Here is a 72,089-nt window from a genome sequence, read left to right as displayed (position 1 = left end):
TGAGTATACAGTCACAGACGGGTGGGTGTGGCAGAAACAAGACTCCTACCAGGCTCTCTGCTGTGGAGGCCCAAGAATAATGGAAGCAGGACAGTCGCCAACTGATGTGGCCCGATGGCTTAACGTGAATCGTTCTGTTGTTTCTCGGATGTGCCCACAATTCGTAGAGACAGTATCCCGAAGACCAGGGCAGGGCCGATGATATCAGAAAGAATAAAGTGTTATTTGGCTGTAAGGGCGCGACGGTACCGCTTTAGCACTGCACGGCAACTGGCATCTGACCTCGCAGCATCCACTGGACATGCTGCATCGAGATAAACGGTGACCGAAGCCTTCGGCAGAGCGGTCTTTACTGTCGGAGACCTGCTGTATGTGGACCTCTGATGCGTCTTCCCAGAGGGGGACGTCTAAGTGGACTCGTCAACATACCACCTGGACGTCGAACAGTGGGCTAATGTTCGTTTCACAGATGAATCCCCATTTGGTCTGGAGAGTGATTCTCCAAGCATTCACACCTGGAAGCAATGTGGAACACGATTTCGGCACCCAAGCGTTGTGGAAAGAGACCGATATGGAGGCGGATATCTAAAGGTGTGGTCAGGGATTATGTGGATCACTCTAACACCTCTACATGAAGCTGTGCGGGTGAATCGGCAAGGTTTAACTGTGTCAGGTATCGTGACGAGATCTTGGCACCTCATGTGTGGTTGTTGCGTGGTGGTATGGATCCAAACTTCGTATTGATGGACGATAATGCCCGACCTCATTAAAAGAACGAGTGGTTGCGACGCCTGTTCACTCTGAGGATTTGAATCCCATGGAGCATACCTGGGATGCGCTAGACACGCACGTTGCATCACGACAGCGTCCCCCAACAACTTTCCAAGACTTCCGAGCAGCTATGCAGGAGGAATGGGCGTTATTGCCTCAACATGAGATTTATGACATCATTCACAGCATGCTCTGTCGTTGTGAGGCCTGTATTGCTGCCAGAGGTGGTCGCTCCACATAGTGACGACGTTAACCAGTTGTTGGAATGTATGTGCAAATTCGTTAACTGGGAAAAAACGAAGAACATTTTTGTCTACCGTTATACATTTAGCTGTTATTTATGTTATGTATTCCTTACATTGTTTCTACTTTACTATAACCTTTTTATACTATTTTATGCCAAATAAAAGCAACCTTCCAAAATTTGCATTTGATGCTTCGATTTTGGAGACCAGAGTACGTTGCATGGGGGCTTAATTAAATAAAAAAAAATGCAAATATTTTTAGTAGCTGTAAGTCCGATTACGCAGTCTCGTAAACGGCTGGCCCTGACTAGTTTTAGTACGCAATCTGACTGCTTAGAATGACAACAAAGAATGTAAGAAAATTTCTGTTAGCACAATTAATTAATTAAGTCCCCAGCAACTATAAAACCTACGAAACCAACAAAGCACAAGTGTAGCTGTTCTGTATGTGGTAGTATGTCTCAACGCACATCTGGCACGGTTCTTCTTCAACAAGACAAGAAATTTTAAATACCAATTATACTGACGTGATAAAAGAAAATTAGAAATACTATAATTGCGCAACAAAACCAGAATTACACTCTAATACAAGAACACACGCCAGATGCTTTGTTGACTGAACCTGTAATGACACATTATTCAGGTCACTGAAAAAATAAAAGAATAAAAGAAAATACCTCCATATATATTGACGAAATGCACTCTGACCATTACAATATCTCCATTAGAACAACATCTGCTATCTCTCCCATCAAACCACTGCATAAAACATGGAACAACACTCTCCACTACCACATCTCACTCTGACTTCACGACAAGCAGTGTCCACCACAACTTCTCGGCGAGAACTGCCTGCCGCTACGTCTCAATAGACACTGCCAGTGGAGGCGGCGGAACAATACTCTCTGGCGCGATCTTTGGCGCTGTGGCTCAGTGTAACCACCTTTCAACGTGTAGGCTGATTGAGGTGCCCCAACCAATTAGTTTTATGCAACCTGTATTACGGCTGTATCAGAAATGGTATCCAGACAGGCGACAACACGTAATCGATGTAAGTTCCTCCTCAGAGCTTTGGGCGACGGTTAGCAAACGGAATGTTACTATAAAAAATATAGCTGAGGATTAGTGAAGAGTTACAAGGTATCTTTGGACCAAGATACAACGTACTTCTGCCGTACTTATCCAAGTGTCTCCAATCGTTCTTTGTGTAATTAGCGTGAACTAATACAGGTTTTCGATGTTGCTGTAAGTTTATTCCGTTTATAGGGTTTAATATTTCGTAAATGGTTCAAAAACCTTGCCTTTTAAAGTGTATCTCGCCACTGCGAACAACCAAATCAACAGGAGATATAAAAATGGAAACCGTGGAAGTAACAACTTACCTGTATATAACCGATGAACCAGTTATGAAAGATTAAGCGCTGTAAACAGAATAAACTTGCAGTTAAATACAAAACCTGTATGATTTCACCGCTAATTACACAAAGACAGTTTGGAGACACTTGGTAAGTATGGCAGAAGTAAGGCATATCTTGGTCCAAATACACTGTATAACTCATGGCCAATAGAATTTTCACAGTATGATTCCGTTTGCTAACAGTCGACCAAAGCTCTGAGAGGAAACTTGCATCGATTACGTTGCTCTCGTCTAAGTGGATGTTGTTCCTGATACAGATGTACTTCAGGTTGCATAAAACGACATCGGTAGGGGCAGCTGACTTTCCCTGTATAACCAGACAGGCTCAGTAACTCAGCATCAGAATACACACGTTGTACGACGCAAAAAGTATCCGGACATCTCTGTGTAAGGCGGGACTAAACGAAAGATCATTGTATTGTGAGCAGAAGTGTAGTAACAATAGAATGGGTCGGTCATGAGAGCTCAGTCACTTCGAATGCGGACTAGTTATTGGATGTTGTCTGAGTAACAGATGTATTAGAGACATTTCAATCCTTCTAAAGCTGCCCAGATCGCCTGATGGTTATGTCATTATGGAGTGGATACGCAAAGGAACAACCACAGCTACAGCGAGACAAAGCAGGCCTCATGTACTGACAGACAGCAACCTTCGTGCATTGCGGAGGATGGTAGTGAAAGGAAACGAATGAAATCAGCAGAAAGAATCATACTGAGTTCTGAAGTACTGCCAGCAATTCAGCCAGCACAATCATTGTGTGTAGGGAGTTAAAAAGAATGAGGGACAATTATCGAGCTGCTCCTCGTAGGCGAGCCGCTGGAAAGAGGGACGCCACTGGACAGTGGATGGCTGGAAACAGGTGATTTCGACTGACGTTTCACGCTATGACCTCTGGCAATCCGATGGAAGGGTTTGGGGTTGGCGAATACCTGGAAACGTTACCTATCATCATGAGTAGAGCCAGCTGTGAAGTGTGGATGAAGTCGTGTTATGGTATGGGGCTGTTTTTCGTGGTTAGGATGCGGTCCCCCCCCCCCCCCCCCCCCAATTGTGCTTAAGAAAACACTGAATGTGGAAGGATATGAACAGATCTCACAACATTGTGTAGAGCAACAGTTCGGAAGCGGTGGCTGATTGTATCAGCATGACCATGCAACCTGTCATAAAGCAGCATCTGAGAGGCAACGGTTTGTGGGCAACAACATTCCTGAAACGGACTGGCCTGCCCAGAGTTCTGACCTGAAGCCAACGGAACACCTTCGGGATGGATTAGAACTTAGACTGCGCTCCAGATCCCAGGGCCAAAATGTCTTCTTTGGTTTCGATTCTTCAGGGAGAATGGGCTGCAATTCCACCACTTCGTCACCTCATTGAAAATGTCCCTGGCAGAGTTCAAGCCTTGATAAAGGCGAAGGGTGGACACACCCAGTAATACCGACGACTAACAGCTGTTCGGATACTTTTGAGCTTTACTTTGCGCTATTGGGTCCAGAGGACCGTGAGCAGCTACAAGGCTCGTCTTCCAGTGGGTTCTTTTTCCTGCTTTCCGCCGCCAATAACCCCTCGCGGATTCTGTCTCTTCTCTTTTTCTTTGGTCATTTTAATGGTCTTCTTCCACACGGAATAAAATCCATGGATTTCAAAGATCATCAACGTGCATCTATCCGAGTGACGCGAACTGCTCTCTTGTTTCTTGGTCATCAGTCTTCTGACTCGTTTGGTGCGACCCGTCACGAATTACTCTCCAGTGCCAACCACTTCATCTCAGAGTAGCATTTGCAACCTACGTCCTCAGTTATTTGCTGAATGTATTCCAACTCTGTCTTCCTCTACAGCTTTTGCCCTCTACAGCTCCCTGTGATACCATGGAAGTCATTCCCTAATGTCTTAACAGATGCCGTACCATCTTGTCCCTTCTCCTTGTCAGTGTTTTCCACACATTCCTTTCCTCTCCGATTCTGCGCAGAACCTCCTCATTCCTCACCTTATCAGCCCACGAAATTTTCAACATTCGCCTCTAGTACCACATCTCAAATGCTTTGATTTTCTTCTGTTCCGGTTTTCGCACAGTCCGTTTAACTATCATTGTTTCACTACCATACAGTACTGTGCTCCAGACGTACATTCACAGAAATTTCTTCCTTAAATTAAGGCCTATGTTTGATATTAGATTTCTCTTGGTCAGAAAAGTCCTTTTTTCCAGGTCTAGTCTGCTTTTGATGTCCTCCTTGCTCCATCAATCCTGATGTAAAGTTTCTCGAAGTTCTATTTCTGATACTTGTCATTAGTGACGTCTTTCTTTGATTTACTCTGAATTCATATTCTGTACTCATTAGACTGTTCCTTCCATTCAGCATACCATGTAATTCTTATTCGCTTTCACTCAGGACAGCAATGTCATCAGTGAATCGTATCATTCATATCCTTTCACCTGTAATTTTAGTTCTGCTCCTGAACCTTTATTTTATTTCCATCATTGTTTCTTCTATGCACATATCGAACACTAGGGGGGAAGGACTACATTCCTGCCTTAAACCCTTTTCAATCGGAGCGCTTCGTTCTTGGTCGTCCACTCTTATTATTCCCTCTTGGCTCTTGTAGAGTTTGTATATTACCCGTCTCTCCCTATAAGGTACCCCTATTTTCCTCAGAAATTCTAACGACTTTCACCATTTTATATTGTCGAACGCTTATTCCAGGACGACAAATCCTATGAACGTGTCTTGATTTTTCTTTAGCCTTTCTTCCATTATCATCCGCAACGTCAGAACTGCCTCCCAGGTGCCTTTACCTCTTCTAAAGTCAAACTGATCGTCATCTAGAAGATCCTCAATTTTCTTTTCCATTCTTTTGTATATTATTCTTCTCAGCAACTTGGATGCGTGAGCTGTTAACTGATTGTGCGATAATTCTCGCACTTGTCAGCTCTTGCAGTCCTCGGAATTGTGTGGATAATATTTTTCCGAAAGTTAGATGGCATTTCCCCACTCAGACATTCAACACACCAACGTGAATAGCCGTTCTGTTGCTACTTTTCCCAATTCTAATGGAATGTTATCTATCCCTTCTGCCTTATTTGTCCTCCAAAACTCTCTTAAATTCTGATACTGGATCCCCTATCTCTTCTAAATCGACTCCCGTTTCTTCTTCTGTCACATCAGACAAATCATCCCCCTCATAGAGGTTTTCAGTGTACTCTTTCCACCTCCAGCTCTCTCCTCTGCATTTAACAGTGGAATTCCCGTTCGCTCTTAATGTTACAACCCTTGCTTTTTATGTCACCGAAGGTTTTTTTTTTTACTTACCTGTATGCTGAGTCAGTCTTCTGACAATAATTTCTTTCTCAATTTCTTCACATTTTTCATGTAGCCATTTAGTCTTAGCTTTCCTGCACTTCCTACTTATTTCGTTCCTCAGCGACTTCTATTTCTGTATTCCTGAATTTCTCTAAACATTTTTGTACTTCCTTCTTTCATCGATCAACTGAGGTATTTTTTCTGTTACCTATGGATTCTTCGCCGTTACCTTTTCGTATCTATGTTTTTTTCTTTCCAACTTCTGTGAATGTCCATTTTAGAGCTGTCCAACCTTCTTATCTTTACTACCTACTGAGCTATTCCTTATTGCTGTAGCGATAGCCTTAGAAAACTCCACAAGTGTCTCGTCACTCCTTAGTACTTCCGTATCCCACTTCTTTGCGTATTTGTTCTTCTTGACCAATCTCTTGTACTTCAGCCTACTCTTCATCACTTCTAAATTGTGATCTAAGTCTATATCTGCTCCTCGGTATGCTTTACAATCCAGGATCTAATTTCGGAATCCCTGTATGACCATGATGTAATGTAACTGAAATCTTCCCCTAACACCCAGTCTTTTCCAAGTATACCACCTACTCTCGTGATTATTGAACAGAGTATTTGCTATTACTAGCTGAAATTTATTACAGAGCTCAATTAGTCTTCTCCTCTCTCATTCGTTGTCCCAAGTCCATATTCTCCTGTAACACAGCTGCACTCCATTCCTCCATGACTCTTAGATTTTCATCTCCATTTATGTAATGTATTACCTTTTCAATATCCTCATATACTTTCTCTCTCTCTTCATCTTCAGCTTGCGACGGCGGCATGCACATTTGAACTGCTCATACAAGTCGTTTATTTCTCATCAGGCCTACAAAATTTAGTCTGTAGTGCCGGATTGTCAATTCCAACAACGTTTCACCTTGTACTGAAGCAAAGATGTTCCACAAGACTTTCCGCTCGAAAACGAGAAAATTATTTAAGTCCTTTTTCTGCACACTCCATATTTCGCAATCAAACAGCCCTGCATGTTGGATCAGTCTTTTTACAGATGAAGTTTGAAATTCCTAACATTAATAATAATAATAAAACTAATAAGACTATATGTAGAAACAGATATATGGAATTTAAGAAATGTCAGTCTCATTATCATTGCGTAAAATAATTTTCTCGCCACGATCTTTCCGAATGTGAGTAATAACATCTACCTGATATATGTGGCAGCAGTTTATTACGATTCGAATGTGGATAATAAGATGATGTGTCAGAAAAAGAGCGAGAGGTAATAGAGTAAGATTAACAAATGAAATTGAAAGAAAAGAGAAATAGATAAGGACTAGGAAATTATAGATAGTATTCATAAAGTAATGTAGGTACTGGTTTCACAATTGGACAGAAGGGAAACAGCTGTGATCTTACGAAATCTTTCTTACATATCGGTAGCTGAGTGGACTGTTGGCGACGTGGAACAGTTTTTTCTTCGTAAATTTAGAGACTACGAATAACAGGTCTGCAAAAAAAAAATTGAAAATTGTTTTAGTTTTGATAATTAATTTTTATGTAGTTTTTGACGTTAATTTCAGAAATGGTATTGGTTTTTGCTCTCATGTATGGTTTGTCTATAAAAAAAGGGTAAAACTTTTAGGAAAACCCTAAAAAGGCCTTTTTATGTCAGTGTTATTTATGTACACTGTTATTAAACCACATTAAACATAGGTTAATATTGAACATAGAATAAGAAAACTTGATAAGAGTTCACAATAAAGGATGACAGCCAAAAACAGTTGCAGGATAAAATTTATTAAAATTCTTGACCAAGGTTTCGGTACATATAAATATACCTTCATCAGAAGTAAAACTACCTGAACAGAGAGACACATTCATTAGAAAAGCCATATCAACGAAAGTGAGAAACAGAAGCTTAAGTAACGGTGAAATTACTACAGTAATGTAGGCACAAAATCATTAGTACTTACTAAAATTACATCATGTAATGGAGAATAATAAAAACAATTATGCCAAAGGCGTCGTCAGTAATTAAAACATCATCTCCATTTGTACAACATGTGTAATGAGCACTGGGTCAAAGCGAACAGTATTAACAGCATTACTTCACTTATGAACTATTGAGACATGAGTGTGAAAGCACTAGGGCAGATGGTTTCGCCGAGAGATGGCACTTGCATGTGCCAGACTCGCGCATATTAAAATTAATAAATACATACATAAGCGCATCAAAAAATTATTAAAGGTTGTGTTAATTCAAACTCTGTCTTAATAAGTAAAACATATCAGGCCAATTAAAGACATTTATGTAAAATAGAAATATAGAACCAATTTATCTGTATCCTAGTGTCAAACGGATAAAACTTGCGCTTGGAACATCTGACGAGAGAGGGCACTAGTGTAATGCGCGAGAGTCTCACGTAACGTAGGCAGCGAAATACATACTAGCGAAACAACCAAAAAAATGTTATAATAAAACGAAAACATCTGTCATTATGAATAAAACATAGTAGTCATTTACCCATACATACACATTGAAATTCATAACAAACAAACATCACAATACGTAGAATCCCAACAAGACAGGAAAAGTGCATTTCACCGGCATTAACAAGCAAGAAAATAACTACTAGTCAGCCAGACTATGTTACATTAAGGCAATGAGGGGTTTGAAACTGTCTAAAAAATTTTTATTTCGAAGCTGCACCTGTTCATTAAGAACAAAACCGTCTTTTAGAGACAGATGCTTGAAAATCTCTAATTCTTCGAGCAAGTCTAGTTTGTAACCTTTATTAGCTTCATGAAGCAGCTCTACGTCGTCCAGTTCACTTGGCGTGTGCCGTAAGAGCCATAGATGTTCAGCAAAGGTGGAATTATATACGTTTTCCCCGTTTTTACCTAACAAGTGTTCTTTATACCTAACTTTAATGGGTCTACCTGTCTGCCCTATGTAATAGTTTGGGCAGTCGTTACACGTAATTTTGTATACCCCGGACTTAGTGCTGAGTTCTTCTCGTGTTCCAATATTATGAATTACTCTACGTTTTAGGCTATTATTTACGGAAAAGGCAACTCTATAACCGTACTGTTTCTGTAAAACATATGCGCGAGTCTGGCACATGCAAGTGCCATCTCTCGGCGAAACCATCTGCCCTAGTGCTTTCACACTCATGTCTCAATAGTTCATAAGTGAAGTGATGCTGTTAATACTGTTCGCTTTGACCCAGTGCTCATTACACATGTTGTACAAATGGAGATGATGTTTTAATTACTGACGACGCCTTTGGCATAATTGTTTTTATTATTCTCCATTACATGATGTAATTTTAGTAAGTACTAATGATTTTGTGCCTACATTACTGTAGTAATTTCACCGTTACTTAAGCTTCTGTTTCTCACTTTCGTTGATATGGCTTTTCTAATGAATGTGTCTCTCTGTTCAGGTAGTTTTACTTCTGATGAAGGTATATTTATATGTACCGAAACCTTGGTCAAGAATTTTAATAAATTTTATCCTGCAACTGTTTTTGGCTGTCATCCTTTATTGTGAAGAATTTTAACAGTTGCTGCCACAGCCATGTTTAAAATCATTGATAAGAGTTTATTACAACAATAGAACTACTTTATAGTAACGTTTCCTTTTTCCTTCCAAACTTATTTTTGTACTCTTCCTGCTGTGGAATTGAGGATTTTCTCTTTTTAACATCCAACAGTAGTCAGCCATCATGTTCATGTCCCAGCGTCCTTGATGTCTTCAGTTCATTTCTTTCATGTCTTGACGCAACCGTTCTCCTTGTTCTCCGTTGACAGCTCCACGATTTTCCAGAAAACAGTCCAGATGAGAATGAAAGAACACCTATGTTGCAGCCCAACAGTTTGTAGTCAGATCGGCAACAATATTCTTGTATTTTGGGTCTTCCTTATTTCCTAGGAAGCCGGTTACCACTCTTCTAAACGACGTATGTCCTTTCTTTTCCTAGTTTTCCATTTTCATCTTGAAGTTTTCATCCTTCATAAGTTTTCTTATATCAGGCCCAACAGTACCCCTCCTTTAAGTTTTGATCAGAGAAGCCAGGGAATTTCTGACAAAGATATCTAAACCGCTCTCCTTTTTTAGGCAAGGCTTTGACGAATTGTTTCATCAAACCCAACTTGATACGAAGTGGTGGAAGTAAAATCTTTTTAGGATCCACTAAACTCTCCTTCCCAACGTTCTTAACTCTAGAAATCAAAATTTTTATTACTGGCCATTCTGTTTTAACATAATGTCATATTGACAGAGGAAGCAAGGGAACTTTGTGTAGCCAATATGTTGGCCAAGTAACATAGAGATCGCTTTCAGATCCCCACAAACGGTCCACTTATGATTAGAGTACTTAAGCTTGTTAAGGACCAATTCAAGGTTCTCATAACATTCCTTCAAATTAACTGAATGTCCTACTGGTACAGATGCATATTGGTTGCCATTGTTCAAAAGAACAGCTTACAGGCGTCTTTTGGAAGAACCAATGAAAATTCTTCAATCATTGATTTCGTGTTCGATGTTGAATGTCTTCATCGAACATTAGTACAAAAAACGAGGTCACCCACTCAAAAGAAGAAAGGCACAAACTCTACTTCTCTACTGCATCAAGAAAAGGATAAACCAGGAGCGAATAACTCTTTTTCTTTCAATCTCGACCCTAAAACTTCGGCTGAATCCTTTGGAAGGCCTAAGTCTCTAACCAAATCATTTAGTTCCGATTGTGTGAGGAGTTTGGCTCATTTTAGGGGGGGGGGGCTCGTAAGTATCATTATCATAATCATAATCATCATGATCATCATCATCATAAACAGTATCATCATCATCACTGCCTTGAGATAATTGACCAACGTCTTCTAAAATGTTTATTGGTGTAGCTGGAGGACAACGTACAGGTAAATGAAGTCCATGAGGAACAGGGCACATTACTGAAGGAATGTTCGGATACAAAATCTCCTTTTTATTTTTCAACTTAAAACCTTGCACACAATAACAGCCTTCACTGTGATTTTTCGGTTCTCTCCAAATCATAGGTAGTGCAAAATGAAATGATTTCTTCTTACCTTGACACCATTGTCTCAGTTCTACACATACACACACACAGAACACATTTTGTGAGAGCCCCATGAAATTGTCTTGGTCGCCTTGTTTCATACCAAAGTAGGCAAAGTACACCTTTTTAACAAAATCAGAAATGTTTCTCTGTTGCTTTTTAACAGTATAAGTCCCACAAATACAGCAGAAACAATCAGGAGAGTTTACACAACCTCTAAAAGCCTTTATAAACACAGAACTAAATTTCACTTAAACAAAGAAGCAGTGGAAGTATGCTCAGCAGAGTGGTTACATCCACGTTGACAGTAGCTTGACATTGCAGTGGAGTGCAGGCAGTGCGTAGAGGGCGAAGGAGGAACAGTGGAAGAAGTTAACTTATAAGGTTAAAAATGTTATATTTTAAAGTTATTATTTAGATTTTACCGAAAGGTTATAGTTTGTAAGTATGTTAAAAACCTCTTAAAAGTAAAAATTTAACGTGTGATTTGTGGGTAAACAAAGGGTGATGGAATTTTTTCGCCATTTTTTCTGTATTCGGCACAACAAATACCATAAGAATCACTATAAAAATGTCAAACAATTTTTTTTATCTCAGACCTGTGATATTCTCGCGACCCCAAACATAATCCACATAATGTACATACAGTTATAAGCAGAATGGATTAATGACACGGTGTTTCTGGTAAAACAAGTTACGGGTGAGGTATACCTAACAATACTTAAAGAAATAAGTTTTAAAAAAGCTGGGTAAGAGCAAACTAGCAATCCAGAGATCCAGGGTTCATTCTTAAGTCAGTCCAACGATTGTTGCAGATGTTTATCGCTTCTTTCACGTCCAGTAAACGGAAAGTTACAGCACGGTTCGAAGTCCACGTTAAACTGTAAACTGTAGGCCTCCCTGTCAGTAGCTCTACTAGACAGTTCCTAAGTTGGAAGCAGGCAACGGAATTGGTTGCCTACGGAATAGGCTCTGAGCACAATGGGACTTAACATCTGAGGTCATCAGTCCCCTAGAACTTAGAACTACTTAAACCTAACTAACCTAAGGACATCACACACAACCATGCTGAGGCAGGATTCGAACCTGCGACCGTAGCGGTCTCACGGTTCCAGACTGAAGCGCCTAGAACCGCTCGGCCACATCGGCCGGCTTGCCTCCGGAATAGCACTGTGTCTAGTAAAGCAATGTGTTGTTCAGACCAACCTGCAGGTCAATGACTGCTTTAGTTTTCTTCAGATAACTGACTAATTTGTTCTATCTTCTTTCTGCATTAGTGTCTTCCAGGAACCACGATCCTGGTAGAAATCTTTAGTTTCCGTTCTTCCTTCCTTTCCTTCCAATATTCTTTCATTGTTTCACTCTATTCGTTTTCTCTTTCTTCAGACTACTTTGTGTCTGTCCTCCTAACCTTTCTTCCTTGGAACACTACTACACTCCTGGAAATTGAAATAAGAACACCGTGAATTCATTGTCCCAGGAAGGGGAAACTTTATTGACACATTCCTGAGGTCAGATACATCACATGATCACACTGACAGAACCACAGGCACATAGACACAGGCAACAGAGCATGCACAATGTCGGCACTAGTACAGTGTATATCCACCTTTCGCAGCAATGCAGGCTGCTATTCTCCCATGGAGACGATCGTAGAGATGCTGGATGTAGTCCTGTGGAACGGCTTGCCATGCCATTTCCACCTGGCGCCTCAGTTGGACCAGCGTTCGTGCTGGACGTGCAGACCGCGTGAGACGACGCTTCATCCAGTCCCAAACATGCTCAATGGGGGACAGATCCGGAGATCTTGCTGGCCAGGGTAGTTGACTTACACCTTCTAGAGCACGTTGGGTGGCACGGGATACATGCGGACGTGCATTGTCCTGCTGGAACAACAAGTTCCCTTGCCGGTCTAGGAATGGTAGAACGATGGGTTCGATGACGGTTTGGATGTACCGTGCACTATTCAGTGTCCCCTCGACGATCACCAGTGGTGTACGGCCAGTGTAGGAGATCGCTCCCCACACCATGATGCCGGGTGTTGGCCCTGTGTGCCTCGGTCGTATGCAGTCCTGATTGTGGCGCTCACCTGCACGGCGCCAAACACGCATACGACCATCATTGGCACCAAGGCAGAAGCGACTCTCATCGCTGAAGACGACACGTCTCCATTCGTCCCTCCATTCACGCCTGTCGCGACACCACTGGAGGCGGGCTGCACGATGTTGGGGCGTGAGCGGAAGACGGCCTAACGGTGTGCGGGACTGTAGCCCAGCTTCATGGAGACGGTTGCGAATGGTCCTCGCCGATACCCCAGGAGCAACAGTGTCCCTAATTTGCTGGGAAGTGGCGGTGCGGTCCCCTACGGCACTGCGTAGGATCCTACGGTCTTGGCGTGGATCCGTGCGTCGCTGCGGTCCGGTCCCACGTCGACGGGCACGTGCACCTTCCGCCGACCACTGGCGACAACATCGATGTACTGTGGAGACCTCACGCCCCACGTGTTGAGCAATTCGGCGGTACGTCCACCCGGCCTCCCGCATGCCCACTATACGCCCTCGCTCAAAGTCCGTCAACTGCACATACGGTTCACGTCCACGCTGTCGCGGCATGCTACCAGTGTTAAAGACTGCGATGGAGCTCCGTATGCCACGGCAAACTGGCTGACACTGACGGCGGCGGTGCACAAATGTTGCGCAGCTAGCGCCATTCGACGGCCAACACCGCGGTTCCTGGTGTGTCCGCTGTGCCGTGCGTGTGATCATTGCTTGTACAGCCCTCTCGCAGTGTCCGGAGCAAGTATGGTGGGTCTGACACACCGGTGTCAATGTGTTTTTTTTTCCATTTCCAGGAGTGTATTTTTTAAACTCTCCTCTTAAACATTTCTCTTTCTTGTTGTCTAATGATTTTTTTTTCAAATATTTCGTGACTTATTGAATTCAGGTCGCAGATAACTACTGTTGACCAAGCTGTTTGACTGCGTTTTTGGCGAGCCTGCTGTCATCCATGCTGTAAATATCTTCAAAGAACAGCAGTCTCCTCTTACTCATTGTCTCTAACAATACATTGAGGGCAAAAAAATGCAACAGCAAGAAGGAGTTGTCTGTCATAAGCGAAAGTTGGTAGGTGTGTTTCTACATCTGAAAGGTAATGTCTATTAAAACTTCGCGGCAGCGCCATAAGAGTGGCGCTAGCAGCGTCTCTATAAGGATGAAAATCAGGTTTGCTTTAAATACACGCTCTATCGGTCGTGAGCATTAGTTACCCTTGAGATCTGACGTGGTGAGTTGATGTTAGTCAAGAGTGCCTCTAAGGCGACAAAGACGCCATTATCAGTACCTCACTGAGTTTGAACGAGGTCGTGCAATAGGGCTTCGAGAAGCCGGATGTTTCTTCTGGTATACCGCAGAAAGGCTTGGAAGGAATGTGCCCACTGTACATGATTGCTGGCAGCGGTGATCACGGGAATGTACCGTCGCAAGAATACCGGGCTCCGGACAGCTACATGGCACTGCCGAGAGGGAAGGCCGTCGTGCTCGGCGTTTGGCCCTCGCACATCGTATTACATCTGCAGCAGCAATGTGAGTCGCAGTTGGCACCATAGTGACACAGCGAACTGTTATAAATCGGTTACTTCGATGACAGCTGCGAGCCAGACGCCCTGTAGCATTCGTTCTAGTGACCCTATGCTGCCGTCATTTGCGACTTCAGTGGTGACAGGTAAGAGCTCATTGGAGGGCATGTGGCTTTGATGAAAGGTGGCTCTCCATTGGCGCCAGTGATTGCCGTCTGTTGGTACAAAGAGGCCAGTCGAGGGTCTGAAACCAATCTGTCTGCGTGCTAGACACACTGAACCTACACCTTCTAAACATTCTGCGTGGTTTCTGTTTGTTCTATATCGTGTCTCCCTACCACTTTCGCGCAAAGACGTTCTGAGCGTGTTTTTTTGGGAATTGACTAGTTTTAACCTGGGACCTGTTGCTGGAGACGTCAGACCACACATGACATGTAGAATTCAGAAGAGTTCAGTGAGACTAGCGATGATATAACCACATACTTAATGATTTTCAGCGTCAGCTCCACTGCACTCCCTGTAAAGGAATCTTAATACTAACTAAATTTAGTGGAAGGGGTTCAAGGCTTTCCTATTTTTAGTTATCTGGTAAAATAACGTCGAAAAAGCAGTTAAGTTTACCATTGGGAATTTTATTCTACTCACAAAACATCGTTTATAAATTGCACTATTGATAAAAGGAAATGTTTTAATACAGGATGGTAAAAACCAACGGCGTTCAACAAAAATGTGAACGAATATTCCCTGAATGGGTTTCCAAGTTCTACAATGGATCGAAGGATGACCTATGCCATATCACATCTATAATCTAGGTTTAAATTAAGTTTCACAAGAGAGAAAATTATGAAAATGGTCTGCAGTGACCCTCAATTATCGTTAATTACTTTTCTAACTTGTTGTAAATTACAGTGGCTTCTCAATAACTATATAACAGAAAAATCATCGCGTTTCAGATTTTTACTTCAAGTGGCAAATGTGAACACCATGAGCTTTAATTGACGATCGACACTAGTATTACGCAAAAAGGAGATGTAACAGATGAGACTTCTGCAGTTCTGAGTGAAGCCTTAAGCGCTCAAAAATGCGGCATCGCGTGCGTTCATTACCTTGTCGGTGTTCGTCAGGGGGCAGCGGCCGGCGCAGCTCCGTCCAGCTCGCCCTCTCGGAAGCAACTCGCTCTTAACTTCTCCTTACTACAATTTACCAAAGTTGGTTTAAAAAAAAACTATCTGGCTGTGTTTTCATCTGACCAATCAGGGTCTCAATGTTAACCTTAAGGTCCGCCTACAAAAATTCTGTCTATCCAATGAGAAACGTTATACTTTTCGTGGTGGGGCAATGTTTTTTAAGTTTGCAACGTAACAGACACACGAAAAAGTCTCACACTAAAACTTGCAGCTGGTGTGGTCCTTTTAGCGTTACCGTAAGATCTATACTGTTCTTCTGGAGGGCTCTATCTTTTAACATGGGCTGGGGGGTGGTCCTGACGTAACAGAGACGCGAAAAAGTCTCACGCTAAAACTTGCGGGTGGTGTAGCCCTTTTTGTGTTATCGTAAGATCTATACTGTTCTTCTGGAGGGCTCTAGCTTTTAACATGGGCTGGGGGGTGGTCCTAACGAAACAGGGACGCGAAAAAGTCTCACGCTAAAAGCTTGCGGGTGGTGTAGTCGCAGCAGTTAGCTGGCGACATGGGTGTCCGTCCGTCCCTTATCGTAGGGCCTTCTCGCTTAACACGGTTCTGCTCTCGGCTTCTGTTCTCGTTTCTCCCCTCGGAACTGCGTCTGTCTCACGGTGGGAAGGTATGACACGCATTTAGGCATTCTTGTGTTAGTCTGTGGTACTCCATTTGCTCACTCGTTACTCGTATTACTTTGGTTAATTTAATGTCACGATTTATTCGGAGCTATGTGACATACTACTGGATTTGCTTATCATGTCAGGGTTTTCGTGGAAGGTGTTGGATTTGCCTGACACCTTACAACCTGGAGTTCGGGATTAGCCGAGCGGTCTCAGGCGCTACAGTCATGGACTGTGCGGCTGGTCCCGGCGGAGGTTCGAGTCCTCCCTCGGGCATGGGAGTGTGTGTTTGTCCTTAGGATAATTTAGGTTAAGTAGTGTGTAAGCTTAGGGATTGATGACCTCAGCAGTTAAGTCCCATAAGATTTCACACATTTTTTTTTAAATTTGATACACCTGGAGTTATGGTCTAGGGTTCGATTTCGTATGGCAGCAAGAGCACTCTCGTGGTTATTCCACGCACCCTAACTGCAAATCTGTACGTCAGTCTCTTGATTCGAGCTGTTGTGCTGCCATTGATGAAAGCATTTCAGGGAGTTTTCCAACAGGATAACGCTCGCCCGCAGCTGTTGTAGCCCACCGTGCTCCACGGAGTGTCGACGTGTTGCCTTGGCCTTCTCAGTCACCAGATCTGTTTCCAGTCAAACACATTTGGGACATCATCGGACGGCAACTCCTGAGTTATCCACAACCAGCAGTAATCGTCCCCTTCTTGAGCGACGAAGTGCAACAGGCAGCGAACTCCATCCCAAAAGCTGACATCCAACAGCTGTCCAACACAACGCATCGCATTTGCATATTTTCATTCAAGATTCTGGCAGTTACATCAGTTATTAATGTACCAGCATTTCGCATTTGCAATGCTTATATCGCACTTACATTAACTGGCGATCTTGCAATATTAATTACCCAAATATGTTACCTAGACAATGTATTTCCGAGATTTTATTACTATACATTAATTTTTTTGTGTTGCGATTTTTTTTTCGGCAGAGTGATTTGATTCCTACGTTAGGATATATTTCCTTGTTAATTTAAAAACTCTGAAGTTTCTAGAGGCTTTAATATTTTCCTTATAATCTGTCTTTCTAATACTCTAATTTTTCAAGCTTACTCAGTACTAATAACTACCTCGCATGTCGGCTAATAAATGACATCATTTGTACGTATAGACAAGGACAAGGCTGCTTGCTTTTTCTGTTCTTATTTTCCCGAACCGGTATCGAGCTACTCGCTCGTCGTCAGCGATGCTATAGAAAATTTTAACGCGAAACACGCTAAAATATAAACACATCTTAACTACCATAACAAACGTTGTACCATAATATTTTACGTGTTATGATACTATGTGTCTTCTGTAGTACCACTGATGATAAGACCGATACCGGTCCGTAGAAAAAAATAAAATAAAAAGAGCAAGCAGGCCTCTATATACATCTATACAAATAATGTCGTTTATCCGTCACATGAAGGCTGCGAGGCACCTTGAATACAAAAAGTTGGCAAATACTGTAGGTACCCAGGTTTCACTACTGTGCTCAGTACTTCACATTATTATTATTATTATTATTATACAAATTTGGCCGTTAAAGACCGTGAAAACAGTTATTTCTTGCGCTTCTGGGAAGTCTTCTTTCTCTCAGTCCACACTTCTTTCATTCTTGCGCTGAAGGCGGCTTTTCTCTCTTCAGACCATTTAGTTCCACAAGTCTTCTTAATTTTCACACCGAAACCCGTGAATGAATTCAGTTTTTTTTCTAAAAAGGTTTCTGTTAAATATTGTTTCCTGATCTATGTTCATTTCTTTTAGATCTCTTTCTGTGTTGATAAACCATAAATTTTTATTTTTTAGATTTGCGATGTACGAAAATATTTGTTTTGTAAGCCTATTCGGGTTCATCCTCATGATGTGAGCATAAAAGGAGCATCTTCTTTTTCTAATTTCGTCTGTAATTTTGCTGCACTTCGTATACACTTCTTTGTTGCTTTTTAGTCTGTATACAGGCTTGCTTTGATCATCTGTTATTTTCCTGTGTCCAAGAATTGTCCTCACAATTCTTCTTTCACGATTTTCTATCTGTTCTGCGTATGTAAAATTTGCCAGTGTTTCTGATGCATATAGTATCTGCGGTCTAATGACAGTCTGGTAGTGTCTGAGTTTAATGTTTTTGGATATACATTTTTTTTTAATACATTTGTCTGCAGTAGTGAGTTGCTGTCTCTAGTTTTTGTATTCTAGCCCTGCAGGCTGGATGACCTTTTGCCACAGGCTGAATTAGTTCACCAAGATATTTAAAATGTTTAGATACCTGTATTTTCCCGTATTTCGTAGTTATTTTCTTTGGTGGATTTTTTTATATTTGTAATGATTTCTGTCTTTTCAAATGAAATTTGCAAGCCTGCTTTTTCAGCAGTTTCTTTAAGTAATTCTATTTGTTTTATTGTGTCTTTTTGTGTGTAAGCTAAACAGGCGAGATCGTCAGCGAAGGCAAAACAGTTGGTTTCAATGGCTTTGTAGCACTTCCCTCCAATTTGGACTTTCTCAACTCCATGTTTTTGCGTGAGTTTTCTCCATTCTGCTATGACTTTATCCAGAACACAGTTGAAGAGTACCGGGGACAGCGCATCTCCTTGTCTGACGCCGGTTTTGACCTCGAAATGCCGTGAAATTTCTCCTTGGAATTTTACTTTTGATGCTGTATTTGTTAATGTTTCTTTGATTATGGTGATTGTTGTTTCATCTATTTCATATTCTCGAAGTGTTTTGATGAGTGTGTCCCTATCGATTGAGTCATAAGCTTTTTTGAAGTCAATGAATGTTATGAAATATTTCTTGCTCCTTGTAGATAAATAGTTCATTGTTGTTTTGAGGTTAAAAATTTGTTCGGTGCAGGATCTTCCTGGTCTGAAGCCAGCTTGATATTCTCCAAGTTTTCCCTCTATAATTGGTGATACACGATTGAGCAGGGCTTTTGATAGAATTTTGTATGGGACTGGGAGAAGCGATATTCCACGATAGTTGTTAACATCCCTTTTGTCACCTTTTTTAAACAAAGGGTGAATTAGGGCAGTTTTCCAGTGACTTGGGATTTTCTTGGTTTCCCATACTTGTTCAAGTTCTTTGTGTAGTGCTTCTACTGATGTTTCTCCCCCAAGCTTGAGCATTTCTGCTGTAATTGTGTCTTCTCCACACGCTTTCCCGTTTTTGAGATTTTTGATTATGTTTGTGATTTCCTCTCGTGTCGGAGGTGTTGAATGTGTTGGTAATGTTTCTGGTTGCGTAAAACTGAGAGTCTGGATGGGTGTTTGGCAGTTTAGGAGTGTCTCAAAATATTCAGCCAGGATTTCACAGTTTTCAGTATTGTTGGTGGCGAGAGTCTTATTATTTCTCATAAGGTTTAGGCAAGGGGACTGGTATCCTCGGAGTTTCTGGTTGAATGTTTTGTACCAAGCTGCCGTGTTGCATTTCTTGAAATTCTCTTCGATTGAGTCCAGTTGTTGTTTTTCATATTGTCTCTTGGTGTTGCGAATAGTTTTCGAGGCATTCTTTCTGGCTTGCTTAAATTCATCAAAGTTGTTTTCAGTTTTATGTGAGTTCCATTTTTTCCAGGCTTTAAGTCTTTCATGCAGAACTTCATTACAGTTGCTGTCCCACCACGGGTGTCTCGGTTTGCTCTTTTTTGGAAAGGTTGTTTCTGTTGCCTCAATCAAGTTGTTCTGAAATTCTTGGAGGTTTTGTGAAGGGGAGAATGTCTTTAGTTTTTCTGAAAATCCTTGAGGTTAGAGTTGGACTTAAGGTTGTAATTTCTCAGGGTTGTAAGATCAAAATTTATTTTATTTCTGTTTTTATATTCACCGTTTCTGCTTTTCTGTTTGCAGATTAATATTTTTTGCACATTAATATTTTTAGATAAGAATTTTTTGTTGTACTTGTAAGTATTCTGAGTTAAGCCGTAATTATATATCTTGTAGATCATTTCTTCTATAATATATTTTTCTTAACAACTGTTCGCCCCAAATTACTGCATCTCTTTACCTTTCCTATTGACCAACAACTGTTCTTAAAATTTTTGAGTACTTGTAATACCTGCATTGATTTTTTTTCCTGTCGTGTTATCTGCCCCTTCTAGGAGACTGATCTGTATTGCTGCATTTCTCAGACTAAAACAAAAAAAAGGAATTATTTGCTAATGCTAGGCAATTTGTTGCACCTATTTCTCGGCGCCTATCTGAAATCTGAAATGGACTGACTACACAGGATGACGAAAAAGGTCGGACAAATAAGGTCAGGTCACTGTACGGGTGTTGAATCCAGCAGAATGTGTCAAATGATAACAGGTTGGACGATACCTCTGTGGAGTTACAATTCGTTCTAAAGAGTACGTGTATTTCTGACCTGCTGCTATCTGACTGGCTCCCGTTTGAGTATGACGTTACTATAAGCTTTTACGGGTGCTCGCTGTGTGATGATGCGGGAGCCTTATTCACAGGCACACTGAGGATCCAAATAAATTGGTACACCTGCGTAATACCGTGTAGGGCCCCGACCCCCACCCCCCCCCCCCCCTCCCGAGAACGCAGAAGTGCCGAGGGAGTGGAGTGGAGATCTCTTCTGAACAGCACGTTGCAAGGCATCCCAGGCATGTTCAATAATGTTCATGTCTGGGGAGTTTGGTGGCCAGCGGAAGTGTTTAAACTCAGAAGAGCGTTGCTAAAACCACTCTGAAGTAATTCTGGACAATTGGGTGTCGCATTGTCCTGCTGGAATTATTCGAGTCTGTCGGAATTCACAATGGATTGAATAGATGCATGTGGTCAAACAAGATGCTTAAATACCCGTCACCTGTCAGCGTCGTATCTAGACGCATCAGGAGTCCCAGGGGTCCCATATCACTCCAACTGCACACGTCCCACAACATTACAGAGCATCCACCAGCTTGAACAGTCCCCTGCTGACATGCAGGGTCCATGGGGTTCATGAGGTTGTCTACATACCCGTACACGTCCATCCGCTCGATACAGTTTGAAACGAGACTCACCAGACCAGGAAACGTGTTTCCACTCATCAACAGTCCAATGTCGGTGTTGACGGGCCCAGGCGAGGCGTAAAGCTTTGTGTCGTGCAGTCATAGAGGGTTCACGAGTGGTCCATATTGATGATGTTTCGTTGAATGGTTCGCACTGTGACACTGTTGATGGTCCAGCATTGAAATGTGCAGCAATTTGTGGAAGGGTTACACACCTGTCATGTCGAATGATTCTCTCCAGTCGTCGTTGGTGCCGTTCTTGTAGGATCTTTTTCCAGCCGCAGCGATATCAGAGATTTGATGTTTTACCGGATTTCTGATATTCACGGTATACTTGTGTGAAATTGTCGTACTGTAAAATCCTCACTTTATCGCTACCTCGGAGAAGCTGCGTCCCGTCGCTCATGCGCCGAGCTTAACACCAAGTTCAAACTCACTTAAATCCAAACTGCACAACACCGGGTACAAATGAAATCATCTTCAAAATTGATGTTTCATATGACGAGGTAAGCGAGAACAAACAAGCAACTATTTCTATCGAAGTATTTTAGGACACCATACACTTGTGAGAAACCATTCAACAGCCAAGATCGCATGAAATATTTCTTCGTTTAAGACAACAGGTTTCAGTAGACTTTGCTGTCATCATCAGGTCTTAAAAATCTTTTTGTAAAATATGTTTATTTTACTCTGAACCTCATGCACAAGATGTCAAGTGGATAAAAATCAGCACCTTATAAAAGATTTGCTATCACTAAAATATTTAAAAATATCAAGCACGGTATTTTGTACAAGGTGCAACAAATCTTTTATAAAGTGCTGGTTTTCATGCACTTGACATATTGTGCATGACGTTCAGAGTAAAAGAAACATGTTTTACAAAAAGATTTTTAAGGCCTGAATATGACAGCGGAGTCTGTTGAAACCGGTTGTCTTAAATAAAGAAATATTTTATGCAATCTTCGCTGTTGAATGGTTTTTTACAATTAAGATAGATGGCCCTTCAGTACTCTCAAAATGAGAAAATTCAATCATATACTTGGCAAAATATAGACACTTTGTCTTCACCTTGGTCTACTAATGAAGAGGAATAATGAACGTTTGTTTCAACACTTTACTAACTGAAGGACGGGCACAAACTCTCATCATTCCACTTTTCATTTATCTTCAGAAATGTTCATTGTGCTCGCCACTGGACGCACGACAAACATCCAGCTGACAGTCAAATTCGTCCAACGATCAATCAATCTTTGTCGCCAGTGGCGCAGTTCATACGACTGTCGATAACTATCACGTCGCAGAGTTGTAACTGAACGTTGCCAAGATGGCCACCGAATGAGATACGTAGGTGTATCTCATCCAGAAAAAGTGATTGTTTAAGAGTAAATAGCGTTTCATTTAATTTTGTTTTGCATACTTGCCGTAGTGTCTGTTCTTGTCACACAAATGGGTATTTAGCGTTCCTCTACTGCTTTTTCTTAAAAACAATTCATATTATTTGACATCCTGACGACCGCAAAGTTGCCCGAAATTTTTTGTGTTATGAATATGGAATAGCCTATCAAAATTTTCTTCATTTTATAATGTTCTTTAAAACAAGGAAGCTGCTAGTTTAAGTAATGTTTGCTCTCTCTCTATAAAAGTACCATTAAACGTTTTTAAGTCTTATTTATGAACGTATTTCATGTTAATTACTAGTTGCACAGATGCGACTTAGGCCTAAATTTGCCGAATTGTAAGAGTTTAAAAACCTAAGTAGACAATCTCAGTAATGCGAATTATCTCAAAACAAATCAACCGCTAATTCACTCACTGTCATTATATAACTAAACTAGAACAAAAACAGCTCAACAGCACAAAACACGCTAGTGTCGTTGTTGCTCACATACAACCCAACTCGCGTACTTGACAAACTGAACAGATTCTTTCAAGTTAAACTTAATTCTTTTTATCGAAATTAACCATGAGTGAGAGATGTAGGAGCTGTTATGGACTAGTGAGTATCGGATTTGTAGCCAGTCTTGTAGGCGATTTTCACTCGGAGGGAGGGGGGTGTGGGGGGAGGGGGGGGAATAGCGAGGAGAAGAGGCTCTCTCCTGGATCTGCAGAGTATGCAGCAGGAATATTTTGACTGAGGAACGGGAACCAAAAAACCCCGCCCTACAGGAACATTTGGACGAAGCTAGGAGGGAAGTGATTAGCATCAAGGGCAACAGAAGGCAGGAGCGGGGTTGAGAAGTGACTGTTGGTAGGAACTCAAGGTGTAAGAGGACCCTATCTGATAGTTTTATTGTTAACACTAAAAATAGGTCTCGACCACTGGCAGAGTTAAGTGGGTTCAAATGGCTCTGAGCACTATGGGACTTAACTTCTAAGGTCATCAGTCCCCTAGAACGTAGAACTACTTAAACCTAACTAACCTAAGGACATCACACACATCCATGCCCCAGGCAGGATTCGAACCTGCGACCGTAGCGGTCACGCGGTTCCAGACTGTAGCGCCTTTAACCGCTTGGCCACACCGGTCGGCAGAATTAAGTAGGAAAGTATCTTATGTCGGACTAGGAAAAAAAACATTCAGCACATTTCAACCGAGATCAGAGTGCATAGGAGCGTGGAAAATGTTAGTAAGAAGAAGAAGGCCGGTAGGTCGCAGCCATGGGCGACGTGTACCCTCAGTGACAGGAGAGCTTACTGGCCACCAATATTTTCAAACCAAATGTAAGTAGTGCTAATTCGAGTCAGAGGACTTAGGTCCTTTATGTGAGGGTTTTTCGAAAGAGGACCATATGGTGATATTGGGTAGAGCAGGAAATGGCTTGGGTAGGGTTGACATAGGTCGTGACCTAGACAAGATTGCTTCCCCGACTCACGGCACCAATGTATGCTTTCCAGCCTCATGATCGACCACACATTAGTGGAGCTGTGAGGCGGATTAATGTGGCATTAGAGACAGCCGACTTTGCACTGGTAGCCCTGGTGCCTGTCGGGACCACCTATACATGGGGATCACTAAGCATGGCCGAAGTTTAAATGGGAATGAGAACGGAAGACATGACAGTATAGGAGATGAATCTTGGGTCTATGCATGGTCAAATACCTATTGCCATCGGTATTAGAAGTAGATCTTTTCAAGGATAAATCCAGATAACGTGTACCCCTACCTAAAGAGTATCTCCAACAATTCAGAAAATTCTACAATAAGTACCCACAAGACAGATTATAACACCTCAAATGGCACACATACTACACAACATGAAGGAAAAGAATCAGTGGAGAAAATAACATGGGACATTTTTGACTTGAAAAATGTTTCATCAACACATGTAATCAATAAAAATAAAACACAGCAATTTGAAGTTTAGTTCCAGTCTTTAAACTGCCCATTACATTATGTCACTAAACACTGGCGTAGTGTCACAGAACTCCGGCAAGAAGTATTTATAGTTGTATCAAATGACAGACTCTTACTGTAGGACTACTTCGAAGGTTGGAGGATCATGCATGTATATCAGAAAATGAACACATTTTAAATCAGGACATGGCCTTAGTGCAGTAAGCGAAGAAAAACACTTTGAAATATCAGCTACTCAATTAACAAGGCTTGACATCAACAAGAAATTCATCGTTCTGTGTGCGTGTTGATCACCCACTGGTAGTGTGGACACTTTTATCGATAAATTAACAGAAATTCTTGAAATATGGAATCCAACATAATTTTGTGCAGAGGTATGAACACAAACAGAAATTTCACAAATGAAACTACTCGTATCATCGTTCTCATAAATATCCTTCAGAGTTTGAGTAAGCTGTTGTTTGACAGTAGTGCAAAGATGGTTACTACAATGACCGCAGCAGTAATAGAGTACGTCACCATAAATACGGACAGGCAAAAGTGTGATATAGCGGGTAAAAGATTTTTGACTATCAGACCATTTCTATCAAATAATAACACTAAATGAGGTATGTAAAAAAAATCCCTAAACTGCAGGCCTACAAAAGACATGGATCACAAATCAAAATACAAGACTTTCCAAGAGAACTACGAAACCAAAGTTGGGATGAAGTGTATAAAGAAACCGATGTAAATGTAAAATTCTCAACATTATTTAGATTTAACTTCGAAACGACACTTCCAAAAGTACCCACGTCAGTACCAATGTCTCACAACAGAAATGGATAACAGCAGGTATTAGAAAGTCCCCCAAAACCCCCAAGTACCTCAGTTTCACGAAGATGAGTCATAATGTGCCAGAGCCGTTAAATTTCAGTCACAGGCACAATAAGCTATAAGAAGGTACTGACGGCTGCAGAAAAGTCATTTAATGACAAATAATATACAGTGCAGATAATAAAATAAAGCAGTCTGAGACAAACAAAAGCATAATAGCATACTGATAAGGGAGAAGGATACACCGACAAATGATCCGCACCATCTAGCAAACTATACGTGAGCATTATTTAAGCGTTGCAGAGAAATGAGGACAAAAACTCCCAAAAACAAATATAACACAATTTAACATGACTAGTACAGATCTTTCCACGATTCTGCGTAGTTAGTTTCATATAAAAAGCGGGCAGTACTAGCCGTTGGGTGATTTCTGGAAGGTTCTCCTGTAAGCAAGCTGATTTCGGAACAGAGGAGTTCGTAATCTCCCTCTCCTTCCTAATTCGAGTTATTGTCCACAATAAGCAAAGTCTTTTATGAAAAATTGGAGAGGAGCGAAGATTACAATAAACTTTCTACTTGACTTAGTTTTTCGTACTTTACTTAGCTTTAGTTGGCTCCAGTTCTTGTCTAGGGGTCTGATTCTTGAAACTGAAATTCTCACATTTTAGGTCCTCATGGTTGAATTGATCTAAATAAATTTGAAGTTTGCTGTTGCAGAATTTTTGTTGCTACGTTAATACATTTCGTCTCATTTTAGTATATCATACAGTTCTTCGAATTTTCACATTAACAAAGCCGAAATTTCATTGTTCGCCCGAAATACAAAAATACGTCCGATAATATCAGAGGCATGCTTACTACTCCTTCACTCTCCGGAAATAACAATATCCCAGAGGGTTTATAGGTTTTTTCACAAATGAATGTGTATTAGTTTCGATTATTATTTCATAAATGAATCCAGAAATAAACATAGCAAAAGTAATAGATTGCGTAATTAATAACAGAAGTATTAAGTGTGCCAAATACTTTGTAATTTCAAATGTTTGTAAAAAAAATAATTTAGCTGTATATGAAGACAGTAGCATCGAAAATAAAGTAAATCCTTTTCATAAATTTTAGTTTGTATTGTAACATATTGTGTATAAAATTATATGAAACTTTTCAGCTGAGATAATCTTGACACGTCCAGAACTCGAAAAATAATACTGATATCGACAACTACTGTTGAGCAAAAGTAATGCTAGAGGAGGATTTCCACTCTACAAATTGCAGGAGAACAGCTTACCTCAGGCTGGGTGGCATTTCCAGAGAAGTTCCTACGGCTTGTTCCACGTATTCTGAAGTTGTGGTTTCCGTGAATCAGTCGCTTACGCACAGCCGCAACGTTTCCTTAGCGCGCAAGTTCGCACTTGAAATGTAGCAGTATCTATTCAGCATGGATGTCGACAGGAATCCCGCCTTTTTGGCCCCAAGAAAAGTGAGTAATTTCGAACTATCTCAACAGTATTTTTGTTGCTACAATCCTTTGTTTCTCCACCCCTACTAGACACTGTGTATGCTGCATCAACCAACACTAAAACACCGTTTAGTCTCTGTACCGAAATGGCAAAATGTTTACGCGCATTTGTACCACTTCAGGGAAACTTCCGCAGCATTCTCCTCTATTGTCATGGTCTGAGGCACTATCTCATTCGTCGCACTGGCTACTAGCCTGCAGTCGCCCCTCCAACAGAGTTTGGGCTGAGGACAGACAACTTTGAATACTTTATCATTCGCTTCCTGGCTGTCGTCCCGTGCTGCTTGTGCAGTTTCAAGATGTGTCACTTTTTGCTCTAACATTAGACTGCAACGGTGCTGTTTACAATGTTGTTTCTCCCACAAAAACGTCCACTCATTTTGTACTGACTTTCTTCTTCTGCAGTCCAGTCTACACTCTTGACCTGTCAGAAAATGAGTAACGTTCGTCGCCTAGAGAAAGCTGTAGTGGAAATTAGCCTCACTACATATCTCTACAAGTTGCACCATATGTTTTGTTTGTTAGTGCCAGGTTAACAGAATGATTAATTGAAACGTAGTTTGTGAGTGAAAAACTTCGGTACATTGTCACCTGTTTTATACAGAAACACTGCCAAGCCTGTGCTAATCTTAAGTTAGAGTTTTGTCACTGACACGTAGCCACAGTCAAAAATGGTTCAAATGGCTCTGAGAACTATGGGACTTAACATCTAAGGTCATCAGTCCCCTAGAACTTAGAACTACTTAAACCTAACTAACCTAAGGACATCAAACACATCCATGCCCGAGGCAGGATTCGAACCTGCGACCGTAGCGGTCGCGTGGTTCCAGACTGAAGCGCCTAGAACCTCTCGGCCACAACGGCCGACGCAGTCACAGTCACTCGTAATAGCCAGCTTACTACATCGAACCAAACCTAATACCAAAAAGGAATACGAAATGTTATCTCCGAGAGAATGGTCGCTCTAACATTACCCAAATGGATTTCTTTCAACGTTCAGTTCTCGGTTCCGACTTGCACAATATGCCAATCAGATTTCAGTTAGTTCAAAAGTCACAGTTTACACATAAAAACTGGAACTTCGCGCGTTTGTCTTCCACGCACATCACCGGCATTCCACGGACAAGTTTCACTCATTATTCCGCAAAACTATTACGTGTATTCACAGCTGCTAATATACGCATCCAAAGATGAGGATGGCTAAGCTCCGAACTGAACTTAGACCTCAGAATGGAAAAATACGCGCCAACCTGCTGTCCTCTGATTGGCTGAGAAACATCATAACCAATCCGGTACAAGTATTAAATTGCGCAGTCCTGGATCTTGACATGTGACCAATCACTACTTAGCAGCATTTAAGAACAATTTACTAAATGAACAAATTTGGAAAATCCACCATTATCAAAATAACTGCCTCTTTAAATAAACAGAATTGTTGTACAATATTTGTTTCCCCAGTCCCACAAACTGGCTAGCTCCACTTTACAAAATTCCCCTGAGAGTATGATCCTGTTTGTGTAAGGAAACAGTTCTCACACTAACGTGTACTCAGTTAACAGACATAACAATGTTAATTTATTATCTTACTTTACGTTCACACAATCATTCAAAGTAATAATTAAACTTAATAAATCAACAATTCTTGATAGCACACGTAATATACAGCCGATACAGTTTTGTTTCCAAAATATGCTGGTTTAACAACGTATGAATTATGTCCTGAAGATGCTGCCACCTTTCGGCGTCAGCTGAAACTACTTAGAACCGCTGCTGGATCAGAGCTTCGACCATAGATACTAGTAGACTGGCCTTGCTGAGCAGAAGCTATAGGGCTGGCGTGACTCCAACATAAACCACGTGACTGTTGGCAAAACGTGGCGGGATTTCAGATCAGCAGTCTGCCATCCTATGTTTGTATCGTATTTTCCCCACATTTCTCAATTGACTGCCAAACGCTTCCAACAAAAATTACTTTTTTATTTGCGAAAAATTATGCCATAACTACATTTGACATAGATTTCTTCACAGTACTATTTATAAAATCTAACAAATACATCGAACGCCACTCTGGTGGGCAGTGGGACGAAATTACTATAAACTATCAATTAAAGTAAAATGACGTTAAAATTCTTTTAAACAGTAATAATGGGCTCGTGTCAAAACTTTAAACATTGGATTCGCCACATTTTGAGTGCTAGTCACTTATAAAAGAAAATGGGATATGAAAATTATGTCAACTATAGGTGCCAAAATTGTCGACTTGAGGAGCAGGTCCATTTTAGAGTATCAATTTTAGGTGCACTTCAAAGGTTCAATTCCCACTATTTTTACAAAAGTTTAAACTATCAGTTAAAAAAATTATATTTTAGATGAAAGGTGAGACTTTGAAGTTTCAGAAAATAATTTTTGGAGCCTACATTTCTTTAATAGTATTAGAAAGTAAAAAAAAATCTCTTCATGTGTCGACTATAGGTGCTCTTACCTTATTATAATCTGACTTGTATATACAAATCCTTGCTACCTGTGGGCTATTAAGTGCCTCAAAATGAATAATGCATATACCAAAGTGAATATTGTGCACTGTAGTAAAAGCTGTCAATTATGACTCAAGAAACACCTATAAAATTTCAACTGAAACAGTCGTTACAGCTCTCAATTTAACCAGAGCAGGCCATAAATTAAAAGTTCCAAGAGACTATGCAATGATTTTAATTTTTTACAGGTATTTCTTCACAGTTGATGAAAACAATCTCAAGGAAAACTCTTTTCAAAGTTAAACACTGTTGTTAACTTCTGTCTTAAGATAGTCATTGTGTGGGGAAACAAACTGCAAAATAATTCCCACAATGAACTGTGACAGTACATAATTTTTTAAGAAAACTATCTAAGTGACACTTTCCACTCCTAATATTGCAAAACTATACTGACCCTCATCCAGATTAAGAGCTATTTTCCAGGGCACAAACTGGTTAGGGCTCATCTTCCAAAACTAAAACGGTCTGCTTACATTTGGCAGTCTCTCAGTACAATAAGAATAGAGGCTCATATTTTAGAAAAATTAATGCCTGTACAGTGATCTGCTTTTGTTCTGACACTGTGTGGGATCATGAGGAAATTTTTCCTTGCCTCTGCATAATAATCATGTGAGCGTAAATTAAATAAAACTCCCCTTTAATTACATATTAATTTTTATTATTGCAGCTTGTGAACAACTTGAATAGCTTACTACAAATGCAGCAGAAGGCAATTAGTCAACCTAGAGCTTAAAAACTCACTTTTTTAAAAGAAATTTTAGGCTTACCTTAGGAGTAACCTTTAAAGATAGGAAAAGCTGTTCTTACACTGAAAATTGAGGTCTGTTTTCTGCAGAGTTCATAAACTTCCAATGCCACGCACAATGTCACATTTTCATGAAGTTTTGTACCAAATTTTGGAAACTGTTGCATGTGAATGAAATACACATACCTGTACTTGCTTCACTCAAACAGCATTCTGAATTTTTTATTGCAAGCTCATGCGACAAATCCTTAGTACCTGGTGTCTGTAGTGGATGTATTTTACCAGAGGTGAACACTATCCATTGCAGTAACAACTGAGGTAATAGAAATACTTTTGTGCTTGACACTCCAATGATATTTACAAACATGCACTGCCAACACCATGCACAATCTCACATTTTCACTAAGTTCCATAGCAAATTTTTAAAGCTGTTGCATATGAATGAAATATATGTACCTGTACAAGCTTCACTCAGAGCCTACTGAATCTTTTGTTACAATCTCATCTGACAAATCCTTACTGCCTGGTGACTATTATGTATCTATAGCAGACACATTTTACCAAAGTGAACACTATCCATTGCACCAACTACAGTTGACTAAGAATCAAGAAACTGGTTTAATCTTTTACGTCAAACAACTTTTGGGTGCTTGAGTTTCTATAGATAACAAGAAAAGAAATACATGTTAATTCTTTCAAGTGCTTTTCTCATTTTAAATTTATTACACTTTTTTCTCAGTTGCTGCAAGTATTCAAAGAAAACTAACATCTCTTGGGAAAAAACAGATATTCACAAAAAATTAACTCAGTACTTTATTTCACGACATTATTTTATTTCTTACAAAATTTTATTTCACATTTTCTTTCTTACAACACAATATTTTCCAACAGATTTCTTTCTTAAGCCCATATTCTAAGAGGGCAGAACAATGGTTAACAGATAAAAATATATAGAAGACACTGACATGAGAATAAATCTAGTAAAAATATAGGGGCCCAAACAAATTAACAACACATCATACAGACGTAGAAGAAACAAAAAATAGAAAAGACAGTACATAAATATATATTCTGTTAAGAGAAGAAGAATATGTAGGTTTACATAAAACAAATGAATTCAATTGGTCTGAAAACAGAAGTAAAGTCCAAACATATATTGAAAAAGACTTTTTGGATGCAGTATCAGAACTTAGAAAGGTTAAGAACTCCAAATACCTCTGCCTGTACTTTGTGTAGACATCAAGGTTCAAACATTAATAATAATAAACAACATCACCTTGGCAGTTATTAACTCTAATGTAATAGGGATCAGGCATAGAATATTTAATGTCCCTTAAAGAACACAGTTTTTGTGTGTAAACTCCTCACACAACCTTTCTGGAATGTTTCTGTCACAGTCTTTCCAAAATGGTGATTTCTAATTTTAAAATACTCAAATAAAATTGATTTAATTAGAACATTTATGTGATTTTCTGTGGACTCAAAGTCCATAATATGTTCGTTGATGGACTGAAAAACGCCACAATCACCATCTGTCATAGCACATGAAACAAGAACAAGCATAACATATTTCTTTTGCAACTTTCCCTTCGGCTGTTGCAACCAATAACCTTGCTCTGCTGCTTTGCAAATTTTAATAATGTCAGCAGCAGGCATAACTAAACCTCCCGCATTCTTTCTTCTGATTAGTCCAATGTCACTGTCCACTGCCCCACATAAGGAATTTGCACATTCTACACAATGTACTGACTTAGTCAATTTACACACAATGAATCCTGCTATGTATGCAACAACATTCCGTACATTATTAGACAGCTGTTCAAATGAGACAGCAGGAATGCTGTATGAGTGATCATGAGAGACTGATGCAACATCTAGGCCTAACTTTTCTGAATTACATTTGATAACTGATGTAAATTGGTTAGATTGCGTCACATCCAGTCCAGAAGATACACTGAGAATGGAACAATCTGCAGTATCCAAAGTAGATCCAAATTCTGACCCTCTTACCTGCTGATGGATAAGCATTCGTTTGTAGGTTGCTTTGAATTGAGCTGCTGTGGGATTGTTATCACCACCATATCTTCTGATTGAGCTGAAAAATGTCTCTATGTGGTCCTGTAGCAATTTAAATGCAAGCAAGAAATTTAGTTTTGGTTGAGAGCTGTTTATGAGAGAAACATATAATTTTCATAGGCTCTGTATACATAGAAGAAAGCCAAGGAAACCAAGATGGCCCATTAGCGTGAAGTCTCAGCTCCTGAATATATTTTTCCACTTCATCAAGAAATGGTAAAATATGGCCAGCTGTCTGCATTGACAGAGGTGATTTATTCCCTTTGGACAGGAGATTCCTACTATTGAAACAATCAAAAAGGTTGTTCATTGTCGTTATAAATTTAACTGTATGTTCACATCCTTTAAAGTCAGGTAGCTGCAAATCTTTGTCAAGGAATTCTAGAGCATTGGCTACAACTACCACTAAATGTTTGCACAGCAATCCTTACATTCATTTTATGACGATGCCACTCAACGAGTTTTGTTTTTACTTTTGTAGCAGCCAGAAGTTTCTCCACTTTTTGCAGCTCATGTAATTTTAATACATAATCCCGTTTTATTGGATTTCCATCAAAAATGTCACCTTTACCAGCTAATGTATTGCGTATTAACTGGAACATGTGACATAGATCAAGGAATATGCAAACATCATCCTTACATAGAGGGTGTTTAATAAAACATTTCATTCTGCACGTTGAAAGACAGGCCCCTAGCTTGTCTACCATTGCAGTGTTTATGTGAGCACCATCAAAAGTAACAGAAATTACTTCTACTCCAGCATCATATGTAAATTTCAATGCCTCCTTAAGTAGGTCTGATTTTTCAACAGCACCTAGGCCATTGACTAAAAAGTAGCCAATTGGAATTTTCCATGAACCAATAACAGCAATCAACATGAATGTTAATGACTTATTTGCAACAGGCAGATTGTCATTGTCAAGATCTGTACCATAGTTTATGTAACCAATAAACTTATTTCCACGAAATTCAACATGCTTCCTTATGGCAATCTCATCAAATGACATGACACAAAGCAATTTCTTACCTTTGCTAATGAGTTCCTGACTCTTTATTCTAAGCGCTGTTGCTGCTTCTTTACTGAAACCAGGATCCCCATCAACAACACTGTACCACTTTCTTAATGTTCGTGGATGTGGCAGTGAAGTTTTAAAATTTTTCCTTACATAGCTATATGCCTTGCCACTGTAAAAATTTAATGTTAGAGCAAAGGTCTGAAGAGCTGCTGGATACATATTTGCTTCTTTACCTTTACTGACACGTTGGAGTAACTCTGAAATACCAGGTGGCAGCATCTGATAGCAAAAAGCCACAATCATTTAAGCATAAGTATTCCAACCTGCAATCAGTCATACGTTTTAAAAATGGCAGGCATTGTGAATATACTTGCCTTTAGTAAATTAGGCAGGGATTCATTTATAACACGATTATTTTCAAGATTATTTATCAAAGATTTCAAAGACAAGACTTTCTTCTTCATCCCACGAGATGACCGCTGCAAGTTCTTCAACTTTCTGGCTTTGATGCTAATCTGCCGTCTTGCCACATCTACCACTTTTTCTGCTATGCCAGGAGTACACAAATCGCTATTCGAAAAGTCCCCAATATACCTGAAACTTTTGTTTTTCGGGGTGTTCGTTTCCATATCGCATAACGTCACTGTAAACAAAACAAAAATTCATGTTTTGAGGTATAATTTGTGGGCGAAGCATGTGCTAAATGGCACTTAACGTAACGTGCTACAGTTCTATTCTAATACAATATTTTACTAACTCGCAGTTATCACACACATTATAACAACACTCAGACTTACAGGCATTGGAAGCACAAATTTCAGAAGACTAGGCGTCATCTAACGAACGCCTTCTAGTGTGTGATTTACGCAGCTTAGACCTCTTCGATTTCATATGCTCCGGAAAATCAAAAAGTGTCGGGATAGCATCACTACTTAGCCAATTCCCTTCAGTGTTAGCCCTATAAAAACATCAGGTTTAAAAATGACAGACAATGTAAATGAAAATTATAAATATACATTGTGAATAATAACTAACCTATCAAAACACTTCTCCTCGAAGTGCTTAGAGCAAAGGCGCGTATGTGCAGATGGCTTAAAGTTGTTCCGTTTCAGGGCCTCTATCTAAAGCTGCCTTCGGCTTTCATCTTTAGGGAACCTATGAGGAGCAACGAGAAACAGCTATACTTACTTCTGTAACCGAATTATCACAGATACTTTCCAAAATGTAATATGAGTCTGACTTCACAGGCATCACTTTCAACACTTTAGTTTACGTGATACTCTATTTCAAGTGTAAAAAACATATAAAAGTCACTTCAGCAGATTTCAATAAACGCATCTGCACTATCATAGAAACACTTACACGTGAAATGTAATGCCATTTCCCCCGACAAAAGGCTGAGTACAGCCATAAGCGCAACACGAAACAACCATGTTTTGCCAACATTCACGTGACTTCAGCCCAGAGATGTTGGAGCCACGAAAATGACGTCAGGGCCAGTCTATTATATTTATGGTCGAAGGATCAGAGCGCAAATTTGTCACGCTGGAACCACGACGCGCTTCCTGCTTGTTACTGTTCGACTCACATAGGCGCGCTACAAGGCTCTGTACCTCAAGCTGCTAGTTTCATAGCTCAGAATCCGCACTTCGCATTTATCTGTTTGTTCCCCTTGTATGTGTAGTTCATAGCATTGTTTCCCTTGTTAATTTGAGACAAGGAACTGTGGCTCTATTCTTCTTTCAGTATTCCTAACGATGTCAAAGTGCCACATAATTAACTTCAAGATTTGTTGTTAATATTCTGTGTTTTGTTATTCAAGAGTCACATTGCAGTAAGATTCCATCTTCGTTTTGAATTAGAATATATGTTTGGTAGTCGCGATATCGACTTCATTTACGAACCCTGCTTCCTACTATTTCTCCCATGACTCAGTGACCCTTACTTAACAAATATAATCAGGAATACATTAAGGTATTGTTTTTACTGTGATGGTGTTACCATTGCTTAATTCAGAGCTCAGACTGTTACTAATGCAGATTAGTTTGAACCTGTATAAAATTATGCACTACGCACAATATACTACCAACCAAAGAGCATAAAATTGGTAGAACTGTACAAAAACTAACACATAAAAAAATCAGTATGCTTAGGTGAAGTATCAATGTGAGTTTCCTTAGCAGACATAATAAATCGGTAATTCAGAGCAGGGAAATTCTCAGAGAATTTAAAACAGGAAACAGTTGTGCTTCTGTTAAACAAAGGGAATGAGGAAGACATAGACCACTACCGTCCCATTTCCCTGCTGTCATTAGTCTCGGAAACTAATAGACTCAGCTACGAAAGAGAGTTAATGAATTACTTGAATATATACAATCTTCTAAGTGAATTTGGTTTCTGAAGTGGCAGAAGTACAGAGCCAGCCATATTAGGATTCATAAAAGTGGTACTTGAGTCTCTTGACAATGGCGAGTGCGTGACAGACATATTTTTAGGATCAAAGTTTTTGATACTGTCGACCATAAGACTGTACTAAATAAGCAAGAATCATAAGGAATAAAAAACATAGCTAATACCTGTAATAGCTGATTCCGACCACACCTAGCACATAGGGTGCACAGAGTAGAAATAACACATTCCTCAAATAACAGTAAACTATTAGTGAAACATTAATCAGAACCAAACGTACATTTATAAGTGTGTTCCTCAGGGGACCATAATAGATAGGACCAACCCCCCCCCCCCCCCCCCTCACATCAATGAACTTCCCAGTGTTGTTGGTCGTGGTGAGAAATACTCTGTGCTGGTGACAGCAACGTTAAAGTCATTGAGAAAACAAAAGAACTCCTTGCAGACAAAGCAAATGAAACCCTCAAGGACGCTTAGGATTGGTCAATATGCAAAGAGAGTGACAATGAACAGAGAGGAAACAAATCTTAAGATATCAGTTTGAAGAGGCAAAACACTGTTAAATTAGGTGTAGGTGGCAAAATACACAAAATTTCTAGGAATTAATATAGATTCTCAGCTGAAATGGTGCGAACACGCAAAGGTACAATAGAGTGTCATCATCAGCACGTTATGCCCTTGAGTCCTCTCATCGGTGTGTAACAGGCAGCGTCTTTTAGTTTTTTTTCTGGGGAACAAATGCACAAGATATGAACACAGTTATCAAGCTGTAGGAAAGGGCCGGCCGGTGTGGCCGAGCGGTTCTAGGCGCTATAGTCTGGAACCGCGCGACCGCTACGGTCGCAGGTTCGAATCCTGCCTCGGGCATGGGTGTGTGTGATGTCCTTAGGTTAGTTAGGTTTAAGTAGTTCTAAGTTCTAGGGGACTGATGGCCTCAGATGTTAAGTCCCATAGTGGTCAGAGCCATTTTTTTGTAGAAAAGGACCGCAAGAATAGTAACCAAAAATAGTAGCCGAGCTCTTTGTAAAGATCTTTTCAAAACCCTGGGGATATGTACTAAACCATATGAGTACATTTACCAATACATTGTGTACATAAAAAGTAGCATTGATAATTACTGCACAAAAAGTTCTGTCCATGAAAATGGAACAAGACCTAGAGTGAATTTACCTTTACTAAGAAAGAATAAAGTTAAAACTCAAACAGCATTTTCTATCAAGAAATAAAACTGTACAATAAATTGCCCCGGTAGATCGAAGAGATTACTAAAACGAACTTGTTTAAAATGACAGTTAAAAAGTATCTACACTCCTGGAAATGGAAAAAAGAACACATTGACACCGGTGTGTCAGACCCACCATACTTGCTCCGGACACTGCGAGAGGGCTGTACAAGCAATGATCACACGCACGGCACAGCGGACACACCAGGAACCGCGGTGTTGACCGTCGAATGGCGCTAGCTGCGCAGCATTTGTGCACCGCCGCCGTCAGTGTCAGCCAGTTTGCCGTGGCATACGGAGCTCCATCGCAGTCTTTAACACTGGTAGCATGCCGCGACAGCGTGCACGTGAACCGTATGTGCAGTTGACGGACTTTGAGCGAGGGCGTCTAGTGGGCATGCGGGAGGCCGGGTGGACGTACCGCCGAATTGCTCAACACGTGGGTCGTGAGGTCTCCACAGTACATCGATGTTGTCGCCAGTGGTCGGCGGAAGGTGCACGTGCCCGTCGACCTGGGACCGGACCGCAGCGCCGCACGGATGCACGCCAAGACCGTAGGATCCTACGCAGTGCCGTAGGGGACCGCACCGCCACTTCCCAGCAAATTAGGGACACTGTTGCTCCTGGGGTATCGGCGAGGACCATTCGCAACCGTCTCCATGAAGCTGGGCTACGGTCCCGCACACCGTTAGGCCGTCTTCCGCTCACGCCCCAACATCGTGCAGCCCGCCTCCAGTGGTGTCGCGACAGGCGTGAATGAGGGACAAATGGAGACGTGTCGTCTTCAGCGATGAGAGTCGCTTCTGCCTTGGTGCCAATGATGGTCGTATGCGTGTTTGGCGCCGTGCAGGTGAGCGCCACAATCAGGACTGCATACGACCGAGGCACACAGGGCCAACACCCGGCATCATGGTGTGGGGAGCGATCTCCTACACTGGCCGTACACCACTGGTGATCGTCGAGGGGACACTGAATAGTGCACGGTACATCCAAACCGTCATCGAACCCATCGTTCTACCATTCCTAGACCGGCAAGGGAACTTGCTGTTCCAACAGGACAATGCACGTCCGCATGTATCCCGTGCCACCCAACGTGCTCTAGAAGGTGTAAGTCAACTACCCTGGCCAGCAAGATCTCCGGATCTGTCCCCCATTGAGCATGTTTGGGACTGGATGAAGCGTCGTCTCACGCGGTCTGCACGTCCAGCACGAACGCTGGTCCAACTGAGGCGCCAGGTGGAAATGGCATGGCAAGCCGTTCCACAGGACTACATCCAGCATCTCTACGATCGTCTCCATGGGAGAATAGCAGCCTGCATTGCTGCGAAAGGTGGATATACACTGTACTAGTGCCGACATTGTGCATGCTCTGTTGCCTGTGTCTATGTGCCTGTGGTTCTGTCAGTGTGATCATGTGATGTATCTGACCCCAGGAATGTGTCAATAAAGTTTCCCCTTCCTGGGACAATGAATTCACGGTGTTCTTATTTCAATTTCCAGGAGTGTATTTAGCAACACATCCTGAACAGTGAAAGATTACTTATATAAAACACATTAACAGTCTGGTAGAAAGTGAACACAAATAAATAGTAATAACGACAATAAAACATGTCATTTCACTTAATACTTTTACGCAAGGTTTTTCTTTTCCGGAAAACTTTACACCTAAAGCTATGCAATATGTAATACCAAAACCGTTTCCTCTTTCTGAGCTAAATATCTCACTCGCAACAGAGCGATGGCGAATGACCTTGCTGCAGTGGTAACATCGGATGCCGCGAGATCAACGAAGTTAAGCTGTCGGGCGTGGATAGCAATTAAATTAGAATTATATATTAATACCTTCAGCTGCTGACAGGCGTTGATATACATCAACGGGGACATGTGAAAATTTGTGCCCCGCGCAGGCCTCGAACCCGGGACCTCCTGCTTACATGGCAGACGCTCTATCCATCTGAGCCACCGAGGACAGTGTGTCTGCGGGGACTATGTTGCGCACGCCTCCCGCGAGACGCACATTCTCACCTTGTATGTCCACACACTACATTCGTAGTGTCCCACCCAAACACACGCATTACTCGTGGAAGACATTCTGTAAGTAGGCTGTTTATGTTTTCTTTATGTAAGTAGGCTGTTTATGTTTTCTTATTGGCAACGTTACGTAGCGCACTGTATGAAAATCACTGGCTGTGCTGTGTGCAGTCTGTGGCTAGTTTGCATTGTTGTCTGCCATTGTAGTGTTGGGCAGCGACAGCTGGATGTGGACAGCGCGTAGCGTTGCGCAGTTGGAGGTGAGCCGGCAGCAGTGGTGGATGTGGGGAGAGAGATGGCGGAGATTTGAAATTTGTAAGACTGGATGCTATATCTATTATGACTATTAAGGTAAATACATTGTTTGTTCTCTATTAAAATCTTTCATTTGCTAACTATGCCCATCAGTAGTTAGTGCCTTCAGTAGTTTGAATCTCTTATTTATCTGGCAGTAGTGGCGCTCGCTGTATTGCAGTAGTTCGAGTAATGAAGATTTTTGTGAGGTAAGTGATTTGTGAAAGGTATAGGTTAGTTAGTCAGGGCCATTCTTTTGTAGGGATTTTTGAAAGTCAGATTGCGTTGCGCTAAAAATATTGTGTGTCAGGTTAAGCACAGTCCTGTATAAATTGTTCAAAGGGGACGTTTCAATTCTTACCAAGTCCAGTAAGAGTTCTGGGAATATGTGTGCATCCACACAGAAGAAGAAGGTCTCGGCCGGTATTGCCAGGACTAGGACGAGTGACCGTCTGGGTCTGCCGAGCACTATTGGCATGCGGGATGCACTCAGCCCTTGTGAGGCAAACTAATGGTTCAAATGGCTCTGAGTACTATGGGACCTAACATCTGTGGTCATCAGTCCCCCAGAACTTAGAACTACTTAAACCTAACTAACCTAAGGACATCACACACATCCGTGCCCGAGGCAGGATTCGAACCTGCGGCCGTAGCAGTCTCGCGGTTCCGGACTGAACGCCTAGAACCGCTAGACCACCGCGGCCGGCTGTGAGGCAAACTGAGGAGCTACTTGATTGACAAGTAGCGGCTCCGGTCTCGTAAACTGGCATACGGCCGGGAGAGCGGTGTGCTGACCACGTGCGCCTCCATACCCGCATCCAGTGACTCCTGTGGGCTGGGGATGAAACGGCGGACGGTCAGTACCGTTGGGCCTTACGAGGCCTGTTCGGACGGAGCTATAGAGGGACTGTGAGTCAGTTCTTCAGGCTAAGAAATAGCTGACTGCTGTAACAGGCATTGTTGCTGTGGTCTGATACGTTATGAAATAATATGGGTATAATGTGTACAGTGTCTACAGTGACTTTTGAGTTAGAAATGAAAGAAAAGTACAGCACTAACCTTTGAAATTATTAACTTCCTTGAAAAACAGTATTGTACACCAGGGATAAACCGGATCTGTTTTAAACAGACTAACCTAGTATTCGGGAGGATGGAAGCTCCAGTCTGCATCCGCCCATCCTGATTAAGTTTACCGTGGTTTGCCCCAAATTACTTCAGGCAAATGGTGGGGAAGTTCCCACTTTAATGCGAAGGCAAAGTACCTGTCCCTTCCTTGTCATACCGGACTTGTACGTATGTACGATAATGAACATGAATTACAGTCAATTCGACAAGAAAGTGCACGCCATAATTTTGAATGTGAATTCAGCAGCAAGGTCTCTGGTAGCGGTCTCGAATCTGTAATCAATGCGCTTTTGCACAGTGTGTAGGTAAACAGTGAGAGAGTTGAGTTTTGCTTTGTCAGTTTGAAATGAGTGCAAAATATCTGAAGCGTCACATACTCATTTTTATATTTATGTATTTATCAGAAATGCTTTCTGAGGTCCGTTAAGAAGCTATTTGGTTCGAAAGAGGCAAACTGTGTGCTTCAAGAGGATAATGATCTGAAACATCGCAGCCCTCTCTGTACAGCGTGAGAGCAAGACGGTGGGGTGTCCACGATGTATTGGCTGGCAATGTCTCCGGATGCAAATCCAATCGCAATGTTTGGTCATATATTAAGATGATGCTTAAAGGAAAGCCAATATATACTCTGAGACAGTTGTCACATAAAATCAGGACTGTACGGAGACCGTTACCGAGAAATATGCTGAAAATCTCGTGAAAAGCATGCCGAAAAGGTGCCAAGCTGTAATCGATAATGGCAGCCACTGGATTAACTATTAGGCAATCGCACAATTAGTAATAACATGTATTTTCATATAAACATATATTTATAATAGTGACTTTCATATCATACAGATAAAGGCGTACACTTTCTTGTGGAAATGACTGCATGTTGTTTTTGCTGTGCTTGTGAAAGTTATCTACTGATGAATAAAACTCCTACCGTGTTTTACGAACTATAATATCCACTTTTTTCTTCGCATAATTGCCTCCAAAATTGCGTCTTGTACTCGAAATTGATATAAAAAGTCCAGTCATGGATTTAAAATTCCCGCAAGTTTGGATTAACTATTAGGCAATCGCACAATTAGTAATAACATGTATTTTCATATAAACATATATTTATAATAGTGACTTTCATATCATACAGATAAAGGCGTACACTTTCTTGTGGAACTGACTGCATGTTGTTTTTGCTGTGCTTGTGAAAGTTATCTACTGATGAATAAAACTCCTACCGTGTTTTACGAACTATAATATGCACTTTTTTCTTCGCATAATTGCCTCCAAAATTGCGTCTTGTACTCGAAATTGATATAAAAAGTCCAGTGATGGATGTAAAATTCCCGCAAGTCTTAAAAATGGCCATATATTCCATGCCTCGGGAAACGTGTCTCTGTCAGGCAACACTGGATTCAACTGGATTCACAGGCTTGCTGTCCGCCCCGATAGCTAAGTGGTCAGCGTAACGGATTGGCGTCCTACATCTACATCTACATCTACATCCATACTCCGCAAGCCACCTGACGGTGTGTGACGGAGGGTACCTTGAGTACCTCTATCGGTTCTCCCTTCTATTCCAGTCTCGTATTGTTCGTGGAAAGAAGGATTGTTGGTATGCCTCTGTGTGGGCTGTAACCTCTCTGATTTTATCCTCATGGTCTCTTCGCGAGATATACGTAGGAGGGAGCAATATACTGCTTGACTCTTCGGTGAAGGTATGTTCTCGAAACTTTGACAAAAGCCCGTACCGAGCTACTGAGCGTTTCTCCAGCAGAGTCTTCCACTGGAGTTTATCTATCTATCATCTCCGTAACGCTTTCGCGATTACTAAATGATCCTGTAACGAAGCGCGCTGCTCTCCGTTGGATCTTCTCTACATCTTCTATCAACCCTATCTGGTACGGATAGGACACTGTCTGATCCTACGGGCCCGGGTTCGATTCCCGGTTGGGGCGTGGATTTTCTCCGCTCAGGGACTGGGTGTTGTGCTGTTGTAAGTAGGCTGTTTATGTTTTCTTTATGTAAGTAGGCTGTTTATGTTTTCTTATTGGCAACGTTACGTAGCGCTCTATATGAAAATCACTGGCTGTGCTGTGTGCAGCCTGTGGCTAGTTTGCATTGTTGTCTGCCATTGTAGTGTTAGGCAGCGGCAGCTGGATGTGAACAGCGCGTAGCGTTGCGCAGTTGGAGGTGAGCCGCCAGTAGTGGTGGATGTGGGGAGAGAGATGGCGGAGTCTTGAAATTTCTAATACTGGATATTATGAACTGCTATGTATATTATGGTTTTTCTACACTATTAAGGTAAATACATTGTTTGTTCTCTATTAAAATCTTTCATTTGCTAACCATGCCTATCAGTAGTTAGTGCCTTCCGTAGTTTCAATCTTTTATTTAGCTGGCAGTAGTGGCGCTCGCTGTATTGCAGTAGTTCGAGTAATGAAGATTTTTGTGAGGTAAGTGATTTGTGAAAGGTATAGGTTAGTTAGTCAGGGCCATTCTTTTGTAGGGATTTTTGAAAGTCAGATTGCGTTGCGCTAAAAATATTGTGTGTCAGGTTAAGCACAGTCCTGTATAAATTGTTCAAAGGGGACGTTTCAATTCTTACCAAGTCCAGTAAGAGTTCTGGGAATATGTGTGCATCCACACAGAAGAAGAAGGTCTCGGCCGGTATTGCCAGGACTAGGACGAGTGACCGTCTGGGTCTGCCGAGCACTATTGGCATGCGGGATGCACTCAGCCCTTGTGAGGCAAACTAATGGTTCAAATGGCTCTGAGTACTATGGGACCTAACATCTGTGGTCATCAGTCCCCCAGAACTTAGAACTACTTAAACCTAACTAACCTAAGGACATCACACACATCCGTGCCCGAGGCAGGATTCGAACCTGCGGCCGTAGCAGTCTCGCGGTTCCGGACTGAACGCCTAGAACCGCTAGACCACCGCGGCCGGCTGTGAGGCAAACTGAGGAGCTACTTGATTGACAAGTAGCGGCTCCGGTCTCGTAAACTGGCATACGGCCGGGAGAGCGGTGTGCTGACCACGTGCGCCTCCATACCCGCATCCAGTGACTCCTGTGGGCTGGGGATGAAACGGCGGACGGTCAGTACCGTTGGGCCTTACGAGGCCTGTTCGGACGGAGCTATAGAGGGACTGTGAGTCAGTTCTTCAGGCTAAGAAATAGCTGACTGCTGTAACAGGCATTGTTGCTGTGGTCTGATACGTTATGAAATAATATGGGTATAATGTGTACAGTGTCTACAGTGACTTTTGAGTTAGAAATGAAAGAAAAGTACAGCACTAACCTTTGAAATTATTAACTTCCTTGAAAAACAGTATTGTACACCAGGGATAAACCGGATCTGTTTTAAACAGACTAACCTAGTATTCGGGAGGATGGAAGCTCCAGTCTGCATCCGCCCATCCTGATTAAGTTTACCGTGGTTTGCCCCAAATTACTTCAGGCAAATGGTGGGGAAGTTCCCACTTTAATGCGAAGGCAAAGTACCTGTCCCTTCCTTGTCATACCGGACTTGTACGTATGTACGATAATGAACATGAATTACAGTCAATTCGACAAGAAAGTGCACGCCATAATTTTGAATGTGAATTCAGCAGCAAGGTCTCTGGTAGCGGTCTCGAATCTGTAATCAATGCGCTTTTGCACAGTGTGTAGGTAAACAGTGAGAGAGTTGAGTTTTGCTTTGTCAGTTTGAAATGAGTGCAAAATATCTGAAGCGTCACATACTCATTTTTATATTTATGTATTTATCAGAAATGCTTTCTGAGGTCCGTTAAGAAGCTATTTGGTTCGAAAGAGGCAAACTGTGTGCTTCAAGAGGATAATGATCTGAAACATCGCAGCCCTCTCTGTACAGCGTGAGAGCAAGACGGTGGGGTGTCCACGATGTATTGGCTGGCAATGTCTCCGGATGCAAATCCAATCGCAATGTTTGGTCATATATTAAGATGATGCTTAAAGGAAAGCCAATATATACTCTGAGACAGTTGTCACATAAAATCAGGACTGTACGGAGACCGTTACCGAGAAATATGCTGAAAATCTCGTGAAAAGCATGCCGAAAAGGTGCCAAGCTGTAATCGATAATGGCAGCCACTGGATTAACTATTAGGCAATCGCACAATTAGTAATAACATGTATTTTCATATAAACATATATTTATAATAGTGACTTTCATATCATACAGATAAAGGCGTACACTTTCTTGTGGAAATGACTGCATGTTGTTTTTGCTGTGCTTGTGAAAGTTATCTACTGATGAATAAAACTCCTACCGTGTTTTACGAACTATAATATCCACTTTTTTCTTCGCATAATTGCCTCCAAAATTGCGTCTTGTACTCGAAATTGATATAAAAAGTCCAGTCATGGATTTAAAATTCCCGCAAGTTTGGATTAACTATTAGGCAATCGCACAATTAGTAATAACATGTATTTTCATATAAACATATATTTATAATAGTGACTTTCATATCATACAGATAAAGGCGTACACTTTCTTGTGGAACTGACTGCATGTTGTTTTTGCTGTGCTTGTGAAAGTTATCTACTGATGAATAAAACTCCTACCGTGTTTTACGAACTATAATATGCACTTTTTTCTTCGCATAATTGCCTCCAAAATTGCGTCTTGTACTCGAAATTGATATAAAAAGTCCAGTGATGGATGTAAAATTCCCGCAAGTCTTAAAAATGGCCATATATTCCATGCCTCGGGAAACGTGTCTCTGTCAGGCAACACTGGATTCAACTGGATTCACAGGCTTGCTGTCCGCCCCGATAGCTAAGTGGTCAGCGTAACGGATTGGCGTCCTACATCTACATCTACATCTACATCCATACTCCGCAAGCCACCTGACGGTGTGTGACGGAGGGTACCTTGAGTACCTCTATCGGTTCTCCCTTCTATTCCAGTCTCGTATTGTTCGTGGAAAGAAGGATTGTTGGTATGCCTCTGTGTGGGCTGTAACCTCTCTGATTTTATCCTCATGGTCTCTTCGCGAGATATACGTAGGAGGGAGCAATATACTGCTTGACTCTTCGGTGAAGGTATGTTCTCGAAACTTTGACAAAAGCCCGTACCGAGCTACTGAGCGTTTCTCCAGCAGAGTCTTCCACTGGAGTTTATCTATCTATCATCTCCGTAACGCTTTCGCGATTACTAAATGATCCTGTAACGAAGCGCGCTGCTCTCCGTTGGATCTTCTCTACATCTTCTATCAACCCTATCTGGTACGGATAGGACACTGTCTGATCCTACGGGCCCGGGTTCGATTCCCGGTTGGGGCGTGGATTTTCTCCGCTCAGGGACTGGGTGTTGTGCTGTTGTAAGTAGGCTGTTTATGTTTTCTTTATGTAAGTAGGCTGTTTATGTTTTCTTATTGGCAACGTTACGTAGCGCTCTATATGAAAATCACTGGCTGTGCTGTGTGCAGCCTGTGGCTAGTTTGCATTGTTGTCTGCCATTGTAGTGTTAGGCAGCGGCAGCTGGATGTGAACAGCGCGTAGCGTTGCGCAGTTGGAGGTGAGCCGCCAGTAGTGGTGGATGTGGGGAGAGAGATGGCGGAGTCTTGAAATTTCTAATACTGGATATTATGAACTGCTATGTATATTATGGTTTTTCTACACTATTAAGGTAAATACATTGTTTGTTCTCTATTAAAATCTTTCATTTGCTAACCATGCCTATCAGTAGTTAGTGCCTTCCGTAGTTTCAATCTTTTATTTAGCTGGCAGTAGTGGCGCTCGCTGTATTGCAGTAGTTCGAGTAATGAAGATTTTTGTGAGGTAAGTGATTTGTGAAAGGTATAGGTTAATGTTAGTCAGGGCCATTCTTTTGTAGGGATTTTTGAAAGTCAGATTGCGTTGCGCTAAAAATATTGTGTGTGTCAGTTTAAGCACAGTCCTGTACAATTTTTTTAAGGGGATGTTTCACTGTCTTCATCATTATATCATCCCCATCCGGCGCGCAGGTCGCCCAACGTGGCGTCGAATGCAATAAGAGCTGCACCAAGGCGGCCGGGCCTGCCCCGTAAGGGGCCTCCCGGCCAGTGACGCCAAACGCTCATTTGCGTTTCCACAACCTCGCTAACATTGTCTCCCTCCCGCCCAGCCACGACAAACCCAGGACACTGTGTGACCTATGATGCGTCACTGCTGACTACGGTGTCAGTCATCTTGAACTGAAAAGGATTTGCGTTATCGTTAACAGTTCAATATTTTTGTTACTAGCTAGTTATCGTAAAGGAAAAAAAATAAAAGGTATTAATGTGATGCGGACTATAAATTGAAAGTAACAGCGTATGCATGAGAACAGGGAAACAGAAAATCTGAGCGACATTTCGGCCCTCCACCAACAGAAAAAAACCGTTCACGATTGGCGGGCTAGTATAGAGGAACTGCAAAAAATTAAGAAGACGAAATGTGCAAATAGAGGACTGAATGCAAAATGGCCAAAACTAGAAGATGGTGATTCTCAGTGATTTTATAAACAAAGGTTTTTTTTAAAATTCTGGCTTTTATGTCGAAAATAGTAAAAATGCTTTTTAAGAACATGCTTAAAAATTAAGATGCGTCTTATAGTCCACGGCGTCTTCTAGTCCGTGAAATACGGTACTACATCTATTACTGAATTGTACATGTTGAAACGCAGCACAAGAAACGTGTTTTGTTACTATGTTACCACCATTTTTACTCAACAAAATGGTTGAAATGGCTCTGAGCACTATGGGACTTAACATCTGAGGTCATCAGTCCCCTAGAACTTAGAACTACTTAAACCTAACTAACCTAAGGACATCACACACATCCATGCCCGAGGCAGGATTCGAACCTGCGACGCGTAGCGGTCGCGCGGTTCCAGACTGAAGTGTCCAGAACCGCTCGGCCACTCTGGCCGGCTTTACTCAACACATATTGGATGATCACATGATCACCACTGGCACCTTCGTTTCGATTTGTAAGTTAAAATTAACGCAAAGTTTCTGTCTTTGTTCTAACTCAAGTAGAAGATACGGTGTAATGATATCATAAGAATCTTTTAGGAACACGTGTATCATAACGATTAGCATATAAAAAGCTGTATTTTTGACAGGCCTTTAATGTGCGAATGCCTTGAAACTTTATACTGTACTTCCACTGCACGTAATTTCTAACAAGTAACCCTTAGCTTCAAACGATGTAATCCCTTATGGCATCTGGTCGTTTCTACCTGTGTCATAAAAGCTGTCGTGCATTGAAGTGGAGGTTTAGAAAATCTGCTTTATTTGAGTCTGCTGCGCGCGCTCGGAAAATTTTCACAATCTGCTTTTTCCATGTTTTTAAAGTCACGCACTCGTCGTCTTATGTGTTCGTGTTCGCAGCCTCGGTTCATCTCCAGTAGAGGACATAGTTAGTGACTAGAAGTCACGATAAACAAATACTACCCTACGCTTGCCGATAAGTCATCTAGCGTTTCTACTGATATCTGTTCAGGATACTCAAATATCTATTCACTTGGGTGTCTTATACTGTCGGTGCAGGTGAGCGTTAGCTATTTTGAAATGAGAGCACTGTAGTTTTTCGAACGTAATTGAAAGACTACGCGGGTGTGCTTATCAGACTGCGCTAAGGGGCAGCACAGCTCTGCATCATCAGCAGCGTTCGTTCTGAAGACCAAACGTACAATTAAGGTCAACAACACCCCAACAGTGAAAAAGATATTCATTTACGGCGCCCTGTTGTGTTGTCTCTTCAGTGCTTAATCGATTAATTTTGCTAATCATTTACACTTCAATAAATCTCGCCGCCGCTCCATCCCAATCAAAAGGTTGCATCGTGTCGTGCTCCACGTCGCCCATAAAAGCGGCAGTCGAGCGCATTATTGCGCGACTTTATTTCCGGAAGGGCCGACGGATCCGTTATGCCTCCTCCCCCCCTCCTACCGCCCCCACCACCTCTCCTACGGTCCGAACGCAACCATCCAGAGGGCGGCTAATTTCACGAGGAGGCAGGCGTCGTGTTTCGTGGGCGCATGCGCAGACTCTTCCGTTTGTTTCCTTCCTCGCACTAGCCTGCGTTCAAATCTATCTAATCGCGGAGAAAATTAAAGGATCAGAAAGGAGGAGCGCCGTCTATTTTGTGCGCGCATATAAAAAAAGTATTAAAAGTGGAGGAGCGAACGAGGTTGTGAAGAGAGAGATAGAGAACGGGGCAGAACTGGGCGTAAAGAAGATTTTGCTAATTAACGAGGAATAATTTATCCGGCTCACTAACTCCGGGTGTAATAAAACCAGGCGTAGACAAGCGGGCGCGTTGTGTTTGGCAACATTCAAAGCCCCGCTTCACTTTTTAATTGGCTGTGTAAATGTTAGCCTGAATGGAATAAACTTACAATGTTGCCGCGCGCAGCGCCTGCATGCTGCGCTGGGACGGGCGACGAGTGGAGGGGGGAGGAGTGGGGAGGCGAAGCTCGCGCATGCGCACTCGTGCGTCGCGCGTCTGTAACAAACAGCCAGCCACTCGAATATGTTCGGAGAGCGCGCGCGGTGTTACGCGTGTGTTGTGTCTCTGTACCGGCTGGCTTTGGACATAACGCTTCTGCATCGTTACCAGATTCTTTCTTTCTTTTTTTCCCGCCGAGAGGGAAGGAACCCATAACGTCTGCCGTCAGCGTGACAAACATAATGGCGCCTAGTAATGACGAGCACTCCACATTAGCGGGGAAATCCACACCAGTGGCGGTTATTGTGGAGTGTTAGCCGTGTGTGTACCACACGTGTTTCGTCGTCTGTGTTAATGACAATCGAGTACAAGCTGTTAAATATGCTACAACATGCATACTCTAACTGATGTGAGAAGAACGTTTTTATAGTTAAAAATGGTATCTCAAATCGCTATATTCGAATCACAGAAATGAAAAACGATCTTAAGCTGAGTACTTTGAGATAAGGAAGCTGTGTTTCGAAATGCATAATTTTGCACGCAACTTTCTCGACGTTCAAGCCATGTAATGTCTCAAGCTTTCGAAGACGTCCGCATTCTCCATTTTCAGGAGCTGATTGCCTGTCGCGACCACCGCGTGTCCCTCATACAGAGTGAAGCAGCTAAGACAGGCCACACGCAATAAACTGCCTAACAAAAAAAACAAAAAAAAACAAAAAAAAAAAGCTCGAAGCACACAGCAGACACGGTCGGATGTCCAGTTAACTTTGTTCACGTACACACCATAGGTGGGTATGTAAATGATTAGACTTGCAATTCTGTATGACATGTTGAGCAGCCACTAGATTTAATTACTGTTGTTTGTTTTTAGTGTTGTTACCAGGCCTGGTTTGATGTTTAAAGGGCATGAATGGCGTCATATGTTGACTGACTACTGAGAAGCGCACATAGACGTTACACACACGTTTGAGACAGTGTCATCAGCAGGTAACAGAACCTGAAAGACAGGTGGGCGAATCGTTCAACATCCAGATTTCTGCCGCATTAGGATGTGACTGTGACCCATTGTTGGAGTGCATAGGAACATAAGAGAAGGCATACTCCTTGTCAAACTTCTGGCCAAGCAGTGCCTGTTGATCCATTGTGGGCATGGGACAGCGGATGGTCAATTATTTAACAATGAAATCGGCCAACAGCCGTGTAGTAGAGACGTTATTTTATTTACCAGTTTCGGCATTCTATTAGCGCACCTTCAGACCACATATGCATCTCTCGAAAATAAACGATATTGGCATACTGGGCCCTATGTTCCTGGATGTTGTGAATTCTAAACCGTATCCCAAGTGCTTCCTTTGAAGACTTGATTGCAACTGGAGAAAGCACTTGGGATATGGCTTAGAATTAACGACATCTAGGAATACATGGCCCAGTACGCCAATATTGTTTATTTTGGAGAGATGCATTTGGGGCCTGAAGATGGCATAATGGAATGCCGTAACTGGTAGTAAAAATAAAATAAAATAAAATATCAACTGCACAGCTGTTGGCGAATTTCATTGTTAAAAATCCTGTCAACCACATCTGACCGCCAGAAGGCAGGATCGTCGTACTGTGCACTAAGCACATTGTAACCCTCTCACATCTGGACCTCCCACCCGAGAACAAGTAAAGAACTCCCTACGACATTTTATGTTAATCTGCACCATTGGTCAGAGATTAGCAGCGGCCAAAGAAGGGAATAGCGCCCCAGGAGTAGGCTGCCATTATCACAACACAAACTGCTACATTTGGAGTGATGCCATAACCAGAAAGCATGGAGTGCTGATGAACGGCATCGCAATGTATCAAGCGACATATCACAGTTGTACATCACCCCAAATGACCATCGTCGGCGAATTTGACGTCACCATAGGAAGACGTCCCATCTTTCCAGTGTTTTGAAGAGGTACAGCAGTCTTACTCCTGGTGGCACGATATGGAGAGCCGTCAGGTGGGACTTCAGGTCACGGCTGGTAGTGATTCAAGCAACTATGGTGACACATCGGTACGTGTCATGGACATGTGTGACCCCTCATGCGACAGTATCATGGTGTCATTTTTCAATATGACAATGCCAGTCCATACGTAGCACATGTCTCTATGGACTGCATGCGTGATGTTGAGGTGCTCCCGTGGCCATCAATATTCCCCTACCTGTCACTGATAGAAAATGTGTGGGTCTCCGACGTCAACGTCCCAGTGATAGTGACCAGGCTATAAAGGACCAGTTAGAACAGCTCGTACGCCAGCTTACCACAGACACACTCCCCAATCCAGTCGGTGCTTCCATCGAGGCCAGACGAGGTGAAACTTCATACGGTAGCTGCGTTTGTACTGCCAAGTTCTTTGTAAATGTCTGGGCTCCTGTGGCGACATGCTGTGGGACTGCGGCGCATGGATTTGAATGTTTACCAGGACTGTAGGCATGCATCTACAAACAAACATAAATTAATTACGTACCTTTAGTATTCCGACGTTATTATTAAAACTTTATGCCGTATATCAGAATTCAGCGACGCTGTAACATTAAATATGTAGCAGCTACCTTCGAAAAATACACTCCTGGAAATGGAAAAAAGAACACATTGACACCGGTGTGTCAGACCCACCATACTTGCTCCGGACACTGCGAGAGGGCTGTACAAGCAATGATCACACGCACGGCACAGCGGACACACCAGGAACCGCGGTGTTGGCCGTCGAATGGCGCTAGCTGCGCAGCATTTGTGCACCGCCGCCGTCAGTGTCAGCCAGTTTGCCGTGGCATACGGAGCTCCATCGCAGTCTTTAACACTGGTAGCATGCCGCGACAGCGTGGACGTGAACCGTATGTGCAGTTGACGGACTTTGAGCGAGGGCGTATAGTGGGCATGCGGGAGGCCGGGTGGACGTACCGCCGAATTGCTCAACACGTGGGGCGTGAGGCCTCCACAGTACATCGATGTTGTCGCCAGTGGTCGGCGGAAGGTGCACGTGCCCGTCGACCTGCGACCGGACCGCAGCGACGCACGGATGCACAGCAAGACCGTAGGATCCTACGCAGTGCCGTAGGGGACCGCACCGCCACTTCCCAGCAAATTAGGGACACTGTTGCTCCTGGGGTATCGGCGAGGACCATTCGCAACCGTCTCCATGAAGCTGGGCTACGGTCCCGCACACCGTTAGGCCGTCTTCCGCTCACGCCCCAACATCGTGCAGCCCGCCTCCAGTGGTGTCGCGACAGGCGTGAATGGAGGGACGAATGGAGACGTGTCGTCTTCAGCGATGAGAGTCGCTTCTGCCTTGGTGCCAATGATGGTCGTATGCGTGTTTGGCGCCGTGCAGGTGAGCGCCACAATCAGGACTGCATACGACCGAGGCACACAGGGCCAACACCCGGCATCATGGTGTGGGGAGCGATCTCCTACACTGGCCGTACACCACTGGTGATCGTCGAGGGGACACTGAATAGTGCACGGTACACCCAAACCGTCATCGAACCCATCGTTCTACCATTCCTAGACCGGCAAGGGAACTTGCTGTTCCAACAGGACAATGCACGTCCGCATGTATCCCGTGCCACCCAACGTGCTCTAGAAGGTGTAAGTCAACTACCCTGGCCAGCAAGATCTCCGGATCTGTCCCCCATTGAGCATGTTTGGGACTGGATGAAGCGTCGTCTCACGCGGTCTGCACGTCCAGCACGAACGCTGGTCCAACTGAGGCGCCAGGTGGAAATGGCATGGCAAGCCGTTCCACAGAACTACATCCAGCATCTCTACGATCGTCTCCATGGGAGAATAGCAGCCTGCATTGCTGCGAAAGGTGGATATACACTGTACTAGTGCCGACATTGTGCATGCTCTGTTGCCTGTGTCTATGCGCCTGTGGTTCTGTCAGTGTGATCATGTGATGTATCTGACCCCAGGAATGTGTCAATAAAGTTTCCCTTTCCTGGGACAATGAATTCACGGTGTTCTTATTTCAATTTCCAGGAGTGTAGTTCCAGTGTTGATTTTATTCTCGTATATCAGAATTCAGCAACGCCATTACATTAAATACGTAGCAGCTATCGTCCAAAAGTGGTTCGAGTATTGATTTTACACTGGTTTATGTAAAGACAACGTTATTCTCTGTGCTTTATTTTCAGTGAGTGAGTTCGTCTTAAGCAAAATTCGCAGTCTAGCTTCAAATTATCAGTTGGATGTTGTTTTCGTTCCCCTGGAGATGTGCTGTTGTACGGTGGCGCGAGGACTTCAGTGCGTACGAGTACTGCAGCATGTACCTAGGAGTAAGCAGAAAATGTATTACGTAATTTTAACTGACACTGTGTCCGCCCCCGGTAGCTGAGAGGTCAGCGCGACAGAATGTCAATCCTAAGGACCCGGGTCCGATTCCCGGCTGGGTCGGAGATTTTCTACGCTCAGGGACTGGGTGTTGTGTTGTCCTAATCATCATCACTTAATCCCCATCGACGCGCAAGTCGCCGAAGTGGCGTCAAATGGAAAGACTCGCACCCGGCGAACGGTCTACACGTTGGGAGGACCTAGTCACACGACTGAAACTGTGTGATCTCTCCTTGTATAAGGGCAGACACAGTACCTCTAGAGGGCCCCCACAATCGTTGTCAACTTATAGCTGGTTATTTGTTGCTATAACTGTTGCGATGAAGTACAGTTCATTATCTGTTTCGGCCGTGATGAGCCCTCTTCAGATACACTCCTGGAAATTGAAATAAGAACACCGTGAATTCATTGTCCCAGGAAGGGGAAACTTTATTGACACATTCCTGGGGTCAGATACATCACATGATCACACTGACAGAACCACAGGCACATAGACACAGGCAACAGAGCATGCACAATGTCGGCACTAGTACAGTGTATATCCACCTTTCGCAGCAATGCAGGCTGCTATTCTCCCATGGAGACGATCGTAGAGATGCTGGATGTAGTCCTGTGGAACGGCTTGCCATGCCATTTCCACCTGGCGCCTCAGTTGGACCAGCGTTCGTGCTGGACGTGCAGACCGCGTGAGACGACGCTTCATCCAGTCCCAAACATGCTCAATGGGGGACAGATCCGGAGATCTTGCTGGCCAGGGTAGTTGACTTACAGCTTCTAGAGCACGTTGGGTGGCACGGGATACATGCGGACGTGCATTGTCCTGTTGGAACAGCAAGTTCCCTTGCCGGTCTAGGAATGGTAGAACGATGGGTTCGATGACGGTTTCGATGTACTGTGCACTATTCAGTGTCCCCTCGACGATCACCAGTGGTGTACGGCCAGTGTAGGAGATCGCTCCCCACACCATGATACCGGGTGTTGGCCCTGTGTGCCTCGGTCGTATGCAGTCCTGATTGTGGCGCTCACCTGCACGGCGCCAAACACGCATACGACCATCATTGGCACCAAGGCAGAAGCGACTCTCATCGCTGAAGACGACACGTCTCCATTCGTCCCTCCATTCACGCCTGTCGCGACATCACTGGAGGCGGGCTGCACGATGTTCGGGCGTGAGCGGACGACGGCCTAACGGTGTGCGGGACCGTAGCCCAGCTTCATGGAGACGGTTGCGAATGGTCCTCGCCGATACCCCAGGAGCAACAGTGTCCCTAATTTGCTGGGAAGTGGCGGTGCGGTCCCCTACGGCACTGCGTAGGATCCTACGGTCTTGGCGTGCATCCGTGCGTCGCTGCGGTCCGGTCCCAGGTCGACGGGCACGTGCACCTTCCGCCGACCACTGGCGACAACATCGATGTACTGTGGAGACCTCACGCCCCACGTGTTGAGCAATTCGGCGGTACGTCCACCCGGCCTCCCGCATGCCCACTATACGCCCTCGCTCAAAGTCCGTCAACTGCACATACGGTTCACGTCCACGCTGTCGCGGCATGCTACCAGTGTTAAAGACTGCGATGGAGCTCCGTATGCCACGGCAAACTGGCTGACACTGACGGCGGCGGTGCACAAATGCTGCGCAGCTAGCGCCATTCGACGGCCAACACCGCGGTTCCTGGTGTGTCCGCTGTGCCGTGCGTGTGATCATTGCTTGTACAGCTCTCTCGCAGTGTCCGGAGCAAGTATGGTGGGTCTGACACACCGGTGTCGATGTGTTCTTTTTTTCCATTTCGCCCGCATCTCGTGGTCGTGCGGTAGCGTTCTCGCTTCCCACGCCCGGGTTCCCGGGTTCGATTCCCGGCGGGGTCAGGGATTTTCTCTGCCTCGTGATGGCTGGGTGTTGTGTGCTGTCCTTAGGTTAGTTAGGATTAAGTAGTTCTAAGTTCTAGGGGACTGATGACCATAGATGTTAAGTCCCATAGTGCTCAGAGCCATTTAGCCATTTTTTCCATTTCCAGGAGTGTATTCTGAGCCCGTCTCCAGTGTAACACATTACCTTCGTCGTCGTGTACGGCTGCCTCAACAATAATAGTGAACATTTTAATACGCAGCACAAGATAGGTTAGTGCTGGCGTGTGCTGGTGGAGAGTCACCAGTAGACACTCTCCAACTTGTCCACGAAATGCACGCTTTGAGGAATACGAAACTGGGAGGGGGGTGGGTACTGATGGGGCAGCAGTTAAACACCAGCTGTAAACAATGGGACGAAATGATCACTTGCACAGGGTGTAGCTCTGGAAATAGATTAGCTCGTCAGGGCTAACAGTTATTGTTGTTCAAGGGTGAGGCCTGCTTCGAATGTCCTCGAGTCTGCTCTGCCACTATAGCCATGTCTGGAGTGACGGCTAGTTTTGTACTATAGAGAAATAGGGGAGATAGTGCCACAGACATGATACGTGAATTGGAGTCGCAATTATTAAAACAAGAGCGTTTTTCGTTGTGACAGGCTCTTCTCCTGAAATTTCAATCACCAGTTTTCTCCTCCGACTGCGGAAACATTCTGTTGGCACTCACCTACATAGGCAGATATGATCATCACGATAAAAGAAAAATCAGGGCTCGCACAGAAAAATTTAAGTGCTCGTTTTTCCCGCGCGCTGTTTGAGAGTGGAACGGTAGAGAGACATTGAACCCTCTGCTTGGCACTTTATTGTAAATAACAGAGTAATCACGTAGATGTAGATGAAGTTCTTGCTACACTCGTCTCTGATTGCCAGCAACCGTTTCAAATGTTCAAATGTGTGCGAAATGTTATGGGACTTAACTGCTAAGGTCATCGGTCGCTAAGCTTACACACAACCTAAATTATCCGAAGGACAAACACACACACCCATGCCCGTGGGAGGACTCGAACCTCCGCCGGGATCAGCCGCACAGTCCATGACTGCAGCGCCTGAGACCGCTCGGCTAATCCCGCGAGCAACGGTTTCCTTTGAACTCGTGGTCTGGAACTGTGAAATATCAGCCAGTAAGGCCTTATTTGCAGCCACTCTGTTTCGGTGGTGCCCAGTAAATGGTCTGCTGCGACAACTATTGGAGACTGCGAGAGAATGTGGTTTCAACACAAGAATGCACCATGTCACTCCGATGTTAATCTTCGAGAGCATTTAAACAACAGTCGCACTCAACGTTGGATTTGAAGGGGCAGTGCTGTCCCTCGGTTAGCTCCACTACCGGATTATTTTTCTATACACAAACGCGCTCATATTGTAAACAGTGAGCTAGAATATTAAGAAAAGCTGTAAAGAGCAGCTACAGGAGCTGCACATCTCATCTAAAATTGACAGTTCATTTAACAAATAAAAATTATAAAAAAAGAGACGGGCAATGAAACCATACAAGATGGCATTATTGTTGTTGAAGAGACGGGAAACATTGTAAAAGACAGTCCATGTGCAGCAGGAATTTACATTTATTACTTTTTAGAGAAAACTAGTGAGAACAGTGCAGAAGAGAAAGCGAAACACCACACCGAAGAAGCATTGGAGAACATATTTCGTGAAATAAAAATCAGTGCCTTATTAAATTGTGAACAAGGAAAATCATCATGACTCTAACAAGCAAAAGATCTTCAATAAGGCACTAAAACAGTATGGGAATATAATACGCAATGTTCTTAGTAACTTACGAGACACATAAGTAATTAAGGATGTTTTCCCAGGCAAATAACTACTGCCCAGTGTCACTCCTTACATCATTTTCTAAAATTTTTAGAAGGCAATGAACTCCAGGGTTTCCAGCCTTTGTAGTAATGGGATATTTATTCATTCACTGTTTGTATTTGGTTAAAGACCACTCTACTGAGTCAGTGTAAGGGCCAGTCAGATGAAAACGAGGATAGCAGAAAAGTGTTTCAAAAGTAGTCTCCATAACCAGTAATACAGCTATCCCGCAGTAAGACAAGACAGTCAGTGCCTTCATGGAAGCCGGCCGCGGTGGCCGAGCGGTTCTAGGCGCTGCAGTCCGGAACCACGTGGCTGCTACGGTCGCAGGTTCGAATCCTGCCTCGGGCATGAATGTGTGTGATTTCCTTAGGTTAATTAGGTTTAAGTGGTTCAAATGGCTCTGAGCACTATGGGACTTAACATCTGAGGTCATCAGTCCCCTAGAACTTAGAACTACTTAAACCTAACTGACCTACGGACATCACACACATCCATGGCCCAGGCAGTTTTCGAACCTGCGACCATAGCGGTCGCGCGGTTCCGGACTGAAGCGCCTAGAACCGCTCGGCCACACTGGTCGGATAAGTAGTTCTAAGTCTAGGTGACTGATGACCTCAGATGTTAAGTCCCATAGTGCTCAGATCCATTTGAGCCTTCATGGAAAAATGTTGTGGTTGCCTACGGCAGTATGATTGTTCCCAGGTGTGCAGCTTTTCCTACAAACACATCCATGGCCCCAAATGTCTTTCTTCAGGGCTCCAAAAACATAAAAATCGCATTGGGAGAGATCGGGACAGTATAAAAGACGTGTAAGCGCTTTCCAGCGAAACTTCTGCAGCATAAAAGAAACAACCTTGGCAACTTGTGGGCGGACCTACTTCTATCATGGAGGTTGTTTCTAGTATGCTGCAAAAGTTTCGCTGGGAAGCCCTTACACGTCCTCTATACTGTCCCGATCTCTGCGATTTCGATATTTTTGGATTTTGGAACCTGAAGAAAGACACTCATAGGCGGCACCGTCTTATCTCACTTTACTCTTACGCGGTCGGGTCCAAACCGAGCGTTGGTACAAGTTTCCTTCTCCATTGTCTTCTGCCCATCGCTGCCATCCACCATCGGTTCAAACCGTTGCAGCTGTTCATGGAGGTCATCCCTCCACCTCTTCCTTGATCTTCCCGTGAGTGTCGTACCTGTGCGAATGAAATCGAGGAGCTTACGTGGCCACATGTCGTCTTCCATCGGAGCCACTTATACAGCCCACTTTTATCGCTTGCTTCTGACGATTCCTGCAGCATTGGAATCTTGGTACAGTTCATCTCATGGCTGTGTCTGATCTTGCACTTACCCATGTTTGCGCGCAACACCGGACCCAAAGATCTTACCCAGCACTTTTCTCTGAAAGTCCTGCTTGCGGATGCTCCACATCTCACAGCCATACAGTACCACGGGATGGATCAAATTTTCATATAGCCGGATCTTGAACTGCCCGAGCTGTGTTAGCTTGTAGAGCGTTCGGTTTCCTGCCTGGATTCCGGCGTTGATTGCTACCGCGATTACTTTTGGAATAATAAATAGGTTGCTTACTTCTTTCCATCTGTCTCGCTTTCATTTGAGTGCCCCTTATATTTATAGATTTAGTGAACGTTTAAATGACACAATATCAGCAGTTAGCATCATCTGTGATGTGTTGAAAGTGTTTGATTGCCTCCGGGGGTATCAAAAAAAATCATCCTATTTGGCACGTCTATATTTCTGAAGCTAAGAAACATATACAGTGAATTTTGTTTTTTGATGAACGGGAAACTCAAAAACTTTTGTTTTTCATACCTTTTCATAGGTGTTCGATATGCCCCCCTTGAGATGCACGGCACATGTCAATGCGGTATTCAGACCGTTCCCGCACGGCACCGAGCATATCTTGAGTTACAGCTTCCACAACTGCTGTTATGCGATGTCTCAGTTGATTCACTGTTGTTGGTAACGGAGGCACATAAACAGACTCTTTTATAAACGCCCACAAGAAATAATCACATACATTCACATCCGGTGACCTTGCAGGCCAATAATGTAAGGCTGAATCATTTGGTCCAGTGTGACCGATATATCGTACAGTAATCTTTTGATTTAAAAATTACCGACTTCTAGATGCCAGTGTGGCGATGCCCCATCCTGTTGGTAAATGAACTAGTTCGAATCAGTCTCCAACTGTGGGAAAAGAAAGTTTTCAAGCATATCGAGATATGTGTTTTCTGTAACAGTGTTCTCGGCAAAGAAATATGGACCATACACCTTATCTCAAGTAACATAATAGTTATGATTTTCTTAAATTGGGTGTTTGATGTACCATGTAAAACTCGAGTGTTTGCTCTTCCCAACACTATGTTGTTCACGCACCTATCTCAAATAACATAATAATAAAATCGAATGATTCTTTTTGATACACTCTCTGTTGTACTAGAGAAGTTAAGCTTTTATGGTTACGAGTACGTCGCTCAGATGCAAGGACCGAGCGAGGTGTCACAGTGGTTAGCACACTGGTCTCGCATTCGGGACGACGACGGTTCAAACCCGCATCCTGCAGTCCTGATTTACGTTTTCCGTGATTGCCTTAGATCGCTTCAGGCAAATGCCGGGACGGTTCCCTTGAAAGGGCACGGCCGATTTTCTTCCCCATCCTTCCCTCGCCCGACCTTGTGCTCCGTCTCCAATGACCTCACTGTCGACGGGACGTTAAACACAGATCTACTCCTCCTCCTCCTCCTCCTCCCTCGGAAGCAAGGAAAGAGGGAGATCAGTGTTTGACGTGCCGTCGACAGCGAGGTCATTGGAGACGGAGCACAAACTCGGATTAGGGATGAAATTGGAAGTGCCCTTTACAAACGAACCATCCCGGAGAGATTTAGGGAAATCACGGAAAGCAGAGGTTGAAAATACCGCTTCAGTTGAAAATTACTTTATTTTCACACGACCGGTTTCGGACTGTTATAAGCCCATCCTCAGGTGTCGTACTGGAAATAGCACAAGACGGGAGATAATTTTCACACGCTGCAACACACATAAAAAAACAAAACTACTAAAGGTTCCCTTGAAAGGGCACGGCCGATTCTCTTCCCCCACCCTTCCTAACCCGAACTACGAGTAGTACCACTGTCTGGTGCCACTTGCGCATAGACATGTGTTTCATAGCACCTAGCCCGACCGGCGGTTTCGAAATGTTTTTTAAAAGTTTTTAAAGCCTTTTAGAAATTTTTTTGTTTTTTATGTGTGTTGTAGCATGTGAAGATTGTGAAAACATACACCGGAAAAACCAAATAGTAGACGTGCTAGAACGTTTCGGTTCGATAACTATAACTGCTAACTTATAGGATATAGGTCAGTAAATTAAAATATTTTGAGTATTTTCATTCAAAGATGTGTTATGCGATAATATTCTGGGGTAACTCCTCACTTAGGCAAAAAGTACTCATTGCACAAAAGAAAGCAATTAGAATAGTGTGTTCTGTCCACATACGTACATCTCGCAGGTGTCTCTTCAAGCAGCAGGGAATAGTAACCAAAGCTTCACAGTACATTTATTCACTTGTGAAATTCGTTATCAGCTATCAGTCTGAGAGTAACAGGGACATTCGCAAGTGGAACACCGGCAGGAACAGTGATCACCATTACCTTTCAAAGACTCTTACTTCGCGGCTAACAAACTCCTTGACTACCTACCAATAGGAATAAAATGTCTGACAGACAGCAGAGGTGTTTCAAATGTAAGTAAAAGAATTTTCTTCTTAACAAATCCTTCAGTGCTGTAGAGGAGCTCTTGAATACAAATAGTCACGTTTAGAGAAAAACCCTGTAAAAGATCAGCGTATACTCGTATGATTTTGTTCAAACAAATTTCGGGCTTGCAGCCGGTCGTAGTTCAATACTTCGCACGATATTTCAACTGGGCACCTGCCAGTCATCTTCAGGTGAGCCGTCGCAGACTGGCGAAAACGTTTTTTTTTCTTTTTTTTTATTGTATTTCAATTCCCCATCGGGGCGGGCTGGCAGCAGCATATGCGCTGCTCTTCAGCCGAAAGACATAGAACAAACAAGAGAAGACATTTAAAAAGAACAAGGAGAGAATATGGTGAACATAGATATAAAAAAGGGGGAACATCATGGAAGACAAGAAAAAAAACGGGGTGATCGTAAAATGGAGATGAAAAAACTGTGAAAACTTTTTAAAAGTAGCACACACAAAAAGCCGCACACTGCGACTATTAAAAGAACACAAGGCACAGTATGACTGGAGCATAAAAGGTATCGACGGATGGTGTAGCACATAACAAACACTGACGGCGAACCTCAAGGCAGTACACAATTAAAATCACACCTCTTGACGCACAGGAGAAACAGCACTAAACACAAGCGCGAAAACGTCGTCCGTTCCGCAATATATAGCGTATTGTAACTATTCTGCGCATGCGTCGAAAACTTGATAGTTGAACCACACTGCCCGCCGGCAGCGCCCTCGCTGGTGGAATAGCGGAACTCAGTCGCCCTCTGCGTTGCTGTTTGCCACGGCGGTCGACGCAATCTGTCGTCTTCGATTTGAGCAAATCATTTCAACTATCAAGTTTTCGACGCATGCGCAGAATAGTTACAATACGCTATATATTGCGGAACGGACGACGTTTTCGCCAGTCTGCGACGGCTCGCCTGAAGATGACTGTCAGGTGTCCAGTTGAAATATCGTGCGAAGTATTGAACGACGACCGGCTGCAAGCCCGAAATTTGTTTGAACAGTCAATTCGCTGGTAAAATTTTAAAATTCACATCGTATGGTTTTTTTTTTCATTTACATTCATGAGCAAGTCCGCATCCATAGCCGAGTGGTGAACGCGACGGACCCTCTCGCGGGGTTCCGGGCTGGATTGCCTCTACTGCCAGGGACTTGCTGCTTCATTGAGAAGCTGTGGTTCCAAGTTCAAAGCGTCGACAAGGGCCGGGAGTGCAGCACACTGACATCACGCCTCTCCATACTGCATCCGATCATGAATCACTGAGGATGAAACGGCGGTCGGTCTTCAGGGCCTGATCGCGGGGTGGTGCGTAAGTTATGTACGCATATCACTGCCTGAAACAAGAAGGAATTGTGGGAAATAAACGGATGTCGATAGGCGTGTTCCTACTGTAACCTCCTCCTCACTTATCGACCTTAATGACAGTGAAAATTTAAACCGCGTGTACCTAATGGAAATTTGGGAAAAGCAATCGTCACCGAAGTTAATCTGCCGGTAAAGAGGGAGGAAAGGGTTACATCTAAATGAAAGGAAAAATGCAGATGAAACTGGTGGAAATTAATTTTGAAAAGGGGTAAAGTTAATAAAGAAAGTAAATGTGCGGCCGTTACTTTAACAATTAACTAGCGGTAACTAGATATTTGAGATTTGGAGAAAATTACGGTCGCCAGTCCTATGGACAATTACTATAGTAACTGAAAAAGAAAGGTTATTACACATATAATTAGCATTAGAAGTGTAACAACTGAAGGTTGGCACGTGTAGTGTGATAACTGAAAGTTTGTCAGAAGTAATAAATTCCGCTACAATCTGACTTAATTTAGCAAAAGAATTAATAAAACCGGAAAATTGAAAGTTAATTTAGTGACTGAAATTAATAGTGAGATTTATTTCTGAAGCACTACGAAATTCAGTAAAATAAGGTTAGTCTTGGGCTACCTCAACAATCATTTCAAAAGCTACTTGAATCTACGCAATTTAAAAATAAGAGATTTAACTTTGAACTTGAATTAAATGATTCTGAACAATTAACAATAGTAAAATTTAGTACGTACCAAGCTGAGCTGCAGTCACAGGTAAGCTAAAATACGGTAACAATACTCGCACTCTTAATTTGTGCTTGTGTAGTCTAAATATTGTAGCCAGCTATGAATACCTTAACTGAACTTTGAAATTAAAGCAGTGAAATGGAATGATATTACTTTAATGCTGGCGTTTGAATTTCAACGACACTCTGGTTGATTCCGGAAAATGAAGGGATCCTGCTTGGTAATGCAATTGGGACAATGAGCAACAAAGGTTCATGCTACGTTGCTGTAATTTAGTGAGAAAAATTTAACAGTTTGAAAAGCTGAGGTCTGCCATACAGTTGTAAAACTTTACGTGCTACCAGTCTAACTTGTTGGTTGATTGAAGGTTTGAAGTCGTCGATCGAGGAGGTGGCGACAGTCACTCATTGTCGGCCGTCGCTGTTGCAGAAGCTGGATGTTGGCGCGCCTTCTTCTCGACACGGTCTCCAGCCGAAACGGGCTCTTGATGTGTGCCAGCTAACGCCTTCCGTCCGCGACACCATGTCAGAAACTAACATAGCAAGTCGAGCGCAAATACATGCTGCCAAACCCCGAAAGCGCGGCAACTCGCGGGAGCGTCAAACAACACCCCTGCTCCACTGCCCTCCTCCAGCCAGACTCCCCCTGCCCGCGCTCCACGCGACAGAGTTCACACTACCAAAGATCCTAAACACTTTGGTTCTCCACACGACCTATCGATGTATTTGTTCGATAGCATAGTTTTCCCTAGGCAAGACCCAGCGTAAAATAAAAATAATATTTACAAAACAAACCAATTATACATAAACATAAATGCATAAATATACAAATAGTAAAACAATTACAATATACAAAGACACAGAAACGTCATATCTTCAGGTAACAAAATAAGGAAAAAAAATTATAATAGAATAGATGGAATTAGGAGGATATGCATTTCCGGCGTTACACTACATCTGAAAAATTATGTCTATTCAAATTTCGCGCCATTCGCATAAGGAGGGCGATAGTAGCGCCACTATGAGGATGCAAATCAGGTTTGCTTTAAATGCACGTTGTAAATAAAGGTCGTGAGTATTTGTTTCATGTGAGATTGGACGTGGTGACTTTAGGTTGGTTATGAAGTCCTTTAAGGCGACGAAGACCCCATTATTAACACGTCACTGATTTTGAACGAGGTTGTATATTAGGGCTACGAGAAGATAAATGTTCCTTCTTCGATATTGCCGAAATACTAGGCAGGAACGTAGTCACTGTACATGACTGCTGGCAGCGGTCGTCACGATAATACAAAGTCGCAACAAGACCGGTTTCTGGACGGCCACGTGACACTACTGAGAGGGAAGACCATCGTCTTCGGCATATGACTCAGGCGCATCGTTCTGCATCTGATACAGCCATTTGAACAATTTGTGCTGTAGTTGACACCACAGCGACAAAACGAACTGTTACAAATCTCTTACTTTAAAGGACGCCCTGTTGCGTGCATTCCACTGACCCAGACCACCGCCATTAGTTACTTCAGTAGTGACACGCGAGAGCTCATTGAAGGGCAGGCTGGAGGTCTGCTGTGCTTTCTGATGAAAGCTGGTTGTGCCTGGGTGTCAGTGACGGCAGTGCGTTGGTTGGAAGAGGGCAGTTGAGGGCCTGCAACCGACCTGTCTGCATGCTAGAGCATTGGACCTACATGTGGAGTTATTGCCTGGTGTGCGGTTTCGCACCACAGCAGGTTGTATCCCTCGCAGCCTGACAGCAAATTTGTACGTCAGTCTGATGACTCGATCTGTTGTGCTGCCGTTCACCAGCTCTGTGTGCAGGCAAGCATACACGGGACATCATTGGGTGACAACTCCAGCGTCATCCACAAACAGCATTAACGGTCCCTTATTGACAGTTCCCCACAGTCGTCTAATGAACAAAGTAAGAGCATATGGACTATCAGACCAATTGTGTGATTGGATTGAGGAGTTCCTAGATAACAGGACGCAGCATGTCATTCTCAATGGAGAGAAGTCCTCCGAAGTAAGAGTGATTTCAGGTGTGCCGCAGGGGAGTGTCATAGGACCGTTGCTATTCACAATATACATAAATGACCTGGTGGATGACATCGGAAGTTCACTGAGGCTATTTGCGGATGATGCTATGGTGTATCGAGAGGTTGTAACAATGGAAAATTGTACTGAAATGCAGGAGGATCTGCAGCGAATTGACGCATGGTGCAGGGAATGGCAATTGAATCTCAATGTAGGCAAGTGTAATGTGCTGCGAATACACAGAAAGATAGATCCTTTATCATTTAGCTACAATATAGCAGGTCAGCAACTGGAAGCAGTTAATACCATAAATTATCTGGGAGTACGCATTAGGAGTGATTTAAAATGGAATGATCATATAATGTTGATCGTCGGTAAAGCAGATGCCAGACTGAGATTCATTGGAAGAATCCTAAGGAAATGCAATCCGAAAACAAAGGAAGTAGGTTACAGTACGCTTGTTCGCCCACTGCTTGAATACTGCTCAGCAGTGTGGGATCCGTACCAGATAGGGTTGATAGAAGAGATAGAGAAGATCCAACGGAGAGCAGCGCGCTTCGTTACAGGATCATTTAGTAATCGCGAAAGCGCTACGGAGATGATAGATAAACTCCAGTGGAAGACTCTGCAGGAGAGAAGCTCAGTAGCTCGGTACGGGCTTTTGTCAAAGTTTCGAGAACATACCTTCACCGAAGAGTCAAGCAGTATATTGCTCCCTCCTACGTATATCTCGCGAAGAGACCATGAGAATAAAATCAGAGAGATTAGAGCGCACACAGAGGCATACCGACAATCCTTCTTTCCACGAACAATACGAGACTGGAATAGAAGGGAGAACCGATAGAGGTACTCAAGGCACCCTCCGCCACACACCGTCAGGTGGCTTGCGGAGTATGGATGTAGATGTAGATGTAGACCACCAAGTGCAACAAGCGTGGAACTGCATCCCACAAACTGACAAACGATAGCTTTACATTACAATGCACGCAGGTTTGCGTGTAGAGATGGGCAAAGTCGTTCATCCTTGGGAACTAGTTCACTCGTGATCGCTCTTTTTTGGGAACCGTTCATTTTCACTCGTTCACCGTTCATTGTGCTTGGTACATGGTTCTTATGACAGACTGAAAATTAGTAGCATAGCTGACTGAAGATGGAAGGCGCCAAGAGGGGTACTTGCCTCTCCCCTTGGAGTACAGGGTTTTTGTTCATAACAGAATTCTCATGCACTTGTAATTTTCGCGATTCTGCAAAACATCTCGTTTAGCCAACAGTAGTGAAATAATATAAGGTGGCGCACGAAAAACCGGCCCCGAGTGCAACTTCTCGCCAATTACGCACGATTTGTTGACCGCTACGAGCAGAATAGAAAAGCATGTAATAATTAGACAGTAAAGAAATAACAGATAAGCTAATGAAAGCAACATCTTTGAAAAAATAGATGACGATTGGTGGTCGATGATGAGCAGTCTAGTACTCGGGGCCGATTTTTTCGTGTGCCACCCCTGTACCACTGAAATAATATTGTAGAAGTTATCATATTCTCTTTACAAAATGTGACACCATACACTCGATGGCGAAGCGCGGGCTTCATTCGGTTGTAAGTCGGTCTGCCTTCCATAACAATGAACTTGCTCTTTCACCTTGGATAAAAAAAAGACGGAAAATGGCCACTCGTGTGTGCCGTGCCGACGTCCTTTGCATGTCTAATATCAAAAGAATCTTGCATTTTTACAAATATTTCTTGTGCTGTTTATCGAAATAGTGAAGTAAGCTGATACGGCGTTTTGTAACCTGAAAAGACGTATGTATTACATACCACGTAATTTTTATGTAATTTACGTAATTATAAAATTCCTTTTATTCACCAGTCGTAGACGCCGAATAGAATACGAAAAGAACCAGAAGTTCACAGTTCAAAAAAGGTTTGAAACAAATCTAGAATGGGCGTGCGAAGCGAACGAAACGAACAACAACTCGATTCTGAACTATGAGCAGTCGGCAGTGTTTGCGACGAGTGGCCACGCGAAGAAGGACGAGTCCGGCCGAGCGAGGCCGAGACCGAGACACGGGAACGGGACCGAGGCTGGAACGAGACCGGCCGACGTGCCGTTCCCGGGAAAGCCGCGACCGAAGTGAACTATGAAAGACCTTTCCTTAGACATCGTTCCTCGCTCGTTCCGTTCATCTCGGTGAACCGTTCCTTTGGACCTCTTAGTTCGCGAACTACCCATCTCTATTTGCGTGCTTTCATTCAACATTCTGGCATTTACATCGGTTATTAATGCACCAGCTTTTCACGTCTACAATGACAAATATCGCGCTTACATTAACCTGTGATCTTGCAATGTTAATCACTTAAATATGTTACCTAGAGAAATGTATCCCCGAATTTCATTCCCCTACATTAATTGTTTTTTAGTGTTTTCCGTCAGTATAAATTGTGTGTGCGTTCTATATTTGTTCTCTTGGTACGTTAGCCGCCACAATATACAGGATGATTCAAAAAGAATACCACAACTTTAGGAATTTAAAACTCTGCAACGACAAAAGGCAGAGCTAAGCACTATCTGTCGGCGAATTAAGGGAGCTATAAAGTTTCATTTAGTTGTACATTTGTTCGCTTGAGGCGCTGTTGACTAGGCGTCAGCGTCAGTTGATGCTAAGATGGCGACCGCTCAACAGAAAGCTTTTTGCGTTATTGAGTGCGGCAGAAGTGAATCGACGACAGTTGTTCAGCGTGCATTTCGAACGAAGTATGGTGTTAAACCTCCTGATAGGTGGTGTATTAAACGTTGGTATAAACAGTTTACAGAGAATGGGTGTTTGTGCAAAGGGAAAAGTTCTGGACGGCCGATAAAGAGTGATGAAAATGTAGCACGCATCCAGCAATGATTTGTTTGCGGCCCAGGAAAATCGACTCGCAGAGATAGCAGAGAGCTGCAAATTCCACAATCAACTGTATGGAGAGTCCTACGAAAAAGGTTAGTTAGGTTAGTTATGAAACCTTATCGTCTGAAATTGGTTCAAGCACTGTCTGCAGCTGATAAGATTAAAAGAATCGATTTCTGTGATTTTATCCTTGCTCAAATGGAAACAGATGAATCTTTCGTTTCAAAGATTGTGTTTAGTAATGAAGCAACTTTCCACACTAACGGGAAAGTCAACCGTCACAATGTCTGTATATGGGGCACTGAGAATCCGCGGGAAACAACTCAGTATGAACGTGACTCGCCTAAGGTGAACGTTTTCTGTGCCATTTCAGCCAATAAAGTTGTTGGTCTCTTTTTCTTCGAAGGTGCTACTGTAACTGGACTACAGTATCTGGAGATGTTAGAGAATTGGCTGTTCCCTCAGCTCGAACAAGAAGGACAACAATTCATATTTCAGCAGGATGGAGCGCCACCACATTGGCACTTATCTGTTCGTAACTACCTGAACGTCAACTACCCGAGGCGATGGATCGGCCGCCAGGCAGCCCATGACAGAGCACTTCATCACTGGCCTCCAAGAAGCCCTGACCTTACCACCTGTGATTTTTTCTTATGGGGGTATGTTAAGGATACGGTGTTTCGGCCACCTCTCCCAGCCACCATTGATGATTTGAAACTAGAAATAACAGCAGGTATCCAAACTGTTACGCCTGATATGCTACAGAGAGTGTGGAACAAGTTGGAGTATCGGGTTGATATTGCTCGAGTGTCTGGAGGGGGCCATATTGAACATCTCTGAACTTGTTTTTGAGTGAAAAAAAACCTTTTTAAATACTCTTTGTAATGATGTATAACAGAAGGTTATATTATGTTTCTTTCATTAAATACACATTTTTAAAGTTGTGGTATTCTTTCTGAATCACCCTGTATATCGCGAATATGATCTGTGCAACAGTTAACTAAGTAAACTAACTACCTAACTCTTAAAAACACATAAAATTTCTTTATGTGTCCACACAGTATCAGTTCTTGGTACCAATACTAAATATCGTATGGAATGGGGTACTGGAAAGCCACTACGCCTGATGCCACTCAGTGGCTGCCGTGAAAGAACTGCAGCGTTTGGATCTGCAAAGTCTGGAGAACTACCCAGTGGTATTCCTGGCGCTGCGAGACCATTAGAACCGCGCCTCTGTTTATTGAGGGGCCGCGTGACAACGAGAAGAGCAAACGCCTCCTGGCATTACGACCGCATCTAGTCCACAGGCCGGCCGTCGCCTTGCAGTCAAGTGGGATCCAAACCTCCGTCCGGCATTCATCTGCACCTACACCTGTACTCCGCAAGCCACCGTGTAGAGTGAGGCAGAGGGTAATTCCGGTACCACTGTACTTGTCCCCGTCCCCTGTTTCGCCGGCCGGAGTGGCCAAGCGGTTCTAGGCGCTTCAGTGTAGAACCGCGCGACCGCTACGGTCGCAGGTTCGAATCCTGTGTGTGATGTCCTTAGGTTAGTTAGGTTTAAGTAGTTCTAAGTTCTAGGGGAATGATGACCTCAGATGTTGAGTCCCATAGTGCTCAGAGCCATTTGAACCATTTGAACCCCTGTTTCACTCACGACTGTCGCTATCTCCTCATGAGGGTCATTTCACAAAAGACACACTTTATGGAATGCACGCGCTCGGGATTTCAACACTAACCCTCTTCCTGACGGACAACGCCTCTCTTGTAGCGTCTGCCAACAGTGTGTGTTTGTGTGTGTGTGTGTGTGTGTGTGTGTGTGTTTGTGTGTATGTGTATGTGAGTCTCCATAGCTCCCTCGTGCCGACTAAACAATCCCGTGATGAAACACGCCGCTCTTCGAGGGATGTTGTAAATTTCTTCTGCTCACCTTAACTTCGTAAGGATCTCAGACTGCAGAACAATGCTCAAGAACACTTCTTTCGTGTATGAATTACCTTTCCAAAGAATCTCAGTCTCCCATCTGCTTTCCCTACTATTTGTTTCGTGTGGCCATTCCACATTAGATCGCTCCTGTGGCTACTGCTAGGTATTTTGCGGTAGTTACTGTTTCCAGTGAATCGTCGCCAATAGTGTCATGGAACAGTAGCGGATCTTTTCGCCTATTTTTACACAGTACGCTACTTTCATTCACATTCAGGTTAACTGTCAGTCCCCCGAGAGGTGTCCCTCAATTTCGCAAGCGTCTTCTGGCACTGCTGCCTTCCGATGGGCAACAGAAACGTCCACGAAGAGCACCGCGGAGGTCCAGCGTTAGCCACTGGATCATCGATATGAACGGTAAAAAGCAACGGCCCTATAATACTCTTGCAGAGCTACCGAAATTACGCTGCCCGATCACACTAATCTGACCATCGGCCGAAAGCCTGAATAACCGCTGCGAGACGTGTTGGAACAGAGTGAGTGACTTTCTGGAACGTACCGACAGGGATGTGGAGCTATGCCCACTTGCCGACTCAATTGCCGTCGCCAGCAGCATCAGGTTTCTCGGTTGAGGATCCACGGCGCGATCAGCCGGTAAGGTGGCCGCACGGATTCTCGATTGGATTTGAATCCCGGGAGTTTGGTAGCCATGGAAGTACGAGTACTATAATCTGATTCCGGTGCACGCACGTACACTACGAGTTGTGTGATACGTTGCAATGTCCTGCCGGTAGATGCCACTGTGGCGAGGAAATATACATTCCACGGAGGGGTGGGTATGGTCCCAAACGACAAATGCATACTTTTCTTGATCCTTTGTACATTCCATAATGACGGGATTAGGCAAGGAATGCCGCGAAAACATTCCCCAGACCATACCGCTCCCTAATAGGACGTGGACTCTTCCGACGATTGTTGCAGGTTCTTTGCTTTCATTCCTATAGAGCAGAAAACGTGATTCATATGAAAAGGGCACTTGTCGCACTCAGTGGACATCCAGTTGCGACACTGCAGTGCAAATTCCAGCCTTCGTGGCCGATGAACAGCAGACAGCATGGGTGCATGAACCAGGCCCTGCTGCGGAGGCCCATGCATAGCAACATTCGCTGACCGGTCATTGAGGAGACAGTGTTGGTAGCCCCTTGGTTCATGTGGGCGGTCAGTGGCTCCACAGTTGCACGTCTGGTCTCCCGTACACGCCTCCGCAGCCGTCGTTCACCCCGTTCTATGGCCCATGGCGCATCAGTTGCCTCGGCGTCGATTTTGCATAGCGCCATTTTGCCATGCACGGTATACATTAACCATGGCGGCTCGCGAACAGTTCACAAACTTTGCTGCTTCGGAAATGCTACCACTCTTGGCCTGAAATCGAATGATCATGCCCTTTTGAACGTCATGTGAATCGCCGCGTTCCTGAAAAACGGCAACGTACTCGTAGCACCCGAAACGTTTTATATACCCTCCACTGCTAGTGCTGCCACATGCCGCCTGTGAGTGGATATAGTAAGTTGACGTCGAAGATAGGTCGTGATCACATTAACGTGATTGCACTGTACGTCGTTACATTTCCCGATTATGTTCCGTCAGGAATGCGTTCAATTCCAGCGGCAAAGATGACCCGGATCCGGTCAGAAATGTCGTCCGATATACGATAAGCTCTTACCTTGCTCACTGTACGACAGTGGTAGACGAAAATTGTTGCGTTTTACACGTAAACGTGAGATCTTGCAGTTACATATTCAATAACACCACAATCTTAACTCACATTTCATGTTAGTAGATAGATAAAACTAATCAGAATAGATCTGACGTAATTTGAGAATACAAGCTCATTTCAGAACAATAATACACGAAATAATCTAGTTAATAATTTCTCTGGAATTAACATATATGGTTGGCTCCGTTTCTGAAAACCCTATTCGAAATTCAGGACAAAGAGAGACTTCAGCAGCTTCACAGTTTCAAGACTCACGTAGCAACTCCAAAAATGTGGAATATGTTTCTTCGAAGTTCGCCTCACAAAATAGATTCGTCAAAGTTATTATCTCCGACTGACATTTGACTGCACTCGCAGACAAAAATCGGAATTATTCTTTTAATAATAGTTGCGTTCACTAGACATTTCATGAACGAAAGCCTTTCTCAAACGGTATGTGTGCGTAATAGCGAGCACGTCATTGAATTTTCTACACGTAAACAAATACTCGAACATGCTCTACGCGCCTTCACATTTTTGTATTGGACATTCAGTGTCTGCATTAAGGCTGATTCAAAGTCCCGTAAAGGACATCTACTGTTTCAGATATAAATTAAAGACTGCTCGAATATCCTGCTCCAAGAAAGCTTCTGTGAAAGCTCGATACGCCGCCCAGTGCACTGGACAGAACTGCATTCTGCATTGGGAAAGATTTCCGACAGTCCTCTATGTCCTTCACGAAAAGAAAGACCGTACTACATCACTCCCCACACCAGCCTACTCATAAACTGTGACACAAATCA

This window comes from Schistocerca cancellata, chromosome 2 (assembly GCF_023864275.1).
Source record: "Schistocerca cancellata isolate TAMUIC-IGC-003103 chromosome 2, iqSchCanc2.1, whole genome shotgun sequence".
Taxonomy (NCBI): domain Eukaryota; kingdom Metazoa; phylum Arthropoda; class Insecta; order Orthoptera; family Acrididae; genus Schistocerca; species Schistocerca cancellata.
Note: the sequence above shows the minus strand (reverse complement) of the source record.